Source organism: Rhinolophus hipposideros, assembly GCF_964194185.1.
Source record: "Rhinolophus hipposideros genome assembly, chromosome: 16".
NCBI lineage: Eukaryota > Metazoa > Chordata > Mammalia > Chiroptera > Rhinolophidae > Rhinolophus > Rhinolophus hipposideros.
Genome location: NC_138062.1, coordinates 60,495,395 through 60,561,407, shown reverse-complemented (window position 1 = coordinate 60,561,407; position 66,013 = coordinate 60,495,395). Strand labels below are relative to the sequence as shown.

General features: G+C 58.8%; 6 protein-coding genes across 32 annotated transcripts in view; 2 read left to right on the top strand and 4 right to left on the bottom strand.

Moving 5' to 3' along the window:
- The window catches only part of DAZAP1 (DAZ associated protein 1), a 22,703-nt gene extending 16,212 nt beyond the window's left edge, over positions 1-6,491 (bottom strand). For 2 of the 12 annotated variants that reach the window (XM_081075972.1, XM_081075980.1), the window contains exon 1: positions 6,290-6,480. In XM_081075972.1, coding sequence (XP_080932098.1) covers positions 6,290-6,318 — 29 coding nt within the window. In that variant the 5' untranslated portion in view covers positions 6,319-6,480. Of the gene's footprint in view, positions 1-140; positions 162-6,180 lie in introns of those variants that run through there. The other 10 variants (XR_013995076.1, XM_081075976.1, XM_081075981.1 and 7 more) reach the window with 10 other exon arrangements.
- A 4,348-nt stretch (positions 6,492-10,839) lies between these two features.
- On the top strand, positions 10,840-33,203 carry APC2 (APC regulator of WNT signaling pathway 2). Of its 3 annotated transcripts, none has more exons than XM_081076928.1 (15): positions 10,840-10,948; positions 17,188-17,346; positions 17,520-17,610; positions 17,735-17,915; positions 18,833-18,941; positions 19,057-19,170; positions 19,993-20,070; positions 20,268-20,366; positions 20,820-21,210; positions 21,803-21,898; positions 23,199-23,338; positions 23,779-23,856; positions 24,050-24,166; positions 24,564-24,778; positions 25,656-33,203. In XM_081076928.1, the coding sequence occupies exons 1-15, from the start codon at positions 10,895-10,897 to the stop codon at positions 30,595-30,597; spliced, it is 6,864 nt and encodes a 2,287-aa protein (XP_080933054.1). In that variant the 5' UTR covers positions 10,840-10,894; the 3' UTR covers positions 30,598-33,203. The 3 variants fall into 3 exon arrangements, with proteins under 3 accessions (XP_080933054.1, XP_080933053.1, XP_080933055.1); XM_081076927.1 differs by having other exon boundaries at positions 19,054-19,170; XM_081076929.1 differs by lacking the exon at positions 10,840-10,948 and adding an exon at positions 14,041-14,443 and having other exon boundaries at positions 19,054-19,170.
- On the bottom strand, positions 33,168-36,837 carry LOC308509190 (UPF0449 protein C19orf25 homolog). Of its 4 annotated transcripts, none has more exons than XM_081076931.1 (3): positions 36,742-36,818; positions 36,445-36,576; positions 33,168-34,670 (listed from the first exon to the last, which is right to left on the bottom strand). In XM_081076931.1, the coding sequence occupies exons 2-3, from the start codon at positions 36,572-36,574 to the stop codon at positions 34,444-34,446; spliced, it is 357 nt and encodes a 118-aa protein (XP_080933057.1). In that variant the 5' UTR covers positions 36,575-36,576; positions 36,742-36,818; the 3' UTR covers positions 33,168-34,443. The 4 variants fall into 4 exon arrangements, with proteins under 4 accessions (XP_080933057.1, XP_080933059.1, XP_080933058.1 ...); XM_081076933.1 differs by having other exon boundaries at positions 34,321-34,670; positions 36,763-36,837; XM_081076932.1 differs by having other exon boundaries at positions 34,321-34,670; positions 36,791-36,837.
- A 4,210-nt stretch (positions 36,838-41,047) lies between these two features.
- On the bottom strand, positions 41,048-47,263 carry PCSK4 (proprotein convertase subtilisin/kexin type 4; the record flags this gene model as incomplete). The annotated part of the gene is given in 17 exon segments (XM_081076962.1): positions 41,048-41,332; positions 41,335-41,382; positions 41,385-41,588; positions 41,707-41,829; positions 42,099-42,223; positions 42,435-42,614; positions 42,905-43,022; positions 43,094-43,197; positions 43,274-43,374; positions 43,758-43,970; positions 44,060-44,232; positions 44,523-44,611; positions 44,704-44,780; positions 44,871-44,999; positions 45,073-45,165; positions 46,678-46,782; positions 47,069-47,263. Coding segments are annotated over 17 exon segments (2,298 nt in total). The 3' UTR covers positions 41,048-41,111.
- Positions 47,264-47,987: 724 nt separating this feature from the next.
- REEP6 (receptor accessory protein 6) lies at positions 47,988-53,186 on the top strand. 4 transcript variants are annotated; one of them, XM_081076740.1, is made up of 6 exons: positions 47,988-48,332; positions 51,118-51,211; positions 51,296-51,434; positions 51,712-51,880; positions 52,093-52,179; positions 52,432-53,186. In XM_081076740.1, the coding sequence occupies exons 1-6, from the start codon at positions 48,218-48,220 to the stop codon at positions 52,467-52,469; spliced, it is 642 nt and encodes a 213-aa protein (XP_080932866.1). In that variant the 5' UTR covers positions 47,988-48,217; the 3' UTR covers positions 52,470-53,186. The 4 variants fall into 4 exon arrangements, with proteins under 4 accessions (XP_080932866.1, XP_080932867.1, XP_080932868.1 ...); XM_081076742.1 differs by having other exon boundaries at positions 48,097-48,332; positions 51,802-51,880; positions 52,432-52,607; XM_081076741.1 differs by lacking the exon at positions 52,093-52,179.
- A 1,631-nt stretch (positions 53,187-54,817) lies between these two features.
- Positions 54,818-65,063, bottom strand: ADAMTSL5 (ADAMTS like 5). 8 transcript variants are annotated; one of them, XM_081076986.1, is made up of 15 exons: positions 64,765-64,935; positions 63,620-63,860; positions 63,128-63,200; positions 62,949-63,040; positions 62,602-62,662; positions 62,342-62,450; positions 61,030-61,157; positions 60,634-60,745; positions 60,208-60,294; positions 59,901-60,064; positions 59,478-59,676; positions 59,330-59,401; positions 58,709-58,977; positions 55,997-56,176; positions 54,818-55,856 (listed from the first exon to the last, which is right to left on the bottom strand). In XM_081076986.1, the coding sequence occupies exons 2-14, from the start codon at positions 63,637-63,639 to the stop codon at positions 56,150-56,152; spliced, it is 1,413 nt and encodes a 470-aa protein (XP_080933112.1). In that variant the 5' UTR covers positions 63,640-63,860; positions 64,765-64,935; the 3' UTR covers positions 54,818-55,856; positions 55,997-56,149. The 8 variants fall into 8 exon arrangements, with proteins under 8 accessions (XP_080933112.1, XP_080933114.1, XP_080933113.1 ...); XM_081076988.1 differs by lacking the exon at positions 58,709-58,977 and having other exon boundaries at positions 63,128-63,221; positions 64,765-65,063; XM_081076987.1 differs by lacking the exon at positions 58,709-58,977 and having other exon boundaries at positions 56,031-56,176; positions 64,765-65,021.
- Positions 65,064-66,013: the final 950 nt, after the last annotated feature.

Genomic DNA, 66,013 nt, shown 5'->3' with positions numbered 1-66,013 from the left:
ACCCCCCCACCCCATCATTCCAGCCTCCCAAAGCCCCGGAGGCAGGCATGACGGAGGAAGCAGGAGGGCTTCAGCAGCAGTGGCAGCAGCTCTCCGTCCTGCCTGCTTCGTCCAGGAAAAGAGGACATTAACACTGTCACCCTCAAAGCTGGATCCAGGGGCTACTGGAGGTTCTCCAGACGCCAGCGCGTGGCCTGGCTCAGTCCCAGCCTGAGACACCTAGACACAAGGACCCGGCAAGTCTGATCGCACTCCTGCTTCCGGAGAAACAAAGAGAACTGCCAGACAGGGCACCTTGCCCTCCGCCCAAGGACAGACCCCTCAAGGTAGCAGGCACACTCGTCACTGCTGTTCCATCAGGTGACTGGAGCCTCGGTGCGCCAGCCACTGGCAAAATGCCTGCAACAGCAGGACCGTCGGGGCTCATTCCAATCTACCTTTTTTCTAAGGAAGGGCAATTTGAATTTAGTGTGAGAAAACTTTCCCACCACCAGACAGGTACCCACTGCCATCCTCCAAATGCCAACAAACAGGCCACCACCCCATCCCTGGTTGGGTAGCGCTGGCGGGGACTCAGGACCGGCATCTGGCTGTGGCTGTGCCTCTAGTGCCTCAGAAGGGAGCTCAGCAAGGACAGGTTTCAGGGAACATGCTGACCAAGCAGCAGAGAGGCTCACATTTAGGCCTCATTAACTTAAAACCGTGTCTCCTACGCAGGCCTCCCGCCTCCCGACCGTCAGGGGGTGGAGCCTCCGTCTGTGCCGCACTCCCCAAGGGCCATCGGGGCTGGGCGCTGCTCAGAGCAAGCTGTGACTCAGGGCCTCGAATGACAAGGGCCCGAGGCTGGCTGGCACCACTGAGGAGCTGCCCGTCTGCCCAGTCCTTCGGCACAGGAACAACCAAGGGCTTGCTGTAGAAAAGCAGCCTCCTGCAGGAAAGAGATCTCAAGCATTCTCAAAAACCAAAACCCAATTCCCTTAGAGAAATACCAGCCTCTATTTAGCACTGCATCCAAGCAGAACAGTAAGGTAACGAGCCAGTGCCCCTCCAAGCAGCCTAACCTCCACCGCCCACCAGCAGAGGAGGAACCTGCCAGACCAGTCCAGATTCCAGCTCTCATTTAAATTTCAAAATCAGGCATCCAGGGGAAAAGACTAGAAATGCCATCATCCACACCACTGACAGAACTGGCATCTGCCCATGGATGGACGATGGTATCAATACTACGTGTCCCAATTTTCTTACTGTGCTATGTTCCTCTGAGGGTTTGTTTCTTAGGAAATGGGACATATGGACAGGTCCACACAATGGGACCTTGGGCGCCCCTTCCTCATACTTCATGAAAGACGCGCACAAATGGGGCAAAATGTCAGCCACTGATGAGTCTGGCTGGGTAATGAGTACTGGGGACTTTGTTACTATTCCGTAACTGTCCCGTAAGTCTGAAGTTATAAAAGATCACAAGTTATGAAATTCTCACTACTGAGGAAACAGCAGGATTTGTGTTTCTTCTGAAACAGCAGTCTCATCACGTAGGATCTGGGACACAGCGAGACATGCTTCATATGTGACCACCAGTTTATGCAGAGGGAAGAAACTGCCGTGCCTCCACGAGGGCGGCACTGTGCTGGGTGCTTTGTGATTCCACTTCCGTTCCTCTTGCTCCAAGGACACACTCTCCCAGTCTGCACACAGAAGTTTCAGGAAGGTCCCGGGAGGCCCCAGTGACCCATGGTGGCAGGGACCTCTCCAAAGCCCCATAAAGCCCCAACTTCTGAGCCTTAGGTTTTGTAATCAATAAAATAAGGGCCCTGGGTGCCAACCTAACCAGGGTGAGTGAGATACAGGTACCCCAACACCCCAGAGACTAAGGCCCCTGGCAGGACAAGTCAGACACAGCTCCTTGCTGCCCAGGCAGCAAGACCATCACTGGCCAACATGGATATTCAGCCCTGGCACGAGTGTGAGACCTGCTCACCCCGCCAAACGTCCAGGGGCGGCACACTCACTTGGCACGGCGTGGATCTCAGGCATTGCTGGGCGTGTACACATGGGACTCTGCAGATTACAGGACTAGCCAACTACGCTGGCTCCCCCTTTCAGCCCTTCCTTGCTCTGAAGGGCTGTCATTGCTCAGCTAAAGCTGGACATCAGGGCCACACAGAACCTGCACCAGGTAAACCAGTGCAGGGACCTCGGCTCTCTGGTGACCCAGAGTCAGGTTCCGACATGGGAAACAGGCAATGCTGACAGCTGGGGGACCTGAGAGAGGTCACCTGTGATCAGCACGCTGGCTTCCAGGGCCTGTACCTCGAGAGGGTACAGGTAACTTCCTCCTGTAAGGGGCTCTGCAGAAGTGACCGGGCACCAGGCTCCGGTTAGCATTCGCCTCTGCTGAAACCAAAACCTGTTTCTGGGTGACTACTCTGCTCCCACCTAGTGGACTTTAGGGCAGCCACGTGGTATTGATGCCAGAGAGTCAGCCTTCAGTGGCTTCCCCTGGCTCAGGCTGACCACCGTGGGCTCTGCCCCAGCAGCACGCTGGCAGGCCTCGGGAAGTGCCATCCTGCCTGGCAAGGAGGCAACAGAAAGGCAGCAGCAGGGCAGAGGGCCCAGAGCAGTCACAGTTGTTGAGCAAATGGCCCTTTCTTCTTAGAGAACATCCAACCCAGAGCCTATGTTGCACCTTCCTGGTCTTCAGTGGGGACACGCTGGGACCTGGTTTCCCCAGGCTGTCCTGGTCTCCCTACAGGAAGGGAGGCAGCCCTGGGAGGGAGTACACAGCCCTGGCCCATGGGTCTCACCCTAAAGGCCACCCGTGCGAGCCCCTGCCCTTAACACTTGGGCTTCCCTCCTACCAGCAGACCTTCCCCTCCCAGACAACTGTGGGAGGCGCATGACAGATAAGAAAACCACAGGACCCACTGTGTCAAGTGGTGGGAGGACCCACACCTCCGGAGAAAGAACCAGTGTCGCCCCCCCCATCACGGCCTCCCACCTTGTTGAGCTCAGCGCAAATAGGCGCTTAACAGGGACAGTCCTCTGGGCTCCAGTCCCCACTCCCAGGGCCGGCCAGAGCTCAACTCAGGAGGGTCTGTTTCCACAGCCTCTCCAACAAACCATCCCTGGAGGACCCAAGCACTCCGCCTTGGGACCACTCCCCATGCTGAAGGTACCCTCCGTTCTCCACCATGGCACCACTTAGCCACTGCTAGAGCTGCAGGCCCCTGGGGCCACCCACTTGCAGCCTCTCTTGGCTGAGCAGCTGTAGACGCAGCCCGCTGCCCCACACTGTTCTTTGGAGTAACCCGAATGCTGCTTCACTTCCCTTTTCCAAGTCCTTCCTTTCTCCCTGTGACGCTCCCGGCGATGACGTGCAGGTGTCCCTGTCTTACCAGTCCCCGGTGACGCACATAGAACCACGTGTGCCAGATAAAATCTTCACTTCTCTCCAGTTCCATGACACAGGCTGGCTGACCCAGAGGTGGGTGGAACAAAGCGCCCCGGATGCCTCTGTCCATCTGGAATGGGAGGGAGCCCTCCTCCAGCACCTGGGAGCACCACCAAGATGCCAGGCAACCCCGGCAGACATTCTGAATCGGGGGACTTTCCTTTAAGTTGACTTTCCAAGGACACAGCAGGGGAAGGAGGACTCAGCCCTGTCCACTCAGCAGACCCCCCAGCAAGGTGAATGCTTGACCCTGCCGGACCTGCCGCAGCAGGGCGGCCATCTGCCCGTCTGCACATTGGCTACACGTGATCACACGACACCCACTGCTCCCATGTCCCTCTGCCCTCAAGAACTGGCCCTCACTGTGCTGTAGCTAACTGTGACAATCAGGACACTGAAAACACTGTCTAAAGCCAGTGGTCTCACCCAATTTCTGGTCTCCCATCAGACTTCACGCTGATTTCTGAGCCAGTTCAGGTACAATCAGCTCTCCCTTTAGAGACAAACTCAGAAGTACAAACAAGGACGGCGTGGCGCGCCAGCATCCACACACTTCCTAAGGCACACATTTGCATCCACCCGAACGGGGAGAGGTCCCTCCCACCTGTCAAGCACTCCCTGAAGAACCACTTGGGCGGGGCTAACAGACTAAAGCAAAGATGAGGGTGCCTGTCACCACAGATAGTTCAGACCTGCCACCTCTCGATAATGTCTGCCATCACCAGATCTGAGCACAACACACCTCCCACGTGGTAACCACTCCAAGGTCTCAACCACGGTCCCCTTACGGGAAACTGCCAGAGGACGCCCATCATCAGGCAGCCCAACTAGGAGAGCCATGCAGCAAGGTGTTCAAAGTGGACCCTGGACTCCACATCCAACACAAACAATGTTCCTACATAAAATAGAAACTTGTCAATACTTTCTGGCAACAGATTTTCACTTGCAAAACCATACAAGGTTTCTGTGACAACTGCGATTTACAACTTTAAAACTCAGGTGATCTGCATGGATTCACCAGGGTGGGAGAAGATGGCCAGGCAGGGTGCCCAATCCCGATGCTGGTTCTGCTCTTCACTCTGGTCTCCGCAACTGCCCATGAGTCTGGACGCTCCAGACCTGGGCTGGGATTCTGGCTGGGATCCCAAATTTGGGACAAGTTGTTGGGGTGAAATGCCAGGTACCCCCGTCCGGCCAGCTCCTTGTAAGCACACCTGAAGGTTCCCTTTCTTCCCTAACCTTCATCTCTGTTCTCAGGGTGAGAAGGGAGGGCAGCCCAGGGCAAAAAGACCCCTGCCTCTTGGCCGTGGAAGGCTGCGCTCTGCAAAGACGCATGTGGGTGTGGATGTGGGAAGCGTGCTACCTATCCTTCAGACTGAGTGTCCCTGTTTTCCATCATAAGTGCTGCAACTTTTCATTTGTGTAACCCAGAATGCCTAGCCCGGGTTCACAAAACAAACCTAGCTGGGAACGAAGTGCTTTCTTCCGGGTCCTCTAAAAGGTGTGGGATTTGAGGGGAGGGGAGCCCACAAAATGCATTTTAAAAACACAGGTGTAACCCGTGGCTGGAGCCACATGGGGCCCAGTGAGGCCAGCCTCCCACCAGCAAACAATGACTGACTCACCAAATCAATTACTTTATAAACACCACATCTGTTCAAAGCTAAGTGCACTGTGAAATGTACACAAAGCCACATAAATGCAGCCGGGGCTGTTTTGCCATCTTCAGAGAATTTAACTGTAAAATCACGCTGGTGCTGTAGGAGCCCTCTCTGCAAGGAAAACTGGAGCAAAGCCCTCCACCAGGGAAGAACTGCCTCTTCTAGCTCTTTAGGGATTGCTTCTGGGATCTCAGGTTAGTTCAGCATTAGGCAAGGCTATAATTAAAGGGGAAACTTAGCTGTAACAAAACTCGTCTACTAGTTGCTCCAAGGAGAAAGACCTCGGGAGTAAGGCTTTCTGCCCACCAGACGGAGGTTCATTTTTTCTTTATTTTAAATACAGCCCCCTGGGTGGTTAGGTGGCGGCTGGGCGGGAAGGGGCTCCACCAACATAAAAACAACAGTTGCAGACGCCCCATCGGGCGGCGCGGGTGCGCTGAAATGGTGGACACCGCGGGGTGCGCAGACCGGTCCCCCGTGACCTTGGCCCGTGGGCCCTCTGTTTGCGACCCTTCCTTGTTCTTAGCACTTTAGGGGTGTAGAGTAGAAGGGGGTGGACACCGCCCCAAGTCCCGGAGGAGAGAAGTTGGGCGACGGCAGAACCGGAACCCCAGCGCCGGGCCGCCACGTGCGCGGACCCGCCAAGTCTGCGCGGGCTGGGGGTGCCGCGGAACCCTCCAGGTTCCCGTTCCGGGTCCTTCAGGAGAAACGCGGGTCCAGGGGCCACCGCGGACCCCACATCCTCCAGGCTGCTGTTCGGGGTTCCCCAGCGGGAAATGGGAGCCCGGGGCAGACAGGGAACCCGGGGCCCTCGGAGCGCCCCTTCGGGGGTCTCCCGGCGGAACCCCCAGGCGTGGGGCGGACAGGGCCCACCAGACCCTCCAGGTTCCAGGTGGGGATTACTCGGGGGGGATTCAGGCGCTCCGGCTTGGGGTCCCCCAACGGGAAACTCGGGAGCGGCGGCGGCGGGTCGCCCCCCACCCCCTGGGCTCCCGTTCGGGTCTCCCCCAGCCAAGAAACTGCGGGGCCCCCAGGCGCCCCAGGTTCCCGCTCAGGGTCCCCCCGCACCAGGAAGCGGCGGGACCCCAGGCTGCGGCCCCACGGCGTGACCTTGACGGGCGGGCGGCATCTGGGCGGGGACCAGCCGAGGCACCGGCGCGGCCCGGCGCGTCCTCACCCGATCTCGTCGGCGCCCGCGTTGTTCATGGCGGCGGCGGCGGCGCTCGGCGTCCCGGGCCCCCTGGCTCGCTCCCGCCTCCGGAAGGTCACTAGCCCCGGCGCCCTCCCCACAGCCGCGGCCCGGATCTGCGCAACGGCGGCGGCCGCGCTGCCTCCTCCCCTCAGCGCCAACGGTCACCGCGCGCCCCCGCGCCCGCGCCGCCGCCCTGCGCACGCCCGGGCGCGCTCCCGCACGGGGCCTCCAGGGGCGTGACCAGGGGTGCGCCCGCGAGCGTGCCGGCGTGCGTGCGTGCGCTGGAGTCCGCGCCGCCGCAGTACGGCCACCACGAGTAGGGCTCCCAACTCAGCGGCCCCCGGCGTCTTCGCGAGGCACACTGGGAAGTGGAGTCCCGCCCGCAGGCGTCGTCCCCGCCTCTCGGAGGGGAGCGCGCGGACCGAGCCACGTGCGTGCGCGTGCGTGCGTGCGTGTGCGTGCGGCAGCTTTCCCACTTAGGCACTATGGTGCGCAGGCGCGGATGCGGCTTCCTTGTTCAATCTCGAGTGGGAAGCTGTAGAGGCGCGTGGGGTCACCTATGAGCAGAGTCTACGCCCGCACCCCACGGAGCCACACAAGGCGTCGGCGCCAAGTCCTGCTCGTGCTTTGGCTGCTCCTGCTGTCCCCATCTCACAGAAGATACCGAGGGTCAGAGAGGCTCAGTCACCTGCCAATGCCAAGTCACTCACTCGGGAAGAACTGGAATCAAATCCAACAGTTGGCTGAAAATTCAATGAGTATGAAAACATAATGAGCCCTAGGAACACTTGAGATCTTGCTCCCCGCATAGTCACTTTGGCTCAAATAAACTCTAATAAATTTTTAAAAATTTTTTCATTGGGGAATATTGGGAAAGTGTTTTTTTTTTCCAGGACCCATCAGCTCCAAGTCAAGTTGTCATTTTCAATCTGTTTGTCGAGGGCGCAGCTCACTGGCCCATGTGGGAATCAAACCTGCGACGTTGGTGTCAGGAACAGTGCACTCTAACCATCTGAGCCAACTGGCTGCCCTAATAAAAATTTTTAAAAAAACATAATGAGCCCCTACCCTGTGCCAATTATTGTTCGGGCCCTCAATTGTTCATGTAGGTAGGTGGGTCTCATCTGGGGTGATTCTGCATCCCCTACAGTCGCAGGGCTGGCAGCCCATTAAATAGAACACTAAAATTCTCTTGTGGAGGACTGCCTGAGCCAGACTGGGCTTCAAAGAAATTAGAAACTTTCAGTCCACGTGACATTTGAATGTTTTGGGTATTCAGTGACAAATTATTAACTCAGGCAGGTCAGTGCCTTGCGGTTTAAAGGCCTTTGCTGCCTACTGGAAGGTCTCTGGATGACACTAGCCAAAATTCACTGCAACTGGCACAGCAGGAGCCTTTGTGTGACCCCATCTTCAGTGAACTGCCTATCCCCACCCAGCAAAGAGAAAGGGAAGGGAGGAGTACCTAGGTGAGGGTTCACTGTAGTCTCTCAATTGTCTGTTTTTGGAATTTCCATAATATTTTTTTTAAGATTTTATTGGGGAAGGGGAACAGGACTTTATTGGGGAACAGTGTGTACTTCCAGGCCTTTTTTTCCAAGTCAAGTTGTCCTTTCAATCTTAGTTGTGGAGGGCGCAGCTCAGCTCCAGGTCCAGTTGCCATTTTTCTAGTTGCAGGGGGCACAACCCACCATCCCTTGTGGGAGTCAAAACCAGCACCTTGTGGTTGAGAGGACATGCTCCAACCAACTGAGCCATCCAGAGCTCAGCGGCAGCTCAGCTCAAGGTGCTGTGTTCAATCTGAGTTGCAGGGGTCACAGCCCACCATCCTTTGCGGGACTCGAGGAATTGAACTGGTAACCTTGTGGTTGAGAGCCCACTGGCCCATGTGGGAATCGAACTGGCAGCCTTTGGAGTTAGGAGCATGGAGCTCTAACCGCCTGAGCCACCCGGCGGGCCCGAATTTCCATAATTTAAAACATGAAATCAATGAAATAAAAGAAACAAATTTCCCACATCAGATTGGCAAGGGCAAGAAGGAAGCCCACGGTGACTACTCCTTTACTAGACTTCAAAAGTCAGTAAATGAGCTTCAAAAGTCAGAAAATGGGGAGGGCTTTCCTGCCATGGGATCCACCTGCAAAAGCAACCTGTAAGTACTGGTGGAACTTCGAGCCTCTCCATCTTGAGGGGTTGGGGGAGACCTTGGTGGATGTAGGAAATGAGGGCTGATGCTCATTCATGGGGTGGGCAAATTACCACCCTCTGGCCAAAGGGCCCCGCCCTCTGTTTTTGTAAATAACGTTTCATAGGCACACATCCATGCCCATTTGTGTTTATGGTGCTTTCACACCTTAATGGTCAGACACTGGCCTGCACAGCTGAAATTATTGACTAGACCTTTAACAGAAAGTTTCTTGTGTTCTGTAAAAATGAGCAGGACTCTCCCTGGGACTGCAGCCCCTATCAGGCCCCATACAGCGTGTGTCACCTTTTGAGCTTTCCTAACAAGCTTCCAGCCTGGCCACCACTAGTCACCTGGGTGGGCTCAGGGGAGGGGTAGCCAGTGACCATCGCTTTCTTTAATCTTCTGCAGTTTGAATTTATATAACTACCCACTACATGTGATTGGGGGAAAATAAACGTTAGTATTACAAGCGAAGTGACTGGGGCACATGCCACAGCCTTCAGGTGGCGCTCTAGTCCAGGAGCACTTTAGGGGAGTCCAGGGGGCTGAGAGGAGGCTTTGTAACCGTGATGTCTCACCACTCGGCCCTCCCCCCTCCTATGGCCCAGGCTCTGCCTTCAGACCTACGGACTATATAGTGAGAACCTTTGTGCCCTGCCCCTCCCCAGTCTGCAACTCTGGTCTTGCTCCCCTGGGCTCCAGCCCACTTTCCCCAAACCTGCTCCTCCCCATCTCAGTCAGGCAGCTCCCTCTCTCTGAGTGTCACCCCTCTTGGTGGCCACTTCCCACCGCCCCTACTGCTACCACTCTGGCCAAGCCTCCGCCAGCTCCTACCTGGACATCAATTTGAAATAAACACAGTCATCCTCCCCTGACTTCCCCAGACCCCAGGATAGAACGCAGGGTCCTCGCATGGTCCATGAAATCCTGCCTGCCAACCTCTCCTCCCCCCTCGCACTTCGCACGCCTCCCCGCTGCTCTCCAGACTCTCCCGGCTTGTCCCACCTCCCAGCCTTTACAAGGGCTGTGCCCCCTGCCCGGATGTTCTTTCCACGGATGCACAGCACCAGCTCGCTGAGGCCTGCCCTCACAGCCCCACCAAAGTAGAGCCCTTTTTCTTCTTGCCGCTAGTTCTTTGCCTTCCCAGGACTTAGCACAGTTCATAACAACTGCCACTCCGCGATCCCCACTATCCTTCCTCCACCAGCGCAGTCCCCTCCGCCCCGGTTTCCCGGCACCGCCCACGGTCTGTTCTTCCCTGCAACCACCAGAGGGCGCAGCAGGCAAGCATGTGAGTCAGGTTTGGCCCTCGGACCCCACAGCCTGTCCTCCCTGAAGCCATCACAGGGCACCATTGTCGGCACGTCCCAACTCTGCCCATCGCCCTTCATGGCTCCCACGTCCTTTGGAGTAAAAGCCCAAGTCCTTCCGCGCACACGGGACCCTGCAAGACCTGCCCCTCTCTTTTTGGGCTGGGTGTTCCTTCTGCTGGGACGCTCTTCCCACCCGAGTCACCACCCCGGTCTCTATTCAAGTGCCCTTCCAGGCATCCACCATGTCCCCACCTCCCTGCTGTCTCCTCTGCGCTCACCGATAGTGAACACGTTATAGTGTCCTCTGTCGATCCTTCCCCTCAATGCCAGTTTCCCACGCGCACCGGTTTTGACTGTTTTGTTCATTACACAGGGCCCAGCATATAGAGGGTGCTTAATAAATGTTTATTAAATGAATGACTGAATAAGTGTTTAGGTGTGTTGTCGCCCTATCAATCCCGTCCATACCCAGCACCAGCTCAAAGCCCGGCAAACAGCAGGGGCGCAGCCAACGTTTGCTGAATGACTAATGAATTGAGCGCGCAGCCAGGCCTGGGCGGGTTAGGAAGAGGTGCCCGGGCTTCTGCAGGACACTGTCCAAACCGGCAGCTGACTGCTGCCGCAGGGCGGCACCTCCTTCCGTCTTCCGACATCTCCATTCCCCGCGGGACCCCTCCTCCCGGAGATCCCACTTGCCCACCTCGGACCCTTCACCAGCTCTCGTGGAAGCCCCTCCCTGCTCTTCCTCCGCACCCACGGGACCCCTCCCACTTCTCTAGGTTCTTCAACCCCGTCGGACTCCTGACCCTCTTCCTCTGCTTACACCCCCCCCCCCACATCCCCCTCTGGATCTCCTCGCGCCACCCCTCCCAGGTCATCAGTCCCGTAAGACCCTCCTTCAGCCCCTGCGAGGTCCCCCAGGTTCTCTCGTTCACCCTCTTCCGGAAGGAGTCTCGACTCTGGCCTGCTGAGTGACCCTCCCCGTCCCCCTCCGCGCAGGCGCAGGGTGTCCCGGGCGTCCCCACCTCCTCCTCCCCACCCCCACGGCCGAAGGCTGGGCGCAGGCTGGTCCGAGGCGGCCGCGGCTCCATGGGGCTCCTGGGGCTGCTGAGCCTGCTGCACTCAGCCTTTTTCGGGGACCAGGTAGGGCACTGGGGCTCTGCCGCGGGGGGAGGGGTTCGGCCCTGGGCTGGGGAGTTCGGACCATGGGGACCGTGGTCCAGGCGGCGGGGGGCGCACAAACACTCTCACGCAAGCTTGAAGGGTTTGGGGGGTCTCACGCTGTCGCCGTGGAGACCGTTGCCAGGGAAATTGCCTCAGGCTGTTGACAGGGCTGGGAGCCCCTCACCGGCGCCACAGCGACCCCCTCCCTCCGGTCTGCGCAAGCGCAGCCTCGCGGTGCCCAGACCTTGGCCCCGACCTATTGCGCCCACACGGAGTCTAGCTGGGGCGGTAGGGGCTGCAACGGGAACGCGCTGTGCCAAGATTCCTCCCCGCACATGCTTGGGGCGGTGGTCCGGGCCACGCCCTGCGCCTCTCTGGGCCTTAGTTTCCCCTTTTGGGCACTGAGCGTAGGGCCGACTCCGACGTTCGCTGACGCTGATGTTCTTCATGATAATATCCATCTTATCGGGTCCGCGCACTTTACCGGCCTCTATAGTCGTTCTGAATCCTAGAACTATAACATCCCCTGTTTAAGAAGAAACTGAGGCTGGGGGTCTAGCGGGGAGCCCAAGGTCACGCCCCGAACAGGGGCCGAAGCCAGCGTGCTCTGGGAGGACGCGACCTCCCAGGATGCGGTTTCCAATCCGGAGGGAGCTGTCCGCGGTGCTGACGGGGCTGCGCTCCCAACTTCTCCCCGCCCTGGAAATTGAGGCCCAGGACCCTCGTCAAGCGACCCACCTCGGGTCAGGATTCTGGGGCGCGGTCTGGACCAGCCGGCCTCACCCTACCCCCACCTCCAGCGGCAGTCTTTCCTCACCTGTCCGGGCCTTGCCTGGTCACCCAGTCCTTGCTCCACCTGTGGTCACATGACAACCTGGTGCCTTCCTGCTTCCCTCCTCCCCTGCCCAGCTCCGAGTTGAGTGGGGGACGCCCTTGGTTCTGTCCCCAGCCCCTGGCACAGTGGAGAGGTTCGGTGGGGAAGGATAGGGCATCAAGAGATGCCCACCGTCAGGCTCAGAAAGTCCAAAGACACTCCAGGAGTGACCCTGTTGTGTGGCAGGCCACGCGCTACTGGGGTAGGAGGTCTCGGGACAGGAAGAAGCGAGCCTCGTGATCAAACTTTCTTTGCGAGAACCCTGCCGAGGTTTGGAGGGTGCTGGGAGGAGGTGCCCTAGCTAGGCTTGAGCACTATGCAATGGGGGGTGTCTCTCAGCCCCTCAAGATTGGGCCTGGGGTCTTGGGAGATTGTAGGGTTCCTGATGCTCTTGTGGTTCTAGAATTTTCAGTGATGCCTGAGCCTGACTTTGGCTCAAAGATTTATAGGGTCAAGGATTTTGGGGAGTGTCTGGGATGTGATCTTCCAGACAAGGGGTCTGCAAGCCTTGAGGTCTTAGCCCCCATGTGCCCTCAGCCTTTCAAGCCCCAGCCACATCCAAATGGGCCTGGTCGGACTTCTGAGTGAACTCAAGCAACGTGTTCCCTGGCCTGAATTCCAGTTTCCCCAGATGTATGAGGACAGAACTGGACATTGGACACCTCCCCCAAGCCCCTGCCAGCCCTACAGTTCTGACTGTAACGTCTGAGACTAGGTGGCGGAAGTAAGACTTGGTTCCATGGGATGTGGGGGCAGGGATTCTCCAACCCACCTCCCAGTGAACGAAATGGGAAACTGAAACCGGAGAGAATGTCCGAGGTCACACAGGGAAGTCAAGGCAGACTCCTGGGCTCTGCCTTTCCCCAGCTCCATTCCAACTTTGCTCAGTTTGCCTGACTCTAAACCCCTCAGAACCCCCCTAGGCCAGCCGCATGACCTGCTGTACCCCTTGGCCCCACAAGAAGCCTGTATTCCCTGACTGGGTGCTAATCTTTCACAGCTCCAGGCATTGCACATGCTGTTCTCTCAGCCTGGAATGCCTTTTCTCTCCCTGATCCCGTGGCCAACTCCTATTCATCCTAAAGAGGCCCAGCACTGGTGCCCCCTTCTCAGTGCAGACTTCCCAGCCTCCAATAAGAGTTCCTCTGCCCACTGCAGCACTTCCCTGACCCCACAGGCTGGGGACAGCTGTGTCCAGCTCTGGAGGCTCTGGGACAGTCAGGCCTGAGTCCTCTGGGGCCCCCAGCATTGTTGGCTCAGGACGGGCACATGGGGCCTCCTGCAGTCAACCCAACAGGAAACAGCGTGGTCCTGCCCCTCCTGCTGTCCCTGGCACAAGTCCCTGCAAAGGCTGCAGCTGCTTCCCCATTTGACAGAAGGGGACAGTGAGGGTTGTAAGGTGAACAATTTGCCCCAGCCCCCCAAGCTGGGAAAAGACAGAGGTAAGCCCCAAACCTGTGTCTCCTGGCCCCAGCACCGCCTTCTCTGTCCTTTGGGGTGTACAAATATCAGCAGCAGGAAGGACTGGGCCACAGCTGAAGGTTACCATCCTGGGTGTTAAACCCCCAAGTAGCCTCCAGGGACCCCTTGAGGATGTGAGACATCTGGGGATGGGTACTCCTGGGACCCCAGGCCCCTCCCTCCTCTGGCTTCCCTTCTGTGAGGGTGAATTAGGGGTGCGATGAGCGACAGAGACACAGGGAGACAGAGATTGAGAAACCAGGAATGTGGGAGGAGACACAGTTCCGCAGATGCCCACGTAGGAACTGACTTCTGTCAGGGAGACAGGAGAAACGAGGAGAAATGCAGGGTCCCAGTTGCGCCCTAGAGTGCCTGCCCATCCCCCATGCTGCCCCTCTCAAGCCAGGAGCCGGGAGGGGAGGCGTACAGCCTGGATCCCACACCGTGTTCCACCCTGACCCATCTGCACAAGGCCGGGCCCGACCCCATAGGAGGGGACTGACCCGGCCATTGCCCCTGCCACAGGACTTTCCCACTAGACCTCCAAGATTCTGATGTAACACCCAAGACTGGACGTTTTACTCTCAAATTCTGTGGCTCCAGCCGCGAGAGGTTCTAAGAGGCGTTTCACCCAGAAATGGGGTAGGAAACACGGGGTCCTAATCCTCGGAGAACCCCCTTCCTCTGAGGGCTTCAGGCCCGCCCCTCACACACACACACACACACACACACACACACACACACACGCAGATCCTAAATCTGCGTGGAGGCCCGACGCCCCGCGGCCGCCGCTGGTCCCCGCCCCAGGCCGCCATTGGCTGTTGCCATGGCACCAGCCCGTCTTCCCGAGCAGCCATTGGCGGCGGTGCCTGCATCCCGCATCTCGCATGCTCCCCTGCTCGCGGTGGTCTCGCCCAGCGTCCTGAGCGGCGGCGCTGTCAGCCAGGCCAGCACCGGGCTTTGTCCGCTTTGGAGCCCCTTGCACGCGCCGCTGAGACCCCGGAGTACCGGAACCCGCAGCCGCCCTGGCCCTGGAGGGCCGGGATCTAGGGCGGGGCCCCGAAGCTGCGTAAAGGGAGGAAGACCCAGGATTGCGGCGCCCCTGCTAGCCCAGCCCAGCCTAGCCTGAGTGCTATACAGTAAGCGGCGCGCCTCCCTGGGTGGAGGGCAGGGGCCATGGCCTCCACGCTGAGGGGGACTCCACCCCGCCCCCCTTCTCTCTGCCGCGCAGATCTGCACACTCTGGAGCCTACGTTTCTCCAGGGTGGGCCAGAGGGGAAACTGAGTCCCAGGGATGTGGGCACCTGTCTCGCTGCAACGTGTCCCACGCACACACCCAGCCAGAAGGCTTCAACACCTGAACCTCCCAGAGTCTGTGGGCAGGCCTTCTGTGTGCCTTGGGGGGGGGGGGTGCTGCATCTTTCTGGGTGTCAGTTTCCTTCTCTATAAAGAGGGGGTTTGCATTGAAGGAAAGGGCCCCTCCCCTGAAATTAGGCCATTCACTCCTCAATTAGACAAACCTTCAGCTATTGGTGTTTTTCCTTTGGTGATGAAGATATCACAAGAAGCCTCCAGCAGGCTCCTGAGGAAGGCTTCCTGGAGGAAGCTGCAAGCAAGGGTGAAGAATGGCAGAAGTCAGGAAAGGTGCTCTAGGCAGGAGAATGGCATGTGCAAAGGCCTGGGTGAAGAGAGTAGGGTATGTAGAGTACTTAGGTCTTATGTTGAGGGTAATGGGGAGCCGTGCCAGCTACTGGAGCAGGAGACAAGTGGAATCTGACTTTCAGAGCTTCCTTCTGTCTGTGCATGAGGTCAGCGAGGATGCCCTGACAGGAGGGGTGTGGGGGGCTTGGGGAGGGAGGGTCCATCTGGGCAGAGATTGAGGGGCTGGTGAGAGTGTGGAGTTGGGGATCCAGGCTGGAATGAGTGGGAGCCTGGGGGGTAGCCCTGCTGCCAAGCTCCATCTCATGAGAACACAGGAGTGACCTGCAGGATGTCAGGGGCAGTGGGGAGTAAAGGTGTCCCAAGCTGGTCTTGCAAGGGCAGCCTGGGGGGGCTTGAGAAGAGGGTCTGGGCTTGGGGAGTGGGAGGGATATGCAAGGTTTTGTGCTTTTCACCCAGTGCTTCCCTCTAGCTGGACACAGCATGGTGGCCTGAGCCAGGACATAGGGCTGCAGCCAGAACCCAGGGAACTTACCACAATCCTGGGACTGATCCCCAGCTGGGACACCCACCTGAGCCTTGGTGGGATCGATACTGGGGTGGTAGGCAGAGGCTGTGGTCCCAAGCAGCTGACATGCTATCTCCCATTCTGACTGTCCCCTCTGCCCTGTGATTGTGTTTGCTCGATGACCACCATTTCTCCTGACCTTCACATCAGCCCACAAGATGGGCCTGGCAGACTGAGTTCCCCCCACCCCTCAGATGGGCAAACTGAGGCCTGCAGAGGGGGTGGGTCCTGTGTGCCTCCAGCACTGCTTGGACTTCTGAGCAGTCTCTGGGTTCCAGTTATGCTTTGTCTGACCCGCAGCCTCAGTTCCTCTCTCTGGGAACAGCCTAATTGTGGCCCCAAAGACCCAGGACTGTGAAAAGGAAACCAGATGACAGAGCCAGGCATGTAGTAGGTACTCTGAGCTGGTTAGGATGGCCTGACCCATCCCCCCATCTGGGGCCAAGCCCCCCACCCCTGTTCCAGGCCCAGCTGTGCCCTTGGTGACTCCAGTGTGGGTGGGGGAACTTCTGGGAGTAGGAGGAGAAGAAAATGAATGGGCAAGTGAATGAATGACTGTGACCAGGTGGGGGAAGGAGGGGTGACCCCTGTGGGAAGGGGAGGACTGGCTAATTAGGGGGCTCAGGCTGGCAGGGGGAGGTGGCTCCCAGAGAGGAGCTGGTGGAGGGGATGGGCTGCCATTGGTGCGCTTCAGACAAAGGTGGAGGGAGGAGGAGTGCTGATGGGAAGGGAACAAAGAAGGTAGGGAGGGGCGGGGGGGGGGTGGTGGAGGGGGCAGCTCTGGCAGGAGTGCCAAGCTGTGGGAGGAGACATTGGCCAGCTGGACAGAGGGAGGAGGCTGGGCCGGAGGGAGAAAGGACGGCCAGACACACAAAGAAGCAGGCAGAGGTGGCAGAGCCCAGGGGATGGGGCATGGGGAGCCGGGGGCTGCAGGGGCTGGCAGAGGGTTCACTGCAGAGCTGCATGTTCACATAGGTAGCCACCTGCATCCAGCTGCTGATGAAGGGGTTTTTGGGTTGGAGAGTGTCCAGGTTCCAGACACGCAGGGTGACCGTTGTGGGCTTTGGTCGGTCTAGTGCTCCTCCGTCAGCCTGTCCATTGGTTTCTTAGAATCTTCATGACTTTCTTATTGTCCATTGGCTGGGCCAGCTGGTGGTCTGTCCACCCAGCCTCTGGGCAGCTGCATTGCTGCAGGGACGGGCCTTGGCTGTCTGTCTGTCTCTCTCTCTTTGGCTGTGACTGTGTCTGTGAGCCTGGTGACACTGGGCTGGCCAATCCACCTGCTGGGTTAGACTGTCAGGGTCTTGGCTGTCCATCTCTTTGACTCTCTGGCCATCTGTAAGCACAATGTATCCTGGAGCTGTGAGAGTGCAAGCCCATGTGTGTCTGTCTGTCAGTCAGCTGGGCATTTGGGCTAGAACACCTGTCTGACAGCTCTGCCTTTGTCTTCCGTTGTCCCTGCCTGTGTCTGTCACTCCATCTGCCATGCTGTCTGTCCTCCAGATTCCCTGGGCTAGCACCATCCTGCCTGCAGCAGTCCATGCCATCTTCTCCTGCCTGGGATCCAGTCCCAGGGTTGGGAGGGAAGGCCGGGGCTTATGTCCAGGGTTGCCCCCTCCTCAGAGCCTCTGTGAACCCTTTGACCTGTGGTCTCAGACGCTGCAGGAGCTGAAGATGACGAGCTCTGTGGCACCTTATGAGCAGCTGGTGCGGCAGGTGGAGGCTTTGAAGGCTGAGAACAGTCACCTGAGGCAGGAACTTCGCGACAACTCAAGTCACCTGTCCAAGCTGGAGACAGAGACATCCGGCATGAAGGTGTGGTGGCGGGCTGGGTGGAGGACACGGGCCCGGGTCACAGGGACAAACACCAGGGTGCCGGACCCCAGAGATGGTCAGGCAGGGCCAGGGGCATTTCACAGGGGTTGGACCTGAGGCAGTCCAGGACAGCGGCCATGCCAACCAGCACTCTGTCCTGCCCCCACCTCCAGGAGGTCCTGAAGCACTTACAGGGCAAGCTGGAACAGGAGGCCCGAGTGCTGGTGTCCTCGGGGAAGACTGAGGTGCTGGAGCAGCTGAAAGGTGAGGGGCGGCCTGGGGGCCCTTCTACACACTGGGGCAAACCCCGTCCACCCTCAGAGGGAGTTGAAAGCAGGAGGGGCGGGAAGGGGTGCTGACCTTGCTCCTTCCCTCCATGACCATCCAGCCCTGCAGATGGACATCACCAGCCTGTATAACCTGAAGTTCCAACCCCCGGCCCTGGGCCCTGAACCCTCTGCGCGAACCCCTGAGGGAAGCCCAGTACATGGCTCCGGGCCCTCCAAGGACAGCTTTGGGGAGTTGAGCCGGGCCACCATCCGGCTGCTGGAGGAACTGGACAGGGAACGGTGAGACCTCTGGCAGCTGTCATGTAGCCCCTCCCCCAGCCATACTCCAACCCCAGCAGTCTCTGCCCTTTGGTTGGCTCACCAGCATGTGCTCCACCCACTGAGTCAGCCCCATCAACCTCACCAGATGCCCCTGCCCACACCCCATTTTCTGTGGCTCCTCCACTCCCTTTCCTGGCACAGCTGACCTCAGCTAGAGGACAAAGGGGGGGCATTCCTGGCAGAGGGAAGGGCTCCTAGGGGACGTCCCCAGGGATCCTAGACACTCAGGCATCACCAGGACAGGGCTGTGTCCAGTGCCAGAACTCAGAGTTAGGCCTGGAGCCAGAAGGGCTCAAGGCAGCCTTTGTGGAGAGAGGACTGCAGCCCAAGAAACCTGGGCCTAGGGCCAGAAGAGGGAGGCAAGGTCTGGGTGCTTGGGTCAGCTTGGCTGGCTTGTGTGGGGTCAGATAGGACAGTTCCAGAGAGGCCCAGAGTTAAGTCCATGCTCTGCTGCTGTGTGACCTCAAGCAAGTCGCCTACCCTCTCCTAGCCTCAGACTTCTGCTCTGTAAAATGGGAAGGAATATCAGAGTCTCCCCACAGGGTGTAGCAATCTGAGCCTGAAGCCTCCTCTGTGTAGGCTAGAGGGAGATGAGCAAGTGTCAGAGACGTGTTAGGGTCAGAACAGCCCCCTCACAATCGTCCTCTGAGGACCAGAATTTACAAAGGAACTACCTTTTCTTTTTAATTAACTTTCTGTGCCCCATCCACCCACCCCTAGTTCCGGGAAGCATCAAGGGCAAGACTTTGCCATGTTACCTGTTAAGCTTGGTACACACCAAGCACCCAACAAGCGATTACAAAAATAAACATAAACCACATTTATTAATGGCTCCCTCTCTGTGAGCCCTGGCCCACCTACCTGCCCTTCCCCAGGTGTTTCTTGTTGAATGAGATTGAGAAAGAGGAAAAGGAGAAGCTCTGGTACTACTCGCAGCTGCAGGGCCTGTCCAAGCGCCTGGACGAGCTCCCACACGTGGAGACAGTGAGTGTACAGGGTGCAGTGAGGTCCGCCCTGCCCCGGGAGGGGAGCGGGGAGCGGCGGGGAGGCCCCGGGCCTGGGCGCACTCTCACCGTGGCCCGCCCGCTCTTCCCAGCAGTTCTCCATGCAGATGGACCTGATCCGGCAGCAGCTGGAGTTCGAGGCCCAGCACATTCGTTCGCTGATGGAGGAGCGCTTCGGCACCTCGGACGAGATGGTGCAGCGGGCGCAGGTGCGGTAGTGGCCGCAGGTGCGGTAGTGGCCGGGCCTAGGCGGGCGGAGCCCTGCGCGGGTGGGCGAATCGGAGCGCAGAGATCGTTGTGGGCGGGGTCTTGATTAATGATGGGACTTATATGCCTATGGGCGAATCAGGAGTTAGCACTATGGGCGGGGTCTAGTTTAGGAGGCGGAGCCAGAAGCTAGAGCGGTTTGTGGGTGGAGCCAGAGGGAGCTAAGGGCAGAGTGAGGATCAGAGGGCAGAGCTCGAGAATAGTGGAGGCTGGGGCGAACAGTGGGCATTACTGAGTCTGAAGAAGCCAAGGGCGTTGACTTGGTCGGGGCCATAACGGAGTGGGTCTGGAAGGATAGGTGGGGCGAAATAGGGGAGTGGGCGGGTCTAGAGAGTAGGTCCTAAGTAGGGAGCAGCGCTAAAAGGATGGGGTGGGGTCTAGATAGTGGATAGGGCCAAATCAGGGGGGTAGGTGGAGCTAGAGCCTCGAGGGGGTGGGCTGGACCATGAGTAGGGACAGGATGTAGTTGGAGTCAGATATAAGGGTGCTTTTTAGAGTGGGTGGGCCACATCAAGCAGTAGGCGGAGTCAGAGCCAAGGGTGGGGTTTGGACAAGTGGGTAGGTCCACACCATAAAGTAGATCGAATCAGATCGGGGGGTGGGGTTAGAAGAGTGGGCAAGGCCTTATCCATGAGTGGGTGTGGTCAGAGTTGGAGTGGGGCGGGGCAGTTTAGACAGTGGGGCTGTCAGGGAATGGGCGGGGTCGAGGCTGGGGCGGTGGGGGCGGTCAGCGGTAGCGTGCTAAGCGTCTTTCTCCCACTCAGATCCGTGCTTCACGCCTGGAGCAGATAGACAAGGAACTACTGTCAGCGCAGGACCGGGTGCAGCAGGCAGAGCCCCAGGTACTGAGAAGGGCGGAGTCAGGGCCCTAGGGGGTGGTGATGGCCCCAGGCAGCGAGGAGAGCCTTGAGGGCCCCGCCCAGAGTGCAGGAATAGTTAGACCCCCACCACATCGTCATGGAAGTTTCTGCTGGAATCAGCAGCCTGGATGCTTTGTGGGGTGCTCCTGGAACCCCCAGGGCTAATGTTCTCCCCACAGGCCCTGCTGTCAGTGAAGTCGGTGCCTGTGGATGAGGACCCCGACACTGAGGTCCCCACACACCCTGAGGATGGTGCCCCTCAGCCGGGCAACAGCAAGGTGAGCCCCACCGCAGAGGCAGGTTGGGGAGGTGGCAGCCAGTTGGACTGGGGCACAGTGAGGCTGGGGGCCAACTTTTGGTCTGGGGCCTGGCCAGGTGGGTGGAGCCTGTCCTGTATGTTCTGGGGATACTGTAGACTTAGATCTAAGGCCACCCCTAGGAGTGCCTGGTGAGGCCAGTGTGGTGGGCATTTGGCCCTCATGGGCTGGGAGCATCTCCACAGTGACTGATGCCCCCTACCCATCTCCCCAGGAGTGTGTGCATACAGAGTGAGGATGGTAGGGGTGAGAAAGCTATTCTCCTGGGCTGGAGTCACAGGATTCCCACCATGTTTAGGGCAAGTGATGCAAAGTGTGGGGGCCACCCCTGGCTGGGAAAGGTGGGTGGGCTGGCTGGGGCCAGGTGAACCAGGTGGGGCTCCCCACCCTGATTCCATCCCCACTCCCCCACAGGTTGAGGTAGTCTTCTGGCTGCTGTCCATGCTGGCGACGCGTGACCAGGAGGACACGGCCCGCACGCTTCTCGCTATGTCCAGCTCTCCCGAGAGCTGTGTGGCCATGCGCCGCTCAGGCTGCCTGCCGCTGCTGCTGCAGATCCTGCACGGCACAGAGGCCGGGGCTGGGGGTCGCAACGGGACTCCCGGGGCGCCAGGAGCCAAGGACGCGCGCATGCGCGCCAATGCGGCACTGCACAATATTGTCTTCTCTCAGCCAGACCAGGGCCTGGCGCGCAAGGAGATGCGTGTCCTGCATGTGCTGGAGCAGATCCGCGCCTACTGCGAGACCTCCTGGGATTGGCTGCAGGCCCGGGATGGCGGGCTGGACGGAGGTGGTGCAGGTGGCGGTGAGTGGAGGCCTCGTCAGCCACCTGGGTGCAATGGGTGCAGAGACTGTACTTCCTGGGGACAGGGCAACACCGTTAGCAGTAACAGCGGCCACTGGCCTCTTCTGTGAACCTACTCTGTGCCACATGCCAGCTGAGAGCCTTATGGTGACCTTGTCGTGACAGAATGGCAAAGGTACAGCCACAAGCAACTGCCACCCTGGTTGTAGGGTAGCTCAAGAAACAGTCACTGAATGCGTGGATGGATCGTGGGTAACCGGAAACGTGGGTGCAGAGTTTGAGATTCCTAATTTTAGCAGCTGATCGCCAAGTTAATTTATAACAAAAGCACTGCAAAAGGTCTGGAGCGCCCAGCATGACCTCATCTCCCGTTCCAGAATTGGGTGAGGCAGGCACCTTGTTATTCATTTCAGGGAGTGACCCCTCAGGTGACAATCATGCAGCAGTTTACAGAGCTCTGGGGTCTAAGCTGGCTTGCGGGTGGAGAAGGCAGGGAGGGGTGGGACCCCCCTAGACCGTTTCCCAGATTGGTGGTAGGGGTGAGGAGGAGGCTGTTTTGGAGAGGTCTCTGACCTGGTCCTCTGGCCCACAGCCCCGGTCCCCATCGAGCCACAGATCTGCCAGGCTACCTGTGCAGTGATGAAGCTGTCTTTTGACGAGGAATACCGCCGTGCTATGAATGAGCTGGGTAAGTGCCCCCTCACCTCATCCCTGCTTCCCCACCCCCATTCAGCCAGCCTTCTGGGCCTCATTCAGGACAGGTCCTGGGGCTCAGAGGACAGGGAAGTGGCGGGGAAGCCCGGAGCAAAGGTGACAGGTCCAACTTCATACATAGAGACCAGAGCTGTGGAGTGCTTGAGGAGGTGGCGAGTTTTCAAAGTTTTAAGTTTGGGAGCATTACATCATCTCTTAAAGTCATCAAAACATGGGAAAAGGAAACGCTCGAGGCCAAAAATCTCATCAACGTGCTCAGTTTTACTCCAGTTATTACAAAATGAGGTCCTACTTGTCACCTAGCAGATGGTCACACAGTGAAAGGTTTGGTCAGAATCATGTGGTCCAGCTGAGCAGAAATGGGTGTCTGCAACCCTGATGGTACAACACACAGGGCAGCCCTTTTTTCGGGGGGGGGGGGTGTGGCATGTGGCAACCACGCACAAGTGTACACACCTCTTGAGTCTTTCCTCCCCTAGCTGGGAATTTATCCTCAGGGAAGATTTATGTACGAAGACGTAGAAAAATGAGGAAGGCAGCAACCAACCCAAGTAAAACCCCAGATCTGGAAACCACATAAGCGTCCAGTCTCCCAAATGAGCAGAGTGCCTCTGCCGTCTTTGCTCAGTGATGAAGGGAAGGCCGTCTTATATTTGGACTGAGTTCTTTCCCTTCTATTCACACTGACCATTTCCCCCCACATTCGCTGACTCTTTGTAAAGTGAAAACCTAGCTTTCCTAGTGAGTAAAGAACTGTGTGTGACAGTCGTCAGTAACTCCTGAGGATCTGCCATCCAGACCCTGGTCCTGGGGCACAGCAGGCACAGCCCACTCGGCTCTGCTCTCAGAGGTTTAATTGTCTTGTGGGAGTTCTCCTTTGCGTGTTAGGGGACTTCTTGAGCTGGAAGCAGAAGGGGAGCCAAGAGCCTGGGCAAATAGCAGGCAAGAGCATTCTAGGCAGAGGGAACAGCACATACAAAGGCCCAGCATTCGGATAAAATGTGAATGGAGGTGGAAGGCTGAAAGGAAGGGGGTGTGAAGGTCACAGAATATCCAGGGGATTGTGACAGCCTGGCATCAGTCTGCCTGGAGGAGGTGTCCCCAGAGTTGGTCTTTGAAGATGGACTTGAGGAAAGCCGTTGTGGGGGTGGGATGGAAGGAGGGCACCTAAGCAGGGGAACAATATGGGCAAAGGATGGGAGGAAGGCAGGGGGGTCGTTCGGGGTGCCTCGTCTGCCCCCAGCCTTACCATGTCCCCTTCTGTGTCCCCGTAGGTGGGCTGCAGGCTGTGGCAGAGTTACTGCAGGTCGACTACGAGATGCACAAGATGACCCGGGACCCACTCAACCTTGCCCTGCGCAGATATGCTGGCATGACCCTCACCAATCTCACCTTTGGGGATGTTGCTAACAAGGTGCCCGGGGAGGGCGGGGCCAGTGCTCCCCCTGGTCTGAGCCTCCCTCCACCTCATCCCCTCCTTGAAACAGTCCTGAGGGGTGGGGACAGTTGTCCCCAATTTATGGGCTGGTGGACTGAGGCCCGAGAGAGGGCTGTGACAGGAGGGGCTTTGGCTGGACTCAGTCAGCCAGGCCACCATCCTCTTGGCTGCTCTGCTGCAGAGAATGGGGCCTCTGGGCTAGGAGAGGCTGGATGTCTGCACCTATCTCAGCCTCAATTTCCTCATCTAAGCAACGGGGTGACTGCTCCCCCTGCACCAAGGTGGTGAGGATGGGGGGTGGAGCTCCAGCTCTAGCACATAGTAGGTGCTGTGGAGGGGTGCCAGAAGGTGGGGTGTGGTTGCCCTCATGCCTCCTGCCCCACCCGCCATGGCGTAACTTTCCTGTCACCCTACAGGCCACACTGTGTGCCCAGAGGGGCTGCATGGAGGCCATTGTGGCCCAGCTGGCTTCGGAGAGCGAGGAGCTACACCAGGTAGCCGGGAGGGGTGGGCGGGGCTCAGGGAGAGTCTTGCAGAGTGTCCCACTGCCTGAGGCCCCTGCCGATAGAGCCCCTCCCCCTTGGGTGTGATGGGTGTCCCCTCCAGTCTCTGTAGCCCCACCACATGTGGAGTTGAGGGCAGGGGGGAGCCCTGGGTCCACCTTGCCCGCCTTACACCCCGCCCCAGGTGGTATCCAGTATCCTGCGCAACCTGTCCTGGCGGGCTGACATCAACAGCAAGAAGGTGCTGAGGGAGGTTGGCAGCATGACCGCCCTGATGAAATGCGTCCTACGAGCCTCCAAGGTGGGCATCAGGTGGGCACATGGGGTGAGGGAGTGGTAACGCACCCCAGGAAGAGGGCACTGCCATGCTGTTTAATGCCAGCCACAGGGCAGAGACACTGGAAACCGATGGTGAGTTCTCCGTCTAGGGGAAAATCAAGCCGAACAACTTAGCTTAGCAGGTTGTCCAGCCTCACAGGCCTGGGGCTTCCCACCCTGCAATTCGGTGATCCTGTGAGGGCTGATTTTACTCCTATTATTTTTCACTTATTTGAAAATCTTAAAAAAAAAAGAAAAAAAGAAAATCTTTTGGGGTGCCTTTCCTTCTAGACTTTCGATGTTGACATGTCTCGATGGGTGGGCCTGGTGGTTAGTGTGCCCCCTCTGCTGGTCTCTCACCTTCCCACCCCTGTGCCCAGGAGTCCACCCTGAAGAGCGTGCTCAGTGCCCTGTGGAACCTCTCAGCACACAGCACGGAGAACAAGGCAGCCATCTGCCAGGTGGATGGCGCCCTGGGTTTCCTGGTGAGCACGCTGACCTACAAGTGCCAGAGCAATTCGCTGGCCATCATCGAGAGTGGTGGCGGCATTCTGCGCAATGTGTCCAGCCTCATTGCCACCCGCGAGGACTACAGGTCAGCTCCTCCCACCCCACAGTCACGGTGGGCACAGGGCGCTGGGGGCAGGAGGCCTCCCAGGTTAGTCTGGGGCTAAGAGTGGTAGATCTGACTCTGCTGTGAAGTGTCACTGAGGCAGCCTCAGATTGTCCTCCTGTGAATGGATGTGCCTGATTTGTCCCCAAGGACTGTTTTTTTTCAGTATAAGTCTATCCTGAATATTGCATGGGATATACTAAATATATCCAAATTTTTAATTAATTTATTAAAATAAAAATACGTGTTATTTCCTAAACAATATGAATACTTGTTCTTTATTAATATATTTACTAAATAATATTAATAAATAATACTTAGCACTTATTAAAATAAATGTTTTCTATTTACTAGATAATATTAGTAATAATGTTTCTAATGTAGTGAAATACATAACATTTACTTTTAGTATAAGTCTATCCCAAATATCGCATGGGATATATTTGTGCTAACAGTTATATCTATTAAAATAAGTAAAACATTTATTTATTAAATAATGCTAATAATTATCAAATAACAGTATTTTGTAAGCCAAAATTTATCTTTAGTAGTGTCCCAAATATCACACTATTGTGCTAAAATGATATACCCTGTATACTAAATTTTATTTTAAAAATATTATTAATTTATTATTAGTATTATTTTATAAATATCTTTATTTTAACAAATAAAAAATTAGCAAAAGTATACCTCATTCGATATTTGGGATAGACTTATACTATATATTTCTTCCTTTCTCTGAGATTCAAACTCACCTGGGCACATTATATTTTTATTGGCCAAATCGGCCACTCTGCTCCCTACCCCGCTCCCCGTGGGACGAGGGGGGCCCCGCTTGACACACCCCTCCATGTCGCAGGCAGGTGCTGCGGGACCACAACTGTCTGCAGACGCTGCTGCAGCACCTGACGTCGCACAGCCTGACCATTGTGAGCAACGCCTGTGGCACGCTCTGGAACCTGTCCGCCCGCAGCCCACGGGACCAGGAGCTGCTGTGGGACCTGGGCGCTGTGGCCATGCTGCGCAACCTGGTGCACTCCAAGCACAAGATGATTGCCATGGGCAGTGCTGCCGCCCTGCGCAACCTGCTGGCCCACCGGCCTGCCAAGTATCAGGCGACAGCCACCGCCGTCTCCCCTGGTGCCTGCGCACCCAGCCTGTATGTGCGCAAGCAGCGGGCGCTGGAGGCCGAGCTGGACGCACGGCACCTAGCCCAGGCACTCGACCAACTAGAGAAGCAGGGCCTGCCCGAGGCAGAGGCCGAGGCCACCTCCAAGAAGCCACTGCCGCCCCTGCGGCATCTGGACGGGCTGGCCCAGGACTATGCTTCAGACTCAGGCTGCTTCGATGACGACGATGCGCCCTCTCTGGCTGCCGTGGCCGCCACCGTCGAGCCTGCCAGCCCTGCTGTGCTGTCTCTCTTCCTGGGCAGCCCTTTCCTGCAGGGGCAGGCGCTGGCCCGTGCCCCACCCGCCCGCCGCGGTGGCCTGGAGGTAGAAAAGGAGGCCAGCGGAGAGGCAGCCGTGGCAGCCGGGGCCAGGGCCAAGCTGGCACTGGCAGTGGCGCGGATCGACCGGCTGGTGGAGGACATCTCGGCCCTGCACACCTCATCCGATGACAGCTTCAGCCTCAGCTCTGGGGACCCCGGGCAGGAGGCACCAAGGGAGGGCCGCGCCCAGTCCTGCTCACCTTGCCGGGGGCCTGAGGGTGGGCGGAGGGAGGCTGGTGGCCAAGCTCACCCGCTGCTGCGGCTCAAGGCGGCCCATGCCAGCCTCTCCAATGACAGCCTCAACAGCAGCAGCACCAGCGATGGGCACTGTCCTCGTGAGCACACGCAGCCCTGCCCACTGGCTGCTCTGGTTGAACACTGTGAGGGGCCCCCATGTGGCCAGGCACGGCCCAGCCGGCTTGACCTCAACCTGCCAGGTGGCCGGGCTGAGCCAGCAGCCCGGCAGGCCACGGCCACTGACACCCGAGTGCGCACCATCAAGCTGTCGCCCACCTACCAGCATGTGCCACTGCTTGAGGGCATGGCCAGGGTGGGTGGGGCGCCCCTGGCCTCTGGGGCTCGGAAGCAGGCTTGGCTGCCCACAGAGGGCCTGAGCAAAGTGCCAGAGAAGCTGGTGGCAGAGGCAGCACCACTCTGCTTGTCCCGCTGCAGCTCCCTGTCCTCACTGTCCTCGGCCGGACACCCTGGCCCCAGCGAGGCGGGGGACCTGGACGACAGTGACTCGTCCCTGGAGGGACTGGAGGAGGCAGGCACCAGCGATGTGGAACTGGACGGAGCCTGGCACGGGCCAGGGGCTACCTCCCTCCCCATGGCTATCCCAGCGCCCCCGCAGGGCCGGGGCTTGGGGGTGGGGGATGCCACGCCATCTAGCTCCTCAGAGAACTGCGTACAGGAGACGCCCCTCGTGCTGAGCCGCTGTAGCTCTGTGAGCTCGCTGGGCAGCTTTGAGAGCCCCTCCATAGCCAGCTCGATCCCCAGTGACCCGTGCAGTGGGCTGGGCAGCGGCACGGTCAGCCCCAGCGAGCTGCCTGACAGCCCCGGGCAGACCATGCCACCAAGCCGCAGTAAGACGCCACCACTGGTCCCCGTGCCACCTGGCGAGCGTGACACCACCCAGTTCAGCCTGCAATGGGAGAGTTACGTGAAGCGCTTCCTGGACATCGCCGACTGCCGGGAGCGCTGCCGGCTACCTTCCGAGCTGGACGCTGGCAGTGTGCGCTTCACTGTGGAGAAGCCAGACGAGAACTTCTCCTGCGCCTCCAGCCTCAGCGCATTGGCCCTGCATGAGCACTACGTGCAGAAGGATGTGGAGCTGCGGCTGCTGCCTCCTGCCTGCCCTGAGCTCAGCGGTGGCAGCGGCCACAGCCTGCACTTCGCTGGGCACCGCCGGCGGGATGAGGCCAGTGGCCGCCGGGAGGGGCCACCTGCTGCTGCCCAGGAGCTAGAGCTGCTGCGGGAGTGTCTGGGCGCGGCTGTGCCCGCCCGGCTCCGCAAGGTGGCCTCAGCACTAGTGCCCAGCCGCCACGCACTGCCTGTACCTGTCTACATGCTGGTGCCCACTCCAGCCCAGGAGGATGACTCGTGCACTGATTCGGCCGAGGGCACACCGGTCAACTTCTCCAGTGCGGCCTCGCTCAGTGATGAGACGCTGCAGGGACCTCCTAGGGACCCACCTGGTGGGCATGCAGATGGGCAGAAGCCTGCAGGCCGTGTGGCCCCCGCCAGGCAGGCCGCTGGGCACAGGCACAGGCACGAGGGTGTGGGTCAGAGCACAGAGCTGGCCTGGGGGTCAGGCAGGAGCCGGGCAGGGCTGGAGCTGCCCCTCCGCAGGACCCCGAGTGCTGGAGTGGACAGGGACGGTCCCCGCACAGGCCAGATGCGCCAGATGCGTGGGGACGGGGCGCTGCAGTCCCTGTGCCTCACGACGCCCACCGAAGAGGCCGTATACTGCTTCTACGGCAACGACTCAGACGAGGAGCCAACTGAGGCGGCAGTGGTGACACCCTCCCGGCGGACTTCTGCTATCCCCCGGGCAGTTAGAAAGGAGTGCCCGACTGGCAGGAAGGAGTCACAGGTCACACCGAAGGCCACACCACCTGCCCAGGCCCAGCCCAGCCTCATCGCTGATGAGACGCCGCCATGCTACTCCCTGAGCTCCTCTGCCAGTTCCCTCAGTGAGCCTGAGCCCGTGGTCACCAAGGCCCCAGGCCCCAGAGGCGGGCATGATGGCTCACCCAGCCCACGGGCCCAGGCAGACCTGTTGCGGCGCTGCCTGGGCTCAGCTACATCCAGGCACCGGCTCCAGGCGTCAGGCCCACGGCGCCGCAAGCCCCGAGCTGCCCGGCCAGGTGAGCGGCCAGCGCAGGGGTCCCGGGAGCCTGGTGAGGAGGCAGTGGGGTCAGACCATGCCTCAGACCTGGACAGCGTCGAGTGGCATGCCATCCAGGAAGGTGCCAACTCCATTGTCACCTGGCTTCACCAGGCGGCAGCGGCGGCAGCCACCTGTGAGGCCTCATCCGAGTCTGACTCCATCCTGTCCTTTGTGTCGGGGCTGTCGGTGGGCTCCACCCTGCAGCCCTCCCTGCACAGGAAAGGTCAGCAGCCCCAGTTGGAGGGCCAGGCAGGCAGTGCCACAAGGCTAGAGAAACGGGCGAACCTGGCCCAGCGCAGTGGCGGCCCCCGCTTGCCCTGCAGCCCTGGGAAATTGCGTAGTGCTCAGAAGACTGCGTCTGGGGTGCCGGCCGTGCTCCGAGGAAGGACGGTAATTTACATGCCAAGCCCAGCCACGCGGGCCCAGCCCAGAGGTGGCCCCGGCCCCCACACCACACCGAGGAAGATGGGACCCCCAAGTCCCGAGCAGCTAGCAGCTCCCATCAGAGGCCCCGGTCCTGGGCAGCAAAGGTCTCGAAGCCTGCACCGGCCCAGCAAGATCTCAGAGCTGACCACCCTGAGTCCCCCCCAGAGGAGTGCCACACCACCCGCTCGCCTCACCAAGACCCCCTCATCCAGCTCCTCCCAGACCTCCCCCACCTCCCAAACCCTGCCCAGGAGGTCGCCCCTGGCAGCCCAGGCTGCGGGGCCCTTGCCAGGCCCTGGGGCCTCACCAGTGCCCAAAACGCCCACGCGGAACCTACTGGCCAGGCAGCACAAGACACAGAAGTCGCCTGTGCGGATCCCCTTCATGCAGAAGCCGGCAGGGAGGGTGCCACCACCCCTGGCCAGGGCAACCCCACAGCCGGGCACCAGGGGCCGGGCAGGGGCCGAGGGGAGCCTGGGCGCCCGGGGGGGCCGCCTGGGCCTGGTACGCACGGCTTCAGCCCGTTCCAGCGGCAGCGAGTCCTCTGAGCGGTCGGGCTTCCGGCGCCAGCTGACCTTCATCAAGGAGTCGCCTGGCTCGCTGCGCACACGCCGGTCGGAACTGTCCACAACCCAGGCCACCTCCGCCTCCCAGGGCGTCGCACCCTGCAGCAGCCGGTCTGCCCTGCCCACTGTCTTTCTCTGCTCCTCCCGCTGCGACGAACTGCGTGCCGTACCCCGGCCCTCCCCGTCCAGGCCGTCCCTGTCCCCCCGTCATCCCCCCACGGCCCGGCCCGCCCCCAGTCAGCGGCCACCCCGGCGCACTAGTTCCGAGAGCCCATCCCGCCTGCCCATTCGCATGCAGGCTGCACGGCCCGAGACAGTCAAGCGCTACGCCTCTCTGCCCCACATCAGTGTGGCCCGCAGGCCTGAAGGTGCCGCCCAAGGGCACGTGGCCGATGCTGCCCGCCGCAGCAGCGATGGGGAGGCCCGGCCCCTGCCCAGGGTGGCTGCACCGGGCAGCACGTGGCGTCGCATCCGGGACGAGGATGTGCCACACATCCTGCGGAGCACGCTGCCCGCCACTGCCCTGCCGCTAGTGGGCACCTCACCCAAGGAGGGCCAAGGCGGACCCCCACAGCGCAAAACCAGTGATGCAGTGGTCCAGACAGAGGACTTCGCTGCCGCCAAGACCAACTCCAGCACGTCTCCCAGCCTGGAGAGCAGGCCCCCCCCCCAGGCCCCAGCCAGCGGCCCAGCACCCCTCCTTGGCAGCGACGTGGATGGGCCAGGCCCTGCCAAGGCGCCTGCCCCCACCCCCTTCGTCCACGAGAGCCTGGGGGTAGCTGTCGGGGGCTTCCCCGCCAGCCGGCACGGCTCCCCCAGCCGCTCAGCCCGAGTCCCACCCTTCAACTACGTGCCCAGCCCCATGGTGGCATCCACCGACTCAGCTGTGCAGAAAGCCCCTGCCCCTGCTGACCTTCTGGAACAGTGAGTGTCCTGAACCAGTCTTCCAGGACACTGTCTCTGGTGGAGGGCCACCAGGTTACCCCAGGGTGGTCTGGGATCTGCCTGCCTACCTGGGGCCCCGCCCACGGAGCCCCATCCCAGCCCGAGTGGCCTCACATCTCACGCTTGCTTCTGTGCCGCAGGGCCTCAGGGAGGAAAGGGGCCTCGGGCTGGACTTCAAGTCCATGCTTGGCCCACATACAGAAACCACCCTCCCAGACCCCAGCCCGGTTGGGCGCGGGCCTCAGCAGGAGTGGGAGCCAGGGAAGGTAACTGCGCCTTCCCGAGGTGGCAGAGGGGCTGCGGAGCATGGCGCCATCTAGTGCCCGCCAGCTGGGCCCACAGCAGCATACGCGGCCCCGGGACAAAGCCTGTAATGATGGCAGCCGCCAGGCATTTGTTAATAAGGACTCTGCAGGTTTGTTTGTATTCTCAGCGCCAGCGGCGACGTGTGGCTGAGCCCTGCAGAGACAGCGTCACCTCCTCACCTGACAGTGACATTCAGGGAGCCTGGGGCTGGTGGACAGAGGGGGTGTTGTCAGAACTGCCTAGAAGGAGCAGAGGAGGGCGAAGGCAGGCCGGCCTGGGTGATGCGGGACCACCCATGTCCCCTCTCCTGGCTGAGGGGGTGCTGGTTGCCAGCAGAGGAGGAAGGGGAAGAGGGGACAAGGGAGGGGGGTGGAGTCAGGACCAGTTGTGGTGGGCCAGATGCTGTGGGAAGGAGGATGAGAGTCACAGTGGCATCAGTTCAGTTTGGTGACAACAAAGCCCTGGATGTAGTACCGGGACTGGGGTGGAGCTGGCGTTGGGCCTCTGGAGGAGACACAGGGCCCAGAGCCCTAGGACCACGGCCCAGCCAGCGCAGGCCTGGGCTGCCGGGCTGCTAGTGTGGGTGCCAGAGCAGGTGGAGAGACGGAGGGCAAAGGGAGCCTGGGAGGCCTCGCGTCCTCCCCTCACTCCTGCCAGTGTGGGCCTGGGAGGCTGCTGGGGTCCCTGCTCAGGGACCTTGAGGGAGCGCGCCTTCCTGCAGAAAGAGCCAGTGACCTTTTTCCTGCTCTGGGAAGGAGCTGCTGTTATAGCTGCCCTGCAGAGAGCTGCTCCAAGGGGCCGGGGAGCAGAAGCTGTTTGGGGAGACTAACAACCCAAGGATAACTCCATGACTTTAAGTCCCTTCTCTGAGAGGAGGGGAAGCGGGTTGAAAGTCAGGTGGAAGTACAGAAGGAGTCCCATCCCCACCCACGGAAGGAGCTGACCCGGGAGCAGAAGTGTTTCCTACGGCAGGAACATCCTCAACTCCAGGGACGGTGGGCCATGCTGACCCTAGCACCCACAGACAACACGGCGGTGCTGCAAACACATCTGTGTCACATTGTATTACAAATCCCGGAATGCCCTGTCCTGCAGCATAAATGCCACAGGGAGGACAGAAATGGCTGGGCGCACTGAATGTTCCTCCTGTGACCAAACTTCCCACGACGAGCTGGCACGCAGCGCACAGTGGCCATCACGGCTGAGAAGGGCATTGCACACGCCCACAGCTGACCCCTTGGAACACACGGGGGAGGGGGGGGGTCTCAGATGTCTCAGAGACCACGGGTTCCTGTCCCCATCTGTAGCCTGAAGGGACAGGATTGAGTGGTCTCAACTTTTTGGATGCAGGGGCTATCAGACGTCCACTCTCACACTCGCCCCTGGCCAGCCTCCCCCCAAGGTGACCTGGCAGAAGAGGAAGTGGCCCAGACCCACCCCCAGCTCTCCCAGCCATAGGGGATCTGGGCTGGTGGGGCCTGGGGTGGGCACATCCATGCACTGTGAGACCCTGGGTGGTGCTCTCAACGCCCTGTGCCTCAGTTTCCCCATGTAGGCCATGGGGAGAACTCCCAGAGCTACCTCTCCAGCAAACACAGTGTCTGCCGTGACTGCGGGATGAGGCCACTCCCTCTGCCAGCCCCTTGTCCGGCCCAGCCTGAGAAGAGGGCAGTTCCCACCTCAGCCAGCGTGCAGGGAGCTCATGCCCCGTCCACGTCCGGCGGCCACTTTAGCCTTCGCTGTCCTTCTGTGGTGGGGGCATAGCCACACCTTACAACCTGGCCAGACAGGATGGTGGGGGCCCTGAGCCCTGAGGCACAGTGGTTTTCTAGACAACTGGTTCCAGACCGGAGCTGGAGGAGGAAAGTCTTAGGACCCAAAGGATGTCTCCCATGAAGGCTTTATCCCCTTGGGGCTGCTCGGCCACCTGGCCACGCTGAGGAGACCCCATCTGCCTTGGGAGCCTCCCCTACCCGTAACCTCGGGACCCCACCACCAGCTGGGTGCTGAATTTGGGGCAATGCACCCACAGTGCAGCATTACCTCACCCCTTCTGCCCCCGTCTGTCACCTAGCCCAAGCTTGGTTGTCTTGGTCCGTGCCCCTCCATCCCCCTACGTCTCTGCTATGTCTCTGCCCTGGGTCTCTGCAGTGTTACAGGACACGTGTAAATACGTACAGCCCTGTCTCCCCTCACTCAACCTAAAGCCATTGTCTGGCGGAAGGAAGGCGCGGAACCAGGCGTCTTATGTGCACCTTTAATAAACGGAGCTGTTGAATCACGTTCCATGCAGTTGTTTCCAAATGGGTGAGGATTTGGGGTAGGAGGACTTTGGGGGTTTTCCAGCCAGGTCGCCCGCCCAGGGATGCAGAGTCAGACTGTAGGATTTGTGCAGGGAAAGCACTTAGGATGGGTGAGTGCAGGGAAAGGTAGCCGAAGTGTCTCCACCTGATCCTGGGTGCACTCTGGAGGGTGCACAGAAGGATATCTTCCAGACATAAGCAGGTGGGCCGAGGGTCCCTGGACAGGGAGCCTCACTGTCCACTGCCCTAACTGCCAACATTTTCGGAATGCCCGTGCCCCCATGGGTTTCAGGGGTCTGTCAGGCTTTAGCAGGTACCCCTTAAGGGGCAAGAGAAACCCTTCCTGGGATGCTGGGGTCACCCATGTCAGGGCCCTCCCTGTGGGTCCCAGCGCTACCCTGAGCTCCTGGGACCCCTGCAAAGGAGTGGCTCACCATCCAGGTTGCCAGTGGCAGCAGAGATTTCAGCAGGAACTCAATGGGGACACCTATGATGGGCCTGGCCTGCCAGTATGGAAGTGGCCGTATGAGGGCTCAGGACGGGGGACTGACTAGCTTGTCTTATCATGGAAGCTAAGGCCAGCACCCACATCTGATGGATCTCGTAGGCAACAGGCTGGTCCTGTTCTCCCTGACAGTGAACCAGACAGACCAGTGCTGCCCTGGGAAGCGCCCACACCTTAGGCTGGGGTACTTGGGGGCACTGGAGGCCCCATTTCAGATCTGGGCCTTGCTGGTCCATCGCTCCTCACATGGCCAGGGCCACCAGGAGAAAGAAGCCCTATCCTCTTCTGTAACCTCTGGGGTGCTGTAATTCAGACAGAGACAGGCTCAGTCTAATTGGTCAGTGAAGCAGAGTCGCCAGAGGAAAGGAAAGAAGGAAGGGTGCTGGCGCCCCACACCAAGTCCGGTCTGGGCTGGCGGCGACCAGGCCCTAGGAGAGCAGCCCAGGGCTGAGCAGCATCCACAAGGCCTGACCCGACCCTCAGGCAGACAGCTGAGGCAGCACTGGCCCTGCTGAAACCACGCACAGCAGGCTCTGTCCCCTGGGGTCCCTAGGCCACAGAACAGAGAGCCCAGAATAGGCTTCTGGGACACGGTCCCCATCTGAGGTGTGCCAGGCTAGGTGTTATGGGTAGGACCAAAAGTTCCAGTGGGCCATGGGCCATGGGTGCCCTGCCGGCGGGGGGGCCATGTGCTCAGGTGAGTCCAAGGACCAGGTCAGCCTAAGGAGGCGGCTGCGGCTCCCGGCAGTACCACCCGCTTCACCTGGCCAATGTCCTGCTCCAGCTCCTGGCCAGCTCGTCGCAAGTCCTCACACCTCTGTCTTAGCTCATCACCCGCCTGCTGTAGCCGCTGGTTGGCAGCCATGTAGGCCCGGCTCTGCTGGTAGAGCTGCTCCTGCTGGTCCTCAGGGTTCTCAACCCTCCCAGAGGGGCCTGGAGACTCTGGGGACAAGACACAGGTCGCTGGTCAGGGAGGGGCCAGGAGAAGACTCAGTTTATCCCCCTACAAAGCATGAGACTGGAGGAGACAGAGAGGTCACAGAAGAGACCTTGCCTGAGGGCAGACACCCGCTCCTGTAAAGGGTGCTGACCCCAGAATGGTCCCTGCTCTCAAATCCTGAGATGTAACGTCCCGTCCACCAGAAACCTGCCCAGTGGCCATACAACCTCGCAAAATCCACCACTCAGTCAGGAGGCTGCAAAGGCCCCTGTGGACACGTATCTCCTGATGATCCCACGCCCTAACGACAGTGTGACCAGCACTAAGGGAGGTGGTTAGGGGTAGCCAGGCAGAAAAAGCACAGCTGCGGGGTCACCCTGAGGGCAGGTCCAGGTCCTGCCCACTCTGGCTGGTCCTGTGCGTGACCAGGGATAATGTGGCCTTCCCCACTCCGCAGCTGTCTGCAGCCACAGCCCAGCAGGCCGGGCAGCTGACACAGGCCCTGGAAACTGCTATTTGACTAACAGTCACGTTCCCCACCTGCTTTAGTGGTGAGGCAGGAAACGCCAGATGACAGACACGGAGACTAAGTATGGCCCTAGACGACCACACCGGCCAGCAGGAATAGGCCTTCTTCCTTGAGTGGGCCCCAGCATGGCCCATGCCTAAGTTTCCCCACCCTCTGAATGCTGGCGGACCTGCCCGTGACTCTTCAGCTGGGGCTCAAGCAGCCTCAGATGACCCAGGCCATGGATAACTGCAGCTTCTGTTCCTAGGGCTGCCTGTGCAACAGAACATTCCAGTGATGGAAAAGTCCTCCATCCGAACTGTCCAATACGGCAGCCACGAGTGCCTCCTGAGCACTTGAAATGTGGCCACCTGGAGCAAACAACCGAATTTTCTACTATCACTTAATTTAAAAAATGTTTCCCAATTGAAGGATTCATTCAAGATGGTGGAACAGAGTAAGACACCACCGGGGAAAAAAACGTTTCCCATAGCGTTTCTCACCTCCTATTACCCACAAGACCCATGTTTACTGTCTCAGGTCCTCTAGAATGGCCCCAAGGCAGCACTGTCATCTCTTTGGTTCACCTCTTCACCCCAGTGCTTAAAACACCACCTTGCATATCAGAGATTCTTAATAAAAGTCCATTGCATGAAAGCCAATCTCATCCACCAGGACACGGAAGTCACCCAACAACGTAGGCCACAGCCATTCGCCACTTACCTGCTTCCGTCTTCTGCATGATGGATTGACCAGCTCCGTCCACAAAAGGCCAGACAATAACCAAGTTTGGCTTTGCAGGTCCGTTGCGCCTGTCCCGCCTACCCAAACCTGCCACTAGTCCTGAAAGCCAAGTCCACACGCCCACGAGTGGCTGTGGCTGTGCCCCCCAAACAACCTCTGGACACTGAAATTTGCACTGAATGCCATTTCCACTTGTGAAGAAATAGTCCCCCCGCCGGAATTAAGAAACACAGAATCCCTTCTTAGCTTCCTGGCCTTACAAGAAAAGGCAGTGGGCAGATTTGGGGGCGCGCTGTCTTTGGGGGCAGGGGTCCTAGACGCCCCTCTGAAGATGCGCCCCACTTTACGTGCGAGGAGGGGGCTCAGGGAGGACGAGGCTCGTAGCAGTCGCTGCTCCGAATCCCACGGTTTCCCCGGAACTGCTACCCGAGGCTGGAGCTGGGGGCGCTCCGCCACCCCGTGCTGCTGGGGTCTCGGGGGGTCTCGGGGCGGCCTCTGCCCTGCCCGTCCTGGGCTCGCCCTACCTTCCGGCGCCAGCGCGGTGAAGACGGGGTCCTCGGCGGACGCCCCCCGCACGTCCTCCAGGATCTGCTCCACCGTGGGGGGCGCCGGGCGGGTGGGCAGCACCACACGCTTCTTGGCCTTGGAGCCCATCCCTGTAGGCGGAAGAAGGGAAGAGTTAACCAGGACGTCCACCTCTCGGCCCTTGCCTGCGCCATTCCTCTCGCCCAGCGAACTTCTACATCCGCCCTGCCCCGCCCCTCGGGGCTCGCCCTTCAGCATCCGGCTCCACCTCCGCCTCAGTTTCCCCGCTGAAGCACCTAGAGCCGCAGCCGCCTCACTTGGGTGCAAATCTCGGGCTAAGGGCACCTCAGCTCAGCTACTTCCGCTTCTGGTCGCAGCACGGCCCCGCCCCCAGGCCCGGCGTACTTCCGGCCCCCTCCTTCTTCCGCCCGGCCTTACCGCGAGGCCACACCTCCTCTTAAAGAGGCCGCGCCCTGCGACCCTGTGCGATCCGGCAGGCGCTGCGACTGGACCAGAACCAGGAAGGACGCCGCGTCGGCGCCCCCACTCCCCTAGCCGGACCGGCCTGGAAGTTCAAGGGGTGGGCGCGGGATCCACTCCCGGCTTCCCTCGCTGTGGAACAAAGCATCCGACGCCCAGTTTTCTGCAAAAGGGGGACACAGCCCCCAACCCACGTGGCTGTGGTGGAAAGAAAGTCCCTGTCCACGCAGTGTGGCCGGGCGCACAGTGAGCGCGCAGTGAACGCTAGCTGCGCCATTTACCAGCGAGGTGGCGCCGGACGCACGCCAGCATCTCACCTGTGGGATCCGGTCGAGGTCGCCCCTCGGACCACTAAAACCATGGCCCCACCTGGTGGCTGGTGCTGGGCCATCACCGTGGTCCAAGCCCCCTTTGCTAGGATAGGAAGACAGGCCCAAAGCAGGAGCAAGCTTTGTTTTTAACAGCTTTATTGAATGTAATTCACACACCACAAAGTCCACCTGTTTCATGTGTACAATTATGTGGTTTGGGGATATACTGATGTGGGACATTTCTGTGAGAGCCGGGATCGTGGTCTCGAGAAACCGAAGAATGGAAGCTCGGACCAGGGAGAGGCAAGGACTTGCAAAAGAGGATAGTTTATTAAAAGTAAAGAGTCGCAGCTCTCCAGCGAGAGGGGGTCCCGACGGGGGTGCCCAGCGGCAAAGGCAAAAGCCTCTTATATCTTCTCTTGCCCACTTGAAGAAGGGAGCTGGCGCCTCCTAATGGAATTTGTCTGTCAGGTTTGCTCTGTTCGCCCATCCTGAAGGGATTAACGAAAATAACCCATTCCTATTTATCAGATTGCTCTGTTTGGCCAAAAGGGATTTACGAGATAACTTATTAACCTTAACCTCAAGGCTCCGTTACATTTTGTCCTGGAGTGAAGGAACCATTGCAGAACCTGGAGTTTCAGGATATGGCTGCCTTTGTTTATTGTGCCAGGGACCTTCCTGTCTGCCTAACAACACGCTAACTAACCTGTCTCAATATGAGCTGTGATAAAAAAAAAAAAAGAAAAACTACAGTGAATGCTGGGGTGGCTGGTTAGCTCAGTTAGTTGGATCATGGTGTTAGTAGCACCAAGGTTGCCAGTTCGATCCCCTGCATGGGCCACTGTGAGCTGCGCCCTCCTTAAAAATAAATAAATAAATAGACATTTTATTAAAAAAAAAAAAACATACAGGGAGTGCTGCTGTTGAATGCCACCCAACAAAAAGGCAGAGATCGAAGTGGCACGTTGAACCTCAGTAACAGTGTGTGACCAGTTTCAACTTGTTCAGTGCAGTCAGGTGTGAGCTACGGTTGAGAGAAGGTGTCCTCCATCATGACAATGCTCCGTGTCACACATCACTTCTGGTACAGCAATTTCTGCCAAATAAAAACATTATGGTGTGTCCTCATCCACCTTATTCACCGGATCTGGCACCGTACAACTTCTGGCTCTTCCCCAGTCAAAATGACCATGAAAGGTAAACGTTTTGAATTGATTTCAGGACATTGAGGCAGCCACGACAGCACAACTAAAGACAATACTAAAAAGGAGTTCCAGAACTGCTTCAGAAAGTGACAAGAATGATGGAGTATGTTCAAAGCAAGGGGGATTTATGACAATGTGTGTTTTACTGTAATAATTTTTTATTATTTAAACATTCACCACATTGTTTGATCACACGTCATATGTATATTTACAGTTATACAACCATCACAACAGTCTAATTCTAGAACAAGATGAGTGGGGGAGCTGGTAAGGACTCTGGGGGAGAGAGCGGAACACATAAGACCACCTGTATCCCCACCTGATGGATGTGAGCCCCTGGAGGGCAGGATCTGTGTCTGCCCTGTTCTTTGGTACATTCAGAGCCTGGTACACAGTAGGCACTCAATAAATTGGGTTTCTTTGGTACCAAAATGTTTTACATTATATTTGTATGGTTCTTCTCCAGTTCAATAAATGCTTTCTATTGCAATTTTTTAAGTTGAGGTAAACTTCACAAAATGTAAAATTCACCCTTTTAACGTGTACAATTCAGCAGTTTTAGTATATTTACAAGGTTGTGCAACCATCACCACTATCGAATTCCAAAATATTCTCATCACCCCCAAATAAGCCCCATTCCTATCAGCAGTCACCCCCACCCGCCTTCCCAGTCCCTGACAACCGCTAACCCACTTCCTGTCTTTGGATGTGTCTTTTCTGAACATTTCACATAAGTGGAATCACACTGTGTGGCCTTGTGTGTCTGGCTTCTCTCACTGAGCATCATATGTTCAAGGTCCATCCACGTTGTGTGAGTGTCGGTGCCTCTCTCCTTTTCACGGCCGAGTAAACTCCAGTGTGCAAATGAAACACACTGTGTTTGTCCGTTCCTCTGTGGATGGACACTTAGGTTGCTTCCATCTTTTGGCCATTGTGAATCCTGCTGCTGTGGACATCTTTGTACAGGTGTTTGTGTGGATGTCTGCTTTCAGTTTTTCTGGGTACATACCTGCAAGTGGAATTGCCAGGTCACAGGGTAACTATGTTTAATTGCCTGTGGAATTGCCTGACTGTTTCCCAAGGGGCTGCCCCAAGCCAGCTTATTTTGCATGCTTACTGTGTGCCAAGCAGGAAAACTGCCTTGTGATCCTCATAAACATTTGGTGAGACCGGTGCTAGACTTGGTGCTGTGGCACAGGTGAGGCCACGGAGGGTCCGAGAGGGAAGCTAGGGGCCCCTGGCCAGACAGCCTGGTCCTAGGGATAGGGGCCAGCTAGGGGCTGGGCTGCCGTGAGACTGGGTGTGTGGACAGGACAGGGAGGAAAGCTGGGGAAGACAAGGTAGGGAGACGAGGCTGTCTCCTCCGTGGCTGGCCAACTGCTTCTACAGGGCCCAGCTGGGCACCCGTGTCTGCTCCCCAGGCAGATCTAGGCCAGGGCTCCATGTCTGTGTCTGGTTTCAAGTGCTGAGGCATCAACCTCCCACTGCCCAGCTGCAAAGAACTGGACAGCCTCGCTCTTCAAGGCTTGAGGTTGGTCGACTGAGCCCGGTAGCCAAGCAAATTTCCATACTCCCAGGGCCACAGAAGAGGGTATTCTTGGGGGTCTGTGGGCTCCTGCAACAGGTGAGGCCTGCCCCATCAAGCCCGAGTGAAGCCCCATGGTCAAGGGCACAGGCCAGCCTACACTCATGGAAATCCCCTCCCAACTCTGAAAATCAGGATGAACGTGTCCTCACTCCATCAGTGTGTGTGAAGACAGATATGGGACATTTAATAGTTCACTCTGCAGCCCCTTTCCCAACCCACACCTCAGAAACCTCTTTGTGTTCCGGACAGGTGGGTAACCCACTTTACAGATGACGAAGTCAAAAACATGGGGAGGGAGACAGCAATATACCTCCAACCAATAATTCCCTCAGCTTCCCAACAGCCCTCAGGGAATGGAGAAGTATACATGTTGGAAGCTCCTAGACACACTTCTCTTAGTTCTCAGTGTCAACAGGATGGGGGTGGGGAATGTGGGGAAATGGGGAGGTAGGTCAGCAGGGGGCTGGGCCCTAGGAGCCTGCGGGCATCACAAGGGACCCCTGTCAGCTCTCGCCTCCAACAGCTGGGTTCTCTGGGCCCCAGGTTGATCTCCGTTTCTTTGTGGGCTGCTAAGTCCTCCAGGGGCTGATGGCTGGGGAAGACAATTTCTAAGCAGTGTACCAGGGGAATCCCCAACCATGCCAGCAGAATGGGCGGCCCGCCCATGCCCCAAAGGAGATCACAGACTTGGCACCTCCTGTTCAACCTTTATTTGCAAATTCTGAGGTCAGACATGGTGTCTGAGACTCTGGACAGTGTCACTGGCTCTGCTTCTACCCCTCCCCCCTTGCCCCACCAATTCAGGGGTAGGGAAGGGATGGCCCCATCCCCACCACCCCAACCCCACTGTGTAACTAGATCTCTCTCTCTCTCTCTCTCTCTCTCTCTCTCTCTCTCTCTCTCTCTCCTGGACCTGCCGAGGGTTGCAGGATTCCATGAGGGCCACCTGTGGCCTTCCAGCCTCATTGGCCAACCAGGGCTTTCCAGGGGCAGGTTCTCGCCCTGGGCGCTCATCTGGAATGAGGGAGCAGGACAGCAGTGCTCATCAGGGGCCTAGGCCAAGGTGAATGTTGACTCTCCTAGCCAGATGTCTCCGGGGTCCAGCCAGCAGCTGTACTGGGGTGGTCACAGGGGTGGCTTCTGGCATTGGCAGGACCGACACACAATGGAGGGCAGCTCAAGGAGAGAATGCTGTAGAGGAAGGGGCTCCCAATGGCCACAACCAGCAGGGTCCGCATCATGGCCTGGGCTGGGCCAAGGTGGCAGCGGCAGGGGTGGGCAGTCGTGGTGGGCTGGGGGTGGCAGTGGGGGTGGCAGGCCCCAAGCAGGAGCCCCAGTGCTTATCCAGGTGTAAGGTGGAGAGCAGGTGGTGCAGTCGAGTGGGGAGCTGTCGCGGCAGGTGTAGCAGGAGGAGTGGCAGCTGGAGCATACACGCAGGGTGGGCACTGCCAGGCGTTTTGGCCCTGTGGTTATGGCCTGGTGGGTGTGATTGAAGTACCGTGGCGGGCAGTGGGAGAGGCAAAGGTGGCCCAGGATGTAGGCGGGGCTGTGGCATTCTGCACAGGGAACATGGACACGGGGGTGAGGCGGAGGCGTGTTGCCCTGGCCACCCACCCACCCAGGGCTGCACACACACACTGTCAGCAGGCATGCCATGCCGCGCCGGGCACTCACCCTGGCACAGCCCCTCTGTGTCCCGCTGCACACACGCGCTGCTGGTCACCTGGGGTCCCGTGGGCCGTGCTGTCATGTCCTCAGTTGTCCCATAGAGCAGCAGTGTGTAGCGGTACAGTGTCCCTAGGCAGGGGTTGCAGTGGGGATGGGGAGGAAGGAGGGAAGCTGTGGGTGGCCTGATTGTGCCATTCTGGGCTCCACTCCCCAGCCACCCCCACCCCACCCTGGAGCCTCAGACTCAGGTGGTGCCCTGGCCACCCAGGACCCACTGTAGGACACCTACAAGGCACTAGACATGCCCGCTCACAGTCTCTTCAAGGAGACCACTGGGAGCCCCTCTGCAGTAGGTACCGAGCCTGGCTGCAGAGCCCCCACCTGTGCCCACGCCTCACCTGTGTTAAAATAGTAGCCCTTGTTTTCCAGGCCCAGGGTCCACAAGCCCCGTGGGTCCTCGTCCCAGAAGTGGGTGGACATAAAGATCCAGTTGTTGTAGCCTTGGCCGCTGATGTCGAAGGGCCTGGGACAGACAGATGGGGGTGGGCAGCAGGGGGGCGTCTCAACCAGTTACGCAGGGGCCAGGGAGGCACGGCGAGCGTCTGACTGTGGTGCCAAGTGCTGGCTGCGGACTGGCTTCCGTGGGACACAGGCCGCACCTGACCCCACAGCACACTTGGCCCTTCCTGTGCAGACCCACACGGCCAGGCCCCCCGCCCCCCCGGCCCACGCACCTGATGGCCACCAATGTGGAACGGGTGCCCATGGGGCTGGTGAGTGAGATCTCCAGGTCCCCGCGGCGGCTATAGGACAGTGACAGCTGCACCTGTACGTGCTCCAGCGAGCGAATGTAGTTGGTGTGGCCAGCACAGGCTGACATTTTCTTCCTCAGGTGTGTCAGTGGCAGGATGGGGCTGGGGGTGGTGTGCAGGGTCAGAGCCAGCCTGCCAGCCTGCTGCGGGAAGGGTGGCCAGCAGGCGAGGTCTGCGCTTACATCTGGGGCCACCCTCTGGCTTTACAGATGGGTAAACTGAGGCCTCAGGGCCTGCCTCCCATGGGTCTGCCCCCTGGGTGTTAATTACAGGTGTGGGGGAGGTCTGGAGAGGTGACAGGTGTGAGGGGAGGGCTGGGGAGGTCACAGCTCTGAAGTCAAGCCTGGGGAGGGGGCAGGTGTGCAATGGCGGGGGCTGAGGACGGTGCTCACGTGGGGGTATGCAGGACCCGAATGACGCACTTCTTCTGGGGCCGTGTGGGCAGCCAGGTGCGCGCCAAGTCCACCAGCACTCTGGCATCCAGGAGCCCGTAGCCGTAGTGGTGGCTCACTGCACGGAGGGGTGGATGTCACTTGCGCGGTGGGCACGATGTCCCCACCCACCACCTGGCCCTGCTGCACCTTGGCGTCCCACGCCGTTGGTGGTCCAGTCCTCGGCCTGAAGCTGTGCCCGCCTGGACGCACGGACCACCAGGTGCTGCATGTCCCTCCATGTCAGGAACGGGCTGGGGGCGGGTGGGGCTGTGAGCTGGGGCCGCACCTGGGGAGCCAGGGCGCTGGGCGGGCCCCACCATCACCTACTTGGCTTCCAGAGCCAGGGCAATGATGCCCGCAGCCAGCGGTGCTGAGGCTGAGGTGCCCGTGTGCTTGTCGGTGCACTGGTGATGCAGGTCTGTGGTGACCTGCGGGCGGGGACAGGGGCTCGGGCCAGGGCGCAAGAACACGCGGCCCTTGTTTATGAAGCACCAAGGCCTCAAGAAGGCACTGCAGAGCGTTACAACAGGCCGGGGGCTGAGCGCCTCAGCAACAAAGGGCCGGGGGTATGAAGGGGCTGGGCACTGGGACCCGTGTCTGTACTCCAGCACTGCAGGGGCAATCCTTGGGAGGAGTAAAGATGAGGGGACAGGAGGGAAGATGGGGGCAAACAGGAGGGAAAGTGGGATTCCAGGGGGAAGGTAAGAGGACTGGGGGAAGGTGGGGGCCAGGAAGAAAAAGGGGACGGGGGAAAAGCAGGGACCAGGATGGGTTAGGCAAGGTGGACATGGTGGCGGGGTCCACTGCTCACGATTTGGGGGTCGGTGACAATGCCACTGCTGTAAGTGGTGGTAAGGGTGGAGGCACAGGCCTCGCTGTACCAGGGCACGTGGCCCTGCCGGGTTGTGCTGCCCACAGAGAGTGTGTGGATGCTATTGGTGTAGCCGTCACAGTTGCAGTTGTCATAGTGCAGGCCACCATTGCCTGACGCCCAGATGAAGAGTGTGCCCAGACCCCCGCGGCCCTGCATTTGAGGACAGAGATGGGGACAGGGGGTGGAGTGTCAGCACCGTGAACAGGCACAGGCCTTGTATGGCCCCAGGCCGAGCTCACCTTGGTAACACCACGCCTGAAGGCCTCCCGGGTGAGGATGCCTGGGCCGTCCACTGTGCGGCCGTCATCCTCGGGGCCCCAGCTGGCACTGTAGATGTGAATGTGCTGTGGCTGCAGGCTCAGCGACTGGGCCTCGATGACATCGGTGATGGTGCCATCCAGCATTCGCACGCCTGCACAGGTGGGTGTTGGGCCTCGGCGGACAGCCCCGCCTGCACCACAACCCATCCAGGCCAGCTCCAGCCACCCTGGCAGGGCCCTCTCCCCACCACCAGGGAGTGGGGGGGGCGTCTGTGCTGGGGGGGTGGCGCGCTCAGCTCTCCCCACCCTGAGTCTGGGGCTCTGCATTGCCCAGTGGCAAGGGTGTGGCCGTGAGAGGCTTCCTCCCCTGGTTGATCTGACAACTCTCCTTGGCATTGCCAGCCACCCAGCGCCACCCAGTCCAGCCTCTGCCCATCAGTACCTCCAATTCGGGCGTTGTAGGCGACGCCTATACCGCAGAACCCGTTGTTAGCTATGGCTGCCACTTCCCCAGCACAGCGAGTTCCATGCCTGGCCCCAAGGCAGAAAGGGGTTCCCATCAAGGAGCCCTGGCCCCAAAGGGCACCAGGGCTACCCCCAGGCCCTATGGGATGCTGGCTCACCGGTTCTCCTCACTGGGTGTGTATCGTGGCTGGGGGTCCGGGTCATAGTCGTTAAAGTCATAGCTGGCCAAGGGGTCCTGGGGGTGGGGTGGGGATGTGAAGGGGGTGGGGTAGTCTGTGGGACAGAGGCAGACCCCCCTTCCCAACCTGTCCCTCCCGGGGCTCACGTAGTTGGCCCAGAGATCCGGGTGGTCCTTCTCGATGCCGTCGTCCAGTATGGAGACCACGATGCCCTGGCCTGACAACCCCTGGCTCCAGGCCTGCAGGATGTTCAGGTCCGGCTGGACCTGGTTGTTCTGTGCCGGGTGGGGCTGGCGTCAGTGGGGACCCAGCACAACCCCAAACCATCGCCTGGCCCAGCCCACTTACCATATACCACTGCTTAGAGAACCAGGGGTCCGTGGGCACCATCAAGGAGCGCTTCACCCGCCATCGCAGTGTCTGCTGCTCAAACCACTGCACCTGAAGGGGGTACACGCCAAGGCAGGCGCTGGACCCATCGATCTTGCCTCACACCCATGCACTTTAGAGGGTCCTGGCCCATGGACCAAGGAGGACATGCCTCTCTGAGCCCTTCCTGCCAATTCTAGTCAAAGGCCTGTGTCTAGGGTCTGTCCGGGCTGCCTGGGCTGCTTCCCGGGGTCTACTAAGGAGCGATTGTCATTGGGGCTGTGGTTGGTGTGGCATGTGTGTCTGTGTTGCGACTGCTTGTGCTGGGACCTTGTGTTTGCTGGAGCTGCTCTTCAGGGTCCCCATGTGCCTGGGGCTCTGCCTTCAAAGGGGGCCAAGGCCCTTGGAGCCCCCATTCCCAGGGCCCACAGACACATGGCTACTTCCCAGGGATCTGTCCTCTTCCCTGCAGAGGCCAGTTCTCTCTACCACCCCCTTTACCGTGCAGGACACCCTTGCATACCCACTTCCTCCCTGGTCCTACAGCTGTACCCCTGCCTCAATAAACCACTTAAGAGCACACAGCAGCAGTGCTCTCTGTCAAAATCCTCCCATGGCTCCCTACCGCCCTCTCCAGGGCCCACAATGCCCTTCCTATCTGTCCCCCACCAGCCTCTCTACACTGCTGCCACAGTGGCTGCCCCACCTAGGCCTTTGCACGTATTGTTCTGCCTCCCTGGGGCTGCTGTTCCTCCTTTCTTGTTGATCTCCCACCTGCCCCCCAAACCAATTCCTGTCTCCCTCACCCCCATCTAAGCAATCAGGGCCATCATCTCCCCATACTGTGCTCCAATCTTGGGAGCTGGCCCTGACTTCTCTCCCTCAGTCACATGCACCTAATCCATCAGCAAGCCCGGCCTCTCTCTTGCAAACATCTCCAAGTGGCCACTTCTCTCTGTGGCGAGTTCTCCAGGTGGGTTTCGAAACGTCAAGCTTCTTGCCTCCTTGCTGATCAGCCCCCCAACCCAGCCCATACCTCTTTGTGGCTCCCAAGCACTTGCTAGACTCAGTTTCAAATCCTCAGCTTGGCTTCTAAGGCCTTTTCCCTATCTGTCATCTTTCTGAGCATCTGGAAACCCGGTTCTGGTGCCAATTCAGTCACGGCCTTATTGAGTGACTTCAGACAGGATTCTTCCTCTTTGGAACTGTTTCTTCCATCACAAAACTGGCCAATTCCCCCTTGTATACCCCATGAGCTAGCATGTTATCTGCCCCTCTTTATGGGGCACCTTGTGATCTGTCAGGATGAAACAAAGGAGGGATGAGGGGAGCGTTGGGGGCAGGGGTTTGCGACAAGAATTATATCTTTGTGCCAGGCCCTGGGGTGAGCACTGAGCCCATGCTTGGTCATTTGCTTTCCACAGATGTTCCCCATCTGAATCCCCACTGTATAGACTGGGGGGCCAGGTGGAGACCACGACTCAGAGCAGGTAACTTGTGAAAGGTCACAGCCATTCGTAACAATCACAAGAATAACAGGAGGTGGTTGAGACCACAAGTGGGCAGCCTCGAGGCCAGGTTCACCTTAGGGTCTTTCTTCAGGCGCAGGCGGTGGCCCCAGTGCGGGGTCAGGGACTGCTGGACCACGCCCCGGTGCCGCAGGTGGAAGTAGTGCCCGTCAGGGAAGATCTGGGAATGTGGAGAAGCAGTAGCTTCGCTAGGACGGGCTCCCCTGATGGAGCCCCCGCAGGACAGGGACCAGCCCCTTTGCTTGCTTCCTCTCCCAACCAGGTGGCCACTTGGAGGCTATGAGTGCCCTCTGCGGGTCCTAGAATCTGAAGTTGGTCGAAGCAGGGATGGACTGGGGGTTCTTGATATTGAAGGGACTTGGGTGACCCCCCTCCCGTCAGTCGGGGCCTGGGGTCTTGGGTTGTCTCGCCCCCGACCCCTACCGGTCCATCTGGGTCCCACCCACCTGTCCCATGTTGACGAAGCCGAATTTGCGGGCTAAGCGCTCGGCCTCCCGGTAACCCTGGGACACTCGCACGGCCCAGCTGCTGACATAGATGGGGACCCGGGCCGAAGCCCACCCCACAGCCAGGAAACAAACGAGGACCAGGCTCAGGGTCAAAGCCAGGCGCAACCAGTGAACAGTCCAGGCAGGCCGCATGGCGACGGGGGCGGAGCCGGGGTCTACAAATATCCCTCCCCCTGGCCAAACCGCCGAATTGGTCCAAAAGGCCGCCCCGCCCCCGACGCCATAGCAACCCCTGAAAGGCTTCAACTCCCAGGGGGCCTTGCGGCTCCCCATTGAGGGGCGAAAAGATCCGACAGAAGTGGGAGGGGGAACACACGCTTGCCCTGGTTTTTTGCAGACCCAAACCCTCTGGAGCCTCAGTCTCCCCATTTGTACAATAACCCAATTCTTCCGACCCAGAGGAGAGGGTTCACTGTTACAATGATTGACCCGCCCCTTTATTTAGCCCCCTCCCCGCTTTCTACATACTCCTCCCACTAAAAAATATCAGCCCTGCCTCCTCTCCAGCCCAACCAGAATCGTTCTTTCGAGTAAGTTCCGCCTCCTCAATTTAGCTCCGCCCTTCAGATTCCGTCCCGCCTCCTTTATGACCACCCCTCCTCTGTTCTTGCCAATGAATGCCTTCCCGTTTCTCCAATCAGCTCGGGCTTTTCTCAGGCCCCTCCCACCAGTTCCGCCCACCCCAGCACGCTTCGCTCCCCCAGCTCCACCCACACAAAGGCTCAGCCAATAATCCAAGGCTATGACCCCGCCCCTCCAATCAGCTACGTCCCTCTCCCGCTCGGCCAATTGGTGTCCTAGGCTGTCGCGCCCTGCCTCCTACCTCTGGAGTCGCGGCTGCGGCGGCCGCGGCCGGCCAGAGGGCAATGCGACGGGGGAGAAGGGGCAGGCCCCACCTCCTTTGTCCGCCCTGCCCTCCCATTGGCCGGTGCGAGGGACAGAGGGTGGAGACCAGCCCCGGGGCGGAGACTAGCCCCGGGGCTGTGCGGTGCGGCTCGCTTCGGGGGAAGGCGGCGCGCGCTCCGCAGGGTCGGTGCTCCGGGCTGCGGTCGAGCTCGGGTTGCCAGCCCCGGGACGGTCGGTGCCATGGACGGCCTGCGCCAGCGCTTCGAGCGCCTTCTGGAACAGAAGAACTTGGCCACCGAAGCGCTAGAGGTGCTCGAAGCCAAGACCGGTGTCGACAAGCGGTACTTGGCCGCGGGTGAGCCGTCCGGGGGCGCTCGGGTCCGCCGCCCCATTTCACCGATGGGCACACTGAGGCCCTGGGGCAACAGGGCCTCAGACCTGCCTCACTCCGGCTGGCCCAAGCTGCGGGGTCCGGACTGGACGGCGGGGCGTGCCCCGCTATACCACGGGTAGACCTAGATCATGGCGGGGGAGGGGTCGTAGATTTGGACCACGGTGTGCTACAGGTCCTCTCATGCCCCCGCCGTGCGACCTCAGGCGAGAGCCATCCCTTTCTCAGCCCCCGCAGCACGCCCACTCTGGCCCTCGGGTCTGGAGGCCCGTCCTCTGCCCCCTCCTTCAGGGCTTTGGGTGCCCGCCAGGCCGAAGTCCGGTTCTTCCAGTTGCCCTGCCGTCCCCGGGGGAGAAGGGGGCAGGTAGGCAGCCAGTGCCCTGAGTCTCGCCACCCCTGTCCCTGATGGACCCCAGCCTGAAAGCAAGTGTAGAGATCTCGTTTTTCCGAAGGGATGCCCCGTGCCAGGAGGGAAAGGTCACGTCCACCTCCCCTCCCATTGTTTTCTTGCTAGTACCCTCCTTGGCCTGCCCTCTCCCCTGGTGGCTCAAAGGCTTCGACCCACTCTGCGTGAATAGTTGAGTTGGAGTTGGGTTGTTTGACAGCTGTGTTCATTTTGGAGAAAGCTTGGATGGGGACCTAGGAAGAAGGGGGTCCAGCCACACCTGACTGTAACTTCCATTCCAGTCCCTTCCTCTTCCTTTCCTCCTCAATGGCTTGGTGTGGTTTCTAAAACTGTCCAGTAAACACCCATTAAATGCCTTCCTTCCCTGTTTTGCAGTGCACCAGTCCCACCCACTTTGTCACCTCTCCCAGGAACCCCCCCTGGAATGAATCACAAAAATGCTGGGTGGGAGTGGTGGGGAGGGCTCTAAGTGGGGACAATGACAGATGTTTTGAGCACCTTCCATTTGCAGATCCTGGGAATCCACTTTCATCCCATTTCCCCGTCAATTGGGGCATCCCCATGCCAAGCAGCTCGAGGAAGATTCGATATCTGTCCCCCTCCCAGGTTCCTAGTGCCCAACCCATGCCAGCTCAGCTGGGGACTTGCCCCTGGGAGCAAGCCATTGACCTCCCGCCTGGCTTTCCACATCCCTGCTACCAGTGCGTGGGGGATTTAGGTCACAGAGCACTGGGGAGGGGCCCACCAGGGAGGCTAGTGGTTACAGGGAGGAAACTGAGGACCAGAGAGGCAGGGGCTGTTGGGAGGTTGCCCCTGCCACCTGACCTGACTGGAATATCCACCCCTCCCCCACCCCTCCTACCCTGGGCCCCATCTGTTGCTGATCTCAGGTTGTGCCCCCGCCAAGTCCAAGGTCATCCTCCCATTGCTGAGGCTGCAGGAATAGGGATTGAGGGGAGGGGTGCCCTGGGAGAGCCGCTGCTCCCCCTCTAGCGATTTCCAGAGGGGTGACATTTCCCCACCCCCTCACCCAGATTTGGGAATCCTTGGACCCCACCTGCCCCAAAAGGCGAAATCCCCCTTCTCAAGTAATAGGAAACCCAGACGCGCCAGCTGGGGAGGACCCCCTCCCACTCCTGACCCCAGACTCGGATAGAAACTAATGCAGGTGGAGGGAAGGGTGGGGGTGACTCTGCCCTTTGGTCCACGAGTGGCCTCTCTCTCTCTCTCTGCAGATAACAGCCTTAGGGGAAGAGGCGGGAGGCTGTAAATGCTCCCAAATGACCCTGGGCAAGTTCCTCTCCCCCTGCTTCCTTCTCTCATTGCCTGAGACAGAACAGGGAAGCACAGAGCCCCATACATAAGAAGTGCTTAATAAATGTGACAGTTACCATTATTGTTTTCAGAGTGACTAGTGCTCCTGGCTGCCCCCACCCTCACACTATTCTCTGAGCCTCATTGCTGTTTCTATGACCAGAGGCCCTCAGTAATGTGTGGAAAGGACGAGTCTTCTGTGTAGGATGTATTTAGCTAAACCCAGAACCCTAAGAGGCAGGGCCACTACCACCCCATTGACAGATGGGGAAACTGAGTCTCCAAGCAGAGAGAGACTTGCTTAGTGTCACGTGGTAAGTGAGTGGAGGAGCAGAGGGCTCTCCACGGTCTGGGGGCTCTAGACTGCCCTTTGCTGCCTCCCACTAAGACAAGGGGTCTCAAATGGGACCATGCGCTACCTCAGGACACTTGGCAGTGTCTGGTGATATTTCCTGTTGTCACAATTATGGGGTTCTCCTGGCATCAAGTGGGTGGGGGCCAGGGAGGCTGGTCAGCAGTGCTGATATTGAGAAACCTCAGAGTAAAAGTTTAAAATGCCATTGCCTTTGTCTGCTCTCTGGCAATCATGTCTTCATGGCAGAATAGCCTCACTTTTACGTTTTTCTCCAATTACTTATATTCAGTCGCTGGCGTATTGTGCCCATCCCCTCCTATAGGACCCGGAGTGAGGTGATTATAATTGCAGACGATCACTTATTCATGCAACAAACATTGAGTGGGCAGCTACTCTATACCCACCAGGGCAGAGCTCCCCACCTACCTTTGGGGACCTCCCAGTCCCATGTGGTAGATGGATCTGTTAACTGATTACAGACATAAGACGCAGGGCTCAGGGACACAGGGGGGTCACCCAGGAGTTGCAGGGGGATGTGTCCTGGAGGGGTTGCTGAGGCTTGTAGGGGGAGTAACAATGGTGGACTGTATCTGCCAGGCCAAGAGGAGGCCCGGGGGCCTGTGGGCCAGGCACGGAGAGAGCCAGACTCCCACCCATGGCCCTCTTTTCTGCAGGAGCCGCCACTCTGCTAAGCCTGTATCTTCTGTTCGGTTACGGGGCGTCTCTACTGTGCAATCTCATTGGCTTTGTGTACCCCGCATATGCTTCGTGAGTGCCCCGGGGCTGTCCAGGTGGGAGGCACCTGGGGGGCCTCTGGCAGGCAGCCCCTGAGCCTGCTTGCTCCTTCCCCAGAATCAAAGCTGTAGAGAGCCCAAGCAAAGAGGACGACACTGTGTGGCTCACCTACTGGGTGGTGTACAGCCTGTTCGGGCTGGCCGAGTTCTTCAGCGATCTACTCCTATCCTGGTTCCCTTTCTACTACGCGGGCAAGGTGGGTGCTGCAGGACACACACGGGACAGGGTCTCCAGGGAGCAGGCAGGCGATCCGAGACAGGGGCCTGAGGGGCCCGCCCTGCTGTTCCTGCGATGTCATGGGGGAGACTTAGCCCCTTCCCTGCATAAACAGGCCCAGCCAGGGGTTGTCTGATGGAGACAGCCCAGGCTCATGCTGACGGGTGTCTGACGGGTGGCCCAGGCCCACCTAGCCCAGACTCTGACGGGGGAAGCCCAAGCGGGGGGCCAAGTGTGACTGCTGCCTGTACCCGCAGTGCGCCTTCCTGTTATTCTGCATGATTCCCGGGCCATGGAACGGGGCTCACATGCTGTATCATCGCGTCATACGTCCACTCTTTCTAAAGCATCACGAGGCTGTGGACAACGCCGTGACAGACCTCAGCAGACGGGCCCTGGACGTGGCCGCCGGAATAACCCGGGATGGTGTGTGCTTGCAGGGCATGGGGGGTCTGCCTGTCCCAGTCTCTGTCCGTCAATCTGCATCTCTCAACCCGCCCATCCTCACTTACCTTCACTTTCGCCTTCCCCCTCCTGACTCTGACTGGCTTCTACTTGGCGTCTTGGCTGCTGGCATCCGTCACTCTGCATTCCCCTTTTCACTGTGCGCCTCTCTCTCCTGTGCTCTCTGGAACCAGTCCTGCAGAGCCTGGCCCGCTGCCGGGCACTCGTCACCTCAGCAGCTGGGGCAGTGGGCCCCGCTCTGCCCTCGGAGCCAACCATAGGTAACCCCCACCCCTAGGAAGTAGGACCTATGTGTGTGTGCGTTCACGTGTGCGTGTATATGTGCATTTATGTATGAACGTGGGTCCACATGTGCATGTGTGTTGAGTGCATGTAGGATGGCTGCTGCCCCCTGGCGCAGACCCCACCCTGGCCCCCAGCAGCCTCCATCCCACTGTCCAGCAGCAGAGTGAAGCCCCAGGGCCTGAGGGTGCCACCAGACCTGCCTCACTCCCATGGCCCTCTCTCTGCAGCGAAAGTAAGCGTGACCCACCTCCACAAGGACAAGTGAAGTCCCCACCCAGCCCCAGGACAGACCTACCGGCCAACCAGCCAAAGGACACATCGCACCCCAAGCCCAAGAGCTCCACGGATTCCTCAGCTGACTTACCAGCACAGCCCACCACTGTTCCTTTGTCCTCAAGCAAGCCAGCCCCTGGGAGCTCCTCACATACCATCTCGCAGCCTCAGTCCCCAGCCAGTGGCCCTGCCAGTGGCTCCAAGATGCCCCATAAGCCCCAGGCTAGGCCTCAGTCAAGAGCCAACTCCTCTAGCCAGCCCCAAGCCCCCAGCCAGCAGCGTAACCGGCCCTCCATCACTTCCTTGGGCCCCTCCCAGTCAGCCCACCAGGCCTCAGACTCCATGCAGCGTCCCAGCACCTCCATCCACGAGGGCCCCCCCATCGTGCAGTCCCCCAGTGGCACTACCATCCCCATGCCACCCCCTAACAAGAGCCCTAGTGAGCCAGGGGACTCAGCCCCCAAGGCCTCCAAGTCCAGCAATCAGCATCAGAAGGGGGCCCCAGCAGAGCCCCCCACCAGCACTTTGGTGCGTAAGCAGCCTGTGTCCTGCCAATCGGTGTCCCCTCTGGGGTACTGCTCAGAGTCTACCACTGAAGTAACCTGCAGCTGGCCCCGCCACCGCCCCTGGCTCCAATACCTGAAGCACTGTTGGCGGTTCAAACACATGGCCTGCTAGGAGAGGGCACAATAAAACTCATCTGGCCGGCCTTGTCTCTGTCTGTCCTGGGGGGCACTGGGGAGGAGGGCTCTGGAGGGACCATCCCATCTAATCTGGAATGGACGCTGTGTGGCCCTACTTTACAGATGAGGAAACCCAGAATCAAGGTCTCGTCAAGCAGCTGAGGTGAATCGGAGATGAGAATTTGAGTCCAAGTGCTTTGTTCGGGAGGGGGTCCCAAGGAGCTCCAGTAAGGAGCAGAACCTCCGATGAGAGGGTAAGGAGCCACAAGTGGCTGTGGCCACGCCCAGAACAGCAGTAGGCACCTAGAGCTCTGGGGCCATGTTTTGTACCCTGGGAGGGGCTGGACCCCGGAGGCATCTGCAGTCAGTTTGGGAGGGCCTGCGGCCCAGGTGTCCATCACAATCCATCCCTCTCACCACTCAGCTCCTGTCCCCCAACCCACCCAGCTCTGCTTCTCCACGTTTCTAGTTGGTCACAACTTCTGGTGCAAACACAAGAGGAGAGTTAGCAGAAAGAACACAGGCTCCAACACCGCAGGTGCTCCCAAGGCTGTGACTCAGTGGTTCTCACCCCAGGGCGATTTTGTCCCAGAGACACTGAGAGGTGCTGGAGACACTTGCCGTTTCTGGCCAAACACATCAGCCAAGTCCTGCAATCCTTTGGCACATTATTCCTCTCACTCCTTAGCAGGCCCGGCTTGTCCCCAACTGGTGGTGACCCTGTCCATCTAAGATAGTTTACCGAAAAAGGAGGCAGTGCTGTGCAGCCATCAACACCACAGCCCCATGTGTCATCCTTGAGAACGCCTACGAGGGGAGGGGAAGTGCCAAGCGCTTCTGCGGAGCACTCCAAATCATTTCTTCCATCACTCAACAGATATTGAGTGCCTACTGTACGTCAGGCCCTGTTCCAGGAACAAAGGGTACAGTGAATAACCCAGAAAGATAAAAATCCCGCTCTCAGAGGTTTGGAAAGTTGACAGCATGGGGGGAAAATGCAGCCGGAAGTTGGGGGGGTGGTCAGGCTGCAATGTCAGGGTCAGAAAAAGACTTCCACAGGGAAGTGACATTTGAGTAGAGACATGAAGAAGGTGAAGGCAGAAGTCTTGAGAGACTTGGGAGAGGGGTAGTCCAGGCAGAGAAAAGAGCCTGTGCAAAGGCCCTGAGGCAGGCCTGTGCCGGGTGGGGTACAAAGATTGGGGAGTGAGCAAGGGGAAGAAAAAAGAGGTGAGTCTGGGGTTGGGGGTTGGCCATGCAGGTACCTGGAAGAGGTGATGAGGACTTTGGCTTTTACTCGGGGATGTAAGATTTGTCAGAAGGGAGGGTCAAGGGTAATCATTAATGAACCCGCAACCTCCTGAGAAGTCCACATGGGCACTGGGGACAGAGATCTTTGAATCTGCTTATCGCTGGTCCAACTGTTTGAGAATGTGGGGTGGCGGAGGTCTGGGGGAGGAGATGGCGGTGCTGGGCTCCCTCTGCACATGGCATCACCCCACCCCACCCTGCCGTGCCTGGGAGCAGTGAAACAGCTTCTGGCTGCGCCCCTTGAAGGCTTTCCCTGGGGCCCCACCCCAGTCAGCTAACCAGGGAGCACAGGTGGGGAGCACACACACCTGTGTCACCAGGTGGAAACAGTAACCTTCAGCCCCGCAGTCCTGTTCTGTTTGTAATCTAAACATACAGGAGAGTATAACCCGCAACTCACAGCTAGTCAGACGATACGGCCAGCCCCTCCCCGTCACTTCCCACCCCTAAACATAGCCCCACGCAGACATCAGGTCCACGGTATCTTCCGTCCTCTCTCGTCTGACTCAGAGCAGTGTCAAAATCACCACCGCGGCAGGAACTGGCAGCACTTTGCTCTTTTTTGTTGGTGGATAGCCTTTCATTCTATCGCTGGGTAAGCCAGGGATTATTCACCCCATTCCACCGTTGGTGGGCATTTGAATAGTGTCCGGTTTTGGGTTATGGTGACTAAAGCTGCTAGGGACTTTCCAGGGGTGGCCTTCAATGCGCACAGCTGTCGAGATTGCAGAGTGCAGGGTGGGCAGGGTGAGGCGGCCAGAACAAAGTATCACATGCTGGGAGGCTTAAAACAACAAAGATTGAGTCTCTCACATTCTGGGGCCAGAAGTTTGAGGTCAAGGTGTGGCAGGGCCGTGCTCCTTTCAGAGACTCTAGGGGAGAGAGCTTCCTGCCTCTTCCAGCTGCTGGCGGCTCCAGCATCCCTGGGCTCGTGACCACATCGCCCCATCTCTGCCTCCGCCATCACATGGCCGTCTTCTCTGTCTCTCCTCTGTGTGTCTCTTATGAGGACAGTTGTCATTGGGTTTAGGGCCTCCCTGGATAATCCAGAATGATCTCATCTTGAAACCCTTAACTTAATCACAGCTGCAAAGACCGTTTTTTCCAAACAAGGTTCCATTCAGAGGTTTTGGGCGTTGGGACATGGACACGTCTCTTTAACGTACTATCGTGACTTGCATTCATCGATCGCAGACACAGCCAAGATGTTTTCCAAAGTAGTTACGCCAACCTCACCTGAACGCCCACATCTATTCCTGTGGGCTGCAAGACAGTCCAGGGCTTTCCGCAGCCCTTTGAGTGCGCACCTATCCTCCCATGGGTCAGCCATCTGGTACAGGGTCAATGAGAGAAGGGTAAGTCGCAGGCATTTGACAGGGGTGTACCATCTGCAGAGAATGAGAAACAATAAGGAAAACATGACTGACCTCCAGAGCTGGCATTTGGAAATATTGTTGAAAATAACCTTTTGTGGGGCTAATGAAACAATCGCAGTTTTACTAACATGGACACAAGTTTTCAAACATGCCTGTTTTAATTCTTTATCCTTTAATAAACATCACCTCCTGAGGGAAGTCAATTTGGAGAATTCCCAGTTCTGGACGTGAGGACGCAGCCACCTGTTTTCTCAGAAGTTCCTGTCTGTACCCATTTGCGGTCACTTCAGGCAATGTTTGGGTCTCTAACCCAGATGGGCCCTGGGTATTCCCTGCAGGGAAACAATAATTAATTTTAAAAAGGGCCAGGAAGGGCGGCCTGATGGCTGTTTGTTAGAGAGGGAGCTCTCAACCACAATGTGGCCGGTTCAATTCCCGCATGGGATGGTGGGCTGCGCCCCCTGCAACTAAAGATTGAAAACGGCAACTGGACTTGGAGCTGAGCTGCGCCCTCCACAACTAGATTGAAGGACAACTTGGAACTGATGGGCCCTGGAGAAACACACTGTTCCCCAATATTCCCCAATTACATTTAAAAATGCTATTAAAAAAAGGGGGCCAGGAACTGTAATCACCCCCCCCAAAAAAACAGATGTCCAGTCACTTTGTTTCTGTCATTCTATGTAACCCCCTGGAGTTTTTATTTGTGTTTCAATATAAAACAACGAAACAGTGTAATATTTTTCCCTGGCAAATGCAAATGTTAGCTCCTCTCTGAACTAAGTTGAGAATTTGAGCATCTTTAGAATCGTAACATTTTATTCTTTCAATGGTTAGATTGTTTTAAAGCTAAAGGGGGGGGAGTAATATTTACTGTGACCTAGGTCATTACTGGAAACAATGTTGCCGCACAGAAGAGGGGCTGTAAAGAGGAGTCACTGTTCAGGTGGTCACAGGCCACCCTGACTGCTGGAGAGGACCTGGCACTGGTCCCTCCCTGGAGCACCTGTCTTAATCCAGCCAGTCCTGATGATTCAGGCGTAGGTGGCAGGGATGCCCCACAGAACCCTGTGGCTGAGAAGGCCTGAGACCCCCACTCCCTGACACAACAAGGCAGAGGGGACAATTTCGAGCCGGGAGGAATGGAGCTGTGGGTGGGTGCTGCTGTAAGAAGGTGGGTGCGTGGGGAGAGGCGTTCCTGAGGAAGGCAAGGGATGATGAGAGAAGTGGGTGTCCATGAAGGCCCTTGGGGTCTGCAGGCAACGCAGGTGCCTTGACTCACTTTTTCCCTCATCCTGCCACGAGGGGGCGCCCCGCCCCCACGCTTCCCTCTGGAACTGTGCCTTACTTTGCCCGTGCTAGTGGGGACCCCGGGGATTCTCTAACATCAGCTGGAGATGACAGGGCCAGGCTTGGGACTGCCCAGGCATGGCTGTCCCACTGGCATACAGTAAGTGCTCAATAACTACCCATTGGAGGAACTCATGAATGAATGGAAGGGTTAGAGAAGGACTCCAGAAAGAGTGTGATTCCCATGGTCAGAGCCAAGAAGGGCTGAAACGGTACTTGCAGATGGGGAAACTGATACCTAGAGAGGGGCCTGGCTTGGCCTAAGGTTATCTGCAAGGTCAGGGACTGAGCCCATCCAGCCCTAAGACACACACGTCGTGTACCCCTCACCCACTGCCAGCATCCACGCCCCAGAGAAAAACATGACCACGATGGTACAGAAGAGCAGATTGTCCCAAATGACAGCTTGAGCCACCCCATCCAAGGTAGGGAGATAGAAGGTGACCCCTCCCCCATAGGGGAGGGCTTGCTGGGCCACCCCAAAGACACTCCCAATTCTCATAGGACCGAGGTCGGCCCTCCTGCTCCAGAAGAATGTATGAAGAGAATCTATTCAGAACATGTGAGGATGGGGACAGGCTGAGGGCAGGGGCTGTGACTGCCTCTTCCAACGGGAGGGCTCCCCTGCGTGTGGCTCTGAAGGGGCCATGGGGAGGAGTCCTGGGACATACAAAAGCCTCCTGCCCCCCATCCTTATATATTCCTTGTCCTCACCTCCCTCACAGGATCAGACCTACTGAGGGGAGGTGGGGGCGGGACCAGGAGGAGGAGGGGATGGGGCGCGTACAGTCACGTGTGTGTATGTGCTGTGAGAGTGTGGTTGTGGATCTGACTAACACCCCTGTGTCTATGCGGCCGAGTATGTGCCCAGCCAGAATTGCTAAGGCTGTGAAGATTATCTCTGAACTTCCTGGTAGCCAGGGCAAAAGGGGAAATGAGTATGTTACAGAGTCGGTTAGGCCTGTCTTCTAGGGGGAATGCTTGTTTGTGGTAGTCTCTAAATACATGAGGCAGCAGGAAGAGAGAGCACAGAATGTCAGGGAGTTAAAGTGATGAGCTTTCTGGTAGCTAGGGCAAGAGGGGAAACTGATACATTACAATGTCTCATTACCCACGTCTTCCTCAGGGCCCTGCTTGTTTGTGAGTGTCTCTAAGCAAGTGAGTGTGAGGCAAGGGGAAAAAAAACAGACCCAAAGTTCTGAATATAAGATAGCTATGAGTTTGCTGGCAGCCAGGGTGAGAGGTAATAATAAGAGTTAAAAAGGCAATTCAGTGTGTCCTTATTAGTGCCTACTTACTCGTGATGGTGGCTCTGACTACATGCAGAGGTGTCTAAGTGTGTGTGAGGGAGGGTCACATAGCTGTGGTTGAAAGATATTTCTGAGCTCCCTGGAAGCCAGGGCAAGAGGGGAAATAAGTTGAGTTTGAGCCTGATCAGGCACATCTTTGTTGCTCTGTGTGGTGGGGTCTCATCCGGGGGCTCAGACGGGGCAGTGTCGGGCGGCCAGGCGTACACGACTGTCCTCTGCAGGGCTCCAGGGCCGGGCGTAGCCGGCATCGGGCAGCAGCAGCCGGTCCTGAGTGCCATCAGAGCTGACGAGGCGCCGGGCAGCCAACAGGTACTCTCGATGGAGGGCCAGCGGTGGGCAGGGGCAGCGGCCTGGCGCCCACACGTACTCGAGGGCCCTCAGTGGGGAGTGGTTCTTGTAGACAAGTTGCACACGCACCTCATAGCGGGTCTCCTGAGCCTGGTAGAGGCGGCCCAGCACTCGAGCCCGGAACACTGTGGGCAGGGTGGTGCTGAGGGTGGCTGAACTCTCCAGTCTCCACATACCCCATTGCCAGATGAGGGAACTGAGGGTCAGGTGGGGTGTGGGTGGGGGGGCCTGGGGACTGTGAAGAGGGGATGGGGTTAGCTGAGGCCTGGGGTCAGCATTAGATTAGGGATAAGTGAGGACTTAAGTAGAGCAAAGGGTCAGATCAAGGAGTCAAATTAGGGTCAGAAGAAGGGGTCAAGGTGGAGTCAGGTCAAGGAGTCAAGCGTAAAGTCAGATGAGGGTCAGAGGTAAGCAACACAGGAGCCAAGCTCAAGTCAACTAGGGACCAAGTGAGGATTGGGGAAATAGTTCTCTTACCAAAGTCGCTGCCGCAATAGTGGAGCAGCCGGTGGGCACGACCACGGGTGTCAGGGCAGGGTGGGCAGGGGTCTGTGTTTGGAGGGGTGCAGTCAGGGCACACGCCTCACCTGCCTGCTTGCCCCCACCCTGGCCATCCCCACCTCACCTGGGGAGGGGGTTAGGGCCCGTGGGGGAATGGCAGCAGGCGCTACAGGGGTCTCAGGGGGCTGAGGTTCCACCTCCCGAGGTTGTGGCTGTCTCAAGGACCAGCTCAGGGCCTGTGCCTTCTCCTGGAAGGGGCCATAGCGTTCCCGAGGGAGCCAGAACTCAAACTCAATGCCAGGGTTGGGCTCCTGCAGGAGGACCTGAGGGGAATATCACACACTAGGAAGCTGCACTCCGAATTGATGGCCCAGCCTCCCCCCTCTGACTTTCTACTCTTGCCTCCCCTCTCTGATTCTCTCCCCTCCCCTACCCCCTCTGACCATCTCTAATCCAGCCTCTCCCCTCTGACCCTCTGTCCCCAGCCTCCCCAGATCATTTCCCCCGTCCCACGTGCCCTGCCTTCCCCTGAAGGCCCGGCCCACACCTGCAGGAGCAGGTCTTGGGAGGTGGGTCCGGCCGCATGCAGCGTTTCCTCTGGCCCTGTTGCGCGGGTGTAGACCACGCGGGTGCCTGCTGCCTCATAGGTCCCCGGCGGGCTGACCGCCCAGTTCCCATTGAGCACGTAGCTCCCGTCGCTCACCATCAGCGCTGCAAGACAAGGGTCAGCCAGGGTACACCAGAACCAGTCCCCACGCACCTCCCCGACCCAGGCTTTCCCCTCCCCAGGCCTCAGTGCCCCGGCTGCACCGGGGCGGACAGCAGGGAGCATCGCCCCTCCGACCCTGCGATACCCAGGTGGTTGCGGCTCCGGTGGGCGGCGCGGATGTGTCTGGCGCCCTCGGGGATCAGGGTCACGTTCCAGTAGCCGGCGAAGGCTCCTAGGTGGGAGGGAAGGAGGATGTTGGGGTGCGGGTGGGGTGTATTTGAGGGATGCTTTGAGAATTAAATGAGATACTGCGGGTAAAGAGGTTAGCCAGGGTCCTGGTATCCCAAAATGCTCCGTAAACGTTTGAAGATTATTATCGTTTGAGGTAATGAAAGAGTTAAAACCCATCTGTTTTGGGGAGGGTGGGACAATCTGGCAATGACCAATCAGAATGACGAGCGAGAGGGCGCTGGGCCGCAGACTGCCCAATCAGCACGGGACTTTGCTTCCGGGCCGCGGCTCCTTAAAGGGCCCGCTCTGGAAGAGCGGAGAGGACGGGGCTAGCGGTCACCGGCATCACGAAACACGCGCTGCACAAAGAGGCACGAGTCATTGGCGCCGCCGCAGCGGCCGCAGTGGTCCTCGCGGGCGTCTGAACCCATCAAACCGTCACAGCCGGCGCTCTGAAGGGGTTGGGAGGACACAAGTCATAGAGAGCCCCTCCCCCGCCTGGGATAGGAGGCGGGGCTCTGATCACTAGAGGGTTGGGATCTAGGGACGAGGGTGGAACCTGAAATGAAAGAAATAGGGACTGGGAGTAAAGGGGCGGGCACAGAGGGAGGAGCCTGGGGTGGAGCCTAGGGAGGGCGGGGCATATGGCAGAGGGAGGGACTAGGGAACCAAAAGGAGTGGGGTCTAGTTGCCAGGGGCCAGGATGGGAGGTGGGCGGGGTCTGGGGAGTCCTTACGAGGCAGCGGCCAGCCACGCAGAGGCCCTGACTACCCGGGCTGCAGGGGGTGCCATCCAGGACACGTCCGAAGCTGTGGTAGAAGGCGTGACCCACAGCCAGACAGTTGAGGTCACACTGGTTGGGCGCTGGGGGCGGGAGGAGTAAGTGGGCAGGGCGTTGTCCATCCTAGTTCCAGCCCCCTTCCCACCAGGATCCCCCAGAAAGCCATCCCTTTGGGCAGATGAGGTCCAGAGACTCAGCCAAAACCACACATGGAGGTTGAAGCGGAGCCAGAACTGGACTTACGAATTCTGCCTCCAGCTACCTGGGACTCTCCAAGCAAGTATTCTGGCCCTGCGTGCATGCATATGTGCATTCATTCATTCATATTAAGTACTAATATCAGAAGTCCTCACGTGTTATCTATTATCAACATCATTTCCCATTCTTCATTCATCTTTGATTCATTCATTCATTCATTCCACAAACACTCATTGAACACTAATATTTTCCAGACAGGGTTCTAGGCCCAGCATTGGACAGAACTCAATCAGTGCTTGGGACCTGCACCCAGCAGGTGCCCAACGAAAAGTGTCCAGTACTGACTGAGTCCCACATCGCCTAGGTTTGTCTCTGGCCCTCCCCAGGACTCAGTTCCCCCTCTGCTTAGCAGAGGGGAACAGTGGGCAGTCTTCACACACAGGCTTATAGCCTTGATCCCTGCGCCTGCCCATTAAGCTCCCACCTCCCTAAGCCTGGCTGGCAGACCCTTCCTGGAACAGAGCCTGAGCTGGCCCTGATGGGCCTCTGTGGGGGTGAGATCATGGCAGATTTCCTCCAACTCTTAGGGCAAAGAAATAAAAAACAAAACAAAACATGAGGTCGACGAATGGAACTTTCTCCATTTTAGGTTTTGCTTATTTGTGCCTGATCCCACCACTGCGTCTGAGGCTGTCTGTCTCCCTTAAATCGGGAGGCACACTGCCCCGGGCATACAGTTATATAACTCGCTATTTTCAGTTCAATGCGACATTTCCTGCTACTGGGGTAACTTTGAGAACTGTTGGCCTTTGGATACAACTCCAAGTACATCCTCAGCCTGGTGTTCAACTCTGTGCAGAACAGACCCTGCCTTCCTCTGCCCCTGCTTTACACCTCATACATGCTTTTCCCCCTTCACTTCACCAACTCCTACGTATCCTTCAAAGCCCAAGTGCTAATGCCCCCTCCTCCTTACAAGCCCCCAAGTTTCCCTTCCTTCTTAGCAGCCACTTCTCCCTGACAACTCTGAGTTGTTCCCTCTGGCCCAACAGGAGGGCAGGTTACTCACCGCCATAAAAGGGTACCCATTGGTAGGTCTTCTCTGGGCCCAGAACAGGGTGGCCATTGTAGAGGGCACACTGGAGGTCTCTGAAGAGCACGGCCCCTGGGGGACAGTCCTGGGGATAGAGATGGGTGTGTCAGAAGCTGGGACAGCCTTGGAGGAACCCAGAGAAGCTGGCAGGGTGGCAAACATATTTGGGAGTATGAATGGGGAAGCAGGGGGGCTTCAGGTCAGACTAGAGGGTCTGGGCAGTGGACAGAACTTACCGGCAACTGGCAAAGGCGGTACTCATGGGTGTTCCCCCAGCACAGTTCTTCCCTGGGAAATCTGTGAGGAGCAAGATGGCCAGAGTGTGGTCAGGCCCCTCAGGAAGCCCCTCCCCAGAGGCAGTGTGCACATCCTCCATCCCCCCCCCAACCCTACCCACATTCCAGCTGGATCAGTAAGATTAAAAGGCACAGCATGGGGGGGGGGGCGGAAGAAGAGGGGGAAGGCACAGCATGTGTAGGCAGGCAGAGGGTGCGACCAGGGGCTTGGCTGGGCTGGCAGGAGAGGAGGGGCAAGGAACCACCCGCTCTTGCCCCGCCCAGCTGAGCTCCAACTCCCTGCTCACCGGATGCAGCGACGGCTTCGTACAGAGAGACCCCGCCCACAGGAGCTGGAACAGGGGCTCCAGGAACCCCACAGCGTCCACTCGCCTGAACCCTACTTGGGGAGAGAGAGGCACAGTCAGCCTGGAATGGAGGCTGGGTCCCCATGCTCAATACCCCCTGGGTTCATGTCCCCCCTTACCTGAGCACTGCCCCCCAAACTACAGTTCAGGAGGGTCCACAGCAGAAGCAGGAGGTTCCGGAGGGGGTGGGGTCTGCGGAAGCAGAGAGGGTCGCTGCAGTGGGGGCATCAGAAGGACAGGGGTTGAAGCCAACTCTGCCCTGACTGTGATTTGGGGCAATAACTTAGCCTCTCTGAGCCTTCCTTCTCATCTCTGAAAAATGGAGTAATAATACAGCCCCCCTTACAGGAAAGTTTTGAGGGATCCGTCGGATCAGGTAACAAAAATGAGAGGCACAGAGCCTGGTATGGGGATGGAGAGTTCAGAGAATTATTTATTAGTTTTTTATTGTCTTATGGTGCATACAGTAGGTGTTTCCTCAGTGTCTAACGACAAAACAAATCATTCCAGGGTAGTGCACAGGGTGTCTCCAGGATCCAGACCCTTCACTATTCTTCCCACCATCATTGCTTCTATCTTTCTGTGAGGCCAGAAGCAGCCACTCCACTTACCCAGGCCTCAATTTCCCCATTTGTGCAGTGGGGACCAGCTGGGATCAGTCAGGACTCTGAGACCTTGCAGAGACGGGGTGGGTCAGGGGCCAGGTCCCTCCAGGGCCCCCTCAGCTCCCAGACCCTCAGCAGCAGGGAGCCCCTGGATTGAGGAGGGGCGAGGAGGGGTGACTTGGCCCTGGTCCAGCTGTAGCCTCATGGCCTCATGAGCAGAAGGTGTGGGATGGAGTGCCAGGATAGTCTGCAGACGGAAAGGGGCCACTGATGAAGATGACGCAGAAAGAGGAGGGAGGCTGGGGTTGCTGGGCTGGCGACTTCGCCACCCCAGGCCTCAGTTTCCCCAGCTGTCAGGGGAAAAATAAAGCCACTTGACATCTACACCCTCCGCATGACCGTGACATTGGCAGAGAAAGGGGGAGGGAAGTGGCTGCCTTGTGAGTCCTTTCTCGGGCCGGAGCCAGGGAGCCCAGCAGTCAACAGTGCCCGAAGGACGCACAGGACAAGCTAAAGTCCTCCAGCCTCTGAGCTTCTGGGCACCAGAGCGGAGAAGGCTGGGCTCTGCTGGACCCATGGCCCCTCTTGAGCCTCAGTTTCCCTGTATCTCAGGCCCTTTTAGCTCTGGCATTTAGACCTGGGGCATCAGAGATATGGTGCCAAAGTGGCTCCAGGTGCTGAAAACCTGGGAGATTGCTGGGTGGTCCCCATCTCTGACCAGAGCTGTGCAGCCAGTTGCATCTCTGCCCCTCTTTGAACCCAACGCGCAGGCTGGCGCAGGCTGGCCCAGGAAGCAGGAAGAAGTTTGAAGAGGAGAGGAGACAGGGAAGGGGCGCTGGCCTTCTGACACCCGCTCCCGACTGTGAGGTAGGGGTCTAGGTGATGGAAAATGAGGGTCTAGAAGAACCATCCTCCCATTCTCCAGAGACCCCTCCTTAAGGAGCAGGACATTCATACCCTGTTTAGGCTGCATTCCTAACTGTGGGTGTGACCTCAGGACAAGCCCCGCCTCTGGGCCTCAATTTCCCCAGGAAGTGGGGGATAGGCTTTCTCCCACCCTGGGGATTGCTGTCTCGCCACACACCACCCTGGGCCCAGGGAGGGGAAAAGACGCCGACCCGGATAGTGGGGGGATAGGAAGAGGGACTTACCGGTGATGTAGAGCCTAGGCAGCGCGTTCTGGCTCCTCCGGCGGCCCCAGGGTGAGCGGAAGCGGCGGAACCCGCTGGGAAGGGCGGGGGGAGCCCGGGTCGGCCCCTCCCACCCGGCCTCCCAGGGCGCACCCAGGCCGGGGTCCAGAGGGGCGGCCGCCCCGTGCGCCCTCGCGCGGCTGTGGCGCGCTTCGGCGCGGATCTGCGGCCGGGGACTGCGTCGCGTGGATCCCGTATCCCCAGAACCGCGGTCTGGTGTCCAACAGCCCATGTCCCGGTGACTTTGGGAATCCCAGGGCGGGGGAGCCGCGCTGGGACTGGCTGCCCTTACCCCCACCCCAGGGCTGCTATTCCGGGCGCCGTGCTCAGGGCCTGGGAATGTGCGCGAACCGAGGTCGCCCTGCCCGAGTTCCGGGAGTCCGGGGCGCTGACCCCTTTCCACCGACGTTTAGACCATGTCCCCGCAAGGATTCCCGTTCCCGGTCACTATCCCCTGCTCCTGTCCTTCCCTCTTCCTTTCCCTCAAGGTCACCCTACTTTGGAACCCGCGCGCCTGGGTTCTGATCCTGGGATTCCCGACCCAGGGAATATATATGCCAGTATAAGCCATCCCCAGCTTAGGGCCCCCAGCGCACTGCGGAGAAGCTCAGCCCCAGGGGCCAGGCGTGTGGGGCGGAGAGCCCCCTCCCAGCCGGCACATTCCCGGGCGCTGTTGTCACCAGAAGACGGGCCCCACCCCACCTCCCGCCCTCCCTGCCAAGCCCCCGGGCTGCTAGCTGCAGCTTTGGAGCCAGAGCCAGGTCCAGAAGGTCCCAATTCTGCACGGCCGATGGTCCCACCCTCCCCAACCTCAGTTTCCCCATTCGGGCAATGGAGCTGGCAGTGTCCCCACTGGACACTTGCAGCTGGACTTCAGCTCCGCACGGACTGGCAAGTTCAGGGCTCCCCCCACACCACCCTTGCCCAAGGCTGCTTTCCGGCCCTGCCCACTCAGGGATGCAGCAGTCTTCCTCTTGCCACTTCCACCGACACCTCACTGTCGCCCATGGTGCCTGGTGGGCCCCTTGAGGAGACCGGGCACCAAAGGGGCGATTGATGGATTGCTCCTCTGCCCACAGGCACGGGCCAGGGTCAGCTTACGTGCCCCCTCCTCCTGAAAGCCCACTGTGGGGGTCTCCCAGCCCTGACCACGGGGCAGGGGTGGTCCAGATCCCTCTGCCTTACAGCCTAAAGCAGCTCAGAGGAGACC

Bases quoted from the DNA above. Each gene is read 5' to 3' on its own strand.
- APC2 (XM_081076927.1), top strand. From the start codon at position 10,895: ATGGGGCTCCTGGGGCTGCTGAGCCTGCTGCACTCAGCCTTTTTCGGG. The intron at 10,949-17,187 runs GTAGGGCACTGG...CTGTGGTCTCAG, and splicing joins CAGCCTTTTTCGGGGACCAG to ACGCTGCAGGAGCTGAAGAT. The intron at 21,899-23,198 runs GTAAGTGCCCCC...GTGTCCCCGTAG, and splicing joins CCGTGCTATGAATGAGCTGG to GTGGGCTGCAGGCTGTGGCA.
- LOC308509190 (XM_081076930.1), bottom strand. From the start codon at position 36,703: ATGCTGAAGGGCGAGCCCCGAGGGGCGGGGCAGGGCGGATGTAGAAGT. The intron at 34,671-36,444 runs GTAGGGCGAGCC...TCTTGTCCCCAG, and splicing joins CACCGCGCTGGCGCCGGAAG to AGTCTCCAGGCCCCTCTGGG.
- REEP6 (XM_081076739.1), top strand. From the start codon at position 48,218: ATGGACGGCCTGCGCCAGCGCTTCGAGCGCCTTCTGGAACAGAAGAAC. The intron at 48,333-51,711 runs GTGAGCCGTCCG...CTGTACCCGCAG, and splicing joins CAAGCGGTACTTGGCCGCGG to TGCGCCTTCCTGTTATTCTG. The intron at 51,881-52,092 runs GTGTGTGCTTGC...CTCTGGAACCAG, and splicing joins CGCCGGAATAACCCGGGATG to TCCTGCAGAGCCTGGCCCGC.
- ADAMTSL5 (XM_081076984.1), bottom strand. From the start codon at position 63,639: ATGGGGAAATTGAGGCCTGG. The intron at 60,746-61,029 runs GTAAGGACTCCC...CAACCCCTTCAG, and splicing joins GCGTGGCTGGCCGCTGCCTC to AGCGCCGGCTGTGACGGTTT. The intron at 58,978-59,329 runs GTAAGAGAACTA...CCCTGCCCACAG, and splicing joins CTATTGCGGCAGCGACTTTG to TGTTCCGGGCTCGAGTGCTG.